The sequence below is a fragment of the Bos indicus x Bos taurus genome, chromosome X, assembly GCF_003369695.1.
Source record: "Bos indicus x Bos taurus breed Angus x Brahman F1 hybrid chromosome X, Bos_hybrid_MaternalHap_v2.0, whole genome shotgun sequence".
Lineage (NCBI taxonomy): Eukaryota > Metazoa > Chordata > Mammalia > Artiodactyla > Bovidae > Bos > Bos indicus x Bos taurus.
In genome coordinates, this window is record NC_040105.1 from 108,591,293 (window position 1) to 108,660,695 (window position 69,403).

General features: G+C 50.9%; 4 protein-coding genes and 1 pseudogene across 5 annotated transcripts; 3 read left to right on the plus strand and 2 right to left on the minus strand.

The window, feature by feature from the left end:
• Window positions 1-804: 804 nt before the first annotated feature.
• Window positions 805-17,838, plus strand: HAUS7 (HAUS augmin like complex subunit 7). 2 transcript variants are annotated; one of them, XM_027533798.1, is made up of 10 exons: window positions 805-952; window positions 1,775-1,890; window positions 6,154-6,221; window positions 8,310-8,374; window positions 10,940-11,031; window positions 11,292-11,450; window positions 11,554-11,650; window positions 12,103-12,321; window positions 13,280-13,394; window positions 17,533-17,838. In XM_027533798.1, exons 1-10 carry the CDS (start codon window positions 845-847, stop codon window positions 17,601-17,603), a joined length of 1,110 nt encoding a protein of 369 aa, XP_027389599.1. In that variant the 5' UTR covers window positions 805-844; the 3' UTR covers window positions 17,604-17,838. The 2 variants fall into 2 exon arrangements, with proteins under 2 accessions (XP_027389599.1, XP_027389600.1); XM_027533799.1 differs by having other exon boundaries at window positions 806-952; window positions 8,313-8,374.
• TREX2 (three prime repair exonuclease 2) lies at window positions 17,745-21,583 on the plus strand. The gene is made up of 3 exons (XM_027535444.1): window positions 17,745-17,766; window positions 18,387-18,466; window positions 20,008-21,583. Exons 1-3 carry the CDS (start codon window positions 17,745-17,747, stop codon window positions 20,578-20,580), a joined length of 675 nt encoding a protein of 224 aa, XP_027391245.1. The 3' UTR covers window positions 20,581-21,583.
• An 8,651-nt stretch (window positions 21,584-30,234) lies between these two features.
• ZFP92 (ZFP92 zinc finger protein) lies at window positions 30,235-36,105 on the minus strand. The gene has a single exon (XM_027534849.1). The coding sequence runs from the start codon at window positions 36,101-36,103 to the stop codon at window positions 34,889-34,891; it is 1,215 nt and encodes a 404-aa protein (XP_027390650.1). The 5' UTR covers window positions 36,104-36,105; the 3' UTR covers window positions 30,235-34,888.
• A 12,587-nt stretch (window positions 36,106-48,692) lies between these two features.
• On the minus strand, window positions 48,693-53,641 carry LOC113887909 (annotated as a pseudogene).
• A 2,149-nt stretch (window positions 53,642-55,790) lies between these two features.
• PNMA6E (PNMA family member 6E) lies at window positions 55,791-58,454 on the plus strand. The gene is made up of 3 exons (XM_027535445.1): window positions 55,791-55,946; window positions 56,191-56,196; window positions 57,387-58,454. The coding sequence occupies exons 1-3, from the start codon at window positions 55,791-55,793 to the stop codon at window positions 58,452-58,454; spliced, it is 1,230 nt and encodes a 409-aa protein (XP_027391246.1).
• Window positions 58,455-69,403: the final 10,949 nt, after the last annotated feature.

Here is a 69,403-nt window from a genome sequence, read left to right on the forward strand (position 1 = left end):
GGATGCGGGCGTTCACTGAGCTGGGGGTTTTGGAGGTGTGGCAGAGGACAGGCTGACAAATGTCATTTCAGACTCACTGAGTTTGAGGGGCCTGAGAGGTGCAAAGACATTTGTAAGTGGGCAGGGCACGAAGGAGACACAGAACCTTCCAGAAGGTCAAAGAGACTGGAGGAGGGGAAGGTGAAAGGAGCATAATAATAGTAAACATGTACATAGTGCTTTTCACATGCCAGGTATTTCCCTGGGTATTTTATAGAAATTATTACCTCATTCCACCCTCATAGCAACCCAATGAGGTAAGTGCTCTCAGTATCCACATTAGGTGCGTGCAAGGAAGCACAAAGAGGTTAGGTAACCTGCCCAAAGACACACAGCTTGGGCCAGATTCGAATCCACAAAACCTCTTTCTAACTACAGCCGTGAGTGTGGGCAAACGGAAACAGAGACTCGCGCTGGGACGTGGGACGCTGAAGTCCCAGTTCTGTCCCGTCACCCAGGTTCCCCCTTCGTCTAACCGCGGGAAGAGGGCAGGAACGCCCTCTCCTGGACGATGCTCTTCCTGCCGCCTCCTCCGCCCCGGGCCGGCTGGCTGGAGCCTAGCGCGTGAGGCTGGGACCGAGCGCCAGCTCCGGCTACTCCCCATTTCTTCGAGGTCAGCCTCCTGAGCGCAGACGCTGCCCAATGGGAAGGCATGGTGGAGGAGGGGGCGGGATGCGTCTCTGCGCAATGCCCCGGCTACAGCGCAGGCGGGTAGGCGGGAGGGACACTAGGCTCGCGATTGATTGGTAGCTGGGCCGGCCAGTCAGCCGGGGGCGTGGGCAGGGTGCGGCCCTGAGCGGGAAACATGGCCGAGTTGGGTCCTGTCGGTGGCGGCGGCAGCGGAGGCGGCTACGAGGGTGAGAGTGACGACAGCTCGTTCCAGGCGGCCGTAGAGGTCTTCGCGAAGCTGAAGGTGCCGCGAGGCTCTGGGAGCTGCCCCAGGCGGCGGGGTCTGGGTGGCGGGGCTGCAGAAGTCGGAGGCGCCTCTGCCGGGGGGAGGTTCGTAGGACGTCCGTCTCCGCTCCCTGGGCGGCCCCAGGCTTTCACTTTGCTGTCTCCGTGGCCCGTGCCTGGGAGTTCGGAAGCCTGAACTTTTGTCCCGCGGATGCTTTAAGGCCTGGCGTGCGGAAGGAGCGCAGGGGCGGGTGGCGGGGGTATGGGGCCACAAATCCTGGCTTCTAGGAGGAGGTCGCAGGGTCTGGGGGAGACAGATGGGCGGAGTGCATGCCTCCGGCTTTGAGTTTTCTGCAGCAAATGCCGTGACAGCGGTGGTGAAGACGCCCTCCCCGCGGGGCTGCGACCCGCTCTCCCCTCATCCCTTCTCCTTTCCCCTCCGCAACACCTCTCCCCTCGCCCGCCCCCTCCCCCCCGTCCATGATCGGCCCCGTGGGCCCTCTCCCGGTTCCCTTTGCTCCATGGCCGATATTGGAATCTCGCCGTAACCCATAGTTGCTACCAAGTCAAACTACCGCTTCTGCCTCGAGAGGGGCTTGGAAAAGGACGCGAAGTGGTGGGCACCTGGAGCTGCAGATGACGGGGACTGAACTCTGGGCGTGATCAAGACCGCTACCCGTGGTCCGGGGCCGGGGGTCCGTGTCACCTGCCTGGTGGCTGCTCAGCGGCCGGGAACGTGTGTGAAGGGAGGTGCACTGAGAGTGTGATTACTGCTCTGCGTTTCAACCTTTTGCTGATGTTGCCTTTCTAAAACTTCCTGGCTTTCCCTTTCCTTGTTTAGGACCTCAACTGCCCCTTCCTTGACGGTCTTTATATCACAGAACCAAAGACCATTCAGGAACTGCTGTGTAGCCCCTCGAAGTACCGCTTGGAAATCTTGGAGTGGATGTGCACACGGTAACAACCTGCCTTCTTCCTCCCCCACCCTTGGGGTACACAGATACCACTCAACCCACAGGGGAAGATGGGATTTCTTCTTTATATGAGAAGGTGCCCACCGACTTTAGTCACCTGCTTAGATAAAAAGTGAAGCCGTGCTTAGATCTGGGGAGAAAGTGCCCTGGAGAGTGCTTCAGCTTGTCTCTTCATAGCCGTGCTGTAGCTGAGCTTGGCTTCTGAGCATTTTTCTGGCTGTAACTACTACTTTCAGAGCTGGCAGGGATCTGGGAAATGATGTACTTCAGACCTTTCATTTTCAGACTGAGAAGCTGATGTTCAGAGTGGAGTCAAGAACTGTCTGGGGTCTTACTACCGAGGAGTGGCAAGCCAGGGCCAAGACCCCATTTACCAGTCCTTTGGGTCATGGTACCATTCCTCAGACACTGATGGATGTCCCCAAGGAACTGGGGGTGCAGAAGGCTCAGGCACCAATCCCAGTGCCTTCCCACCAGCAGCTCCAAGTGCTCTGGAGAGCCAGACAGCACAACAGGCCAAGACAGAGCCAACAGGCTGAGGGCTCTGGCAGGGGTGTGCTCAAGAGGCTATGAGCGTCCAGGGTAAAGATGGACACGTTTTGCCCTGGGACTTTTGAAGGCTGTATGCTGCTGCTGCTGCTAAGTCGCTTCAGTCGTGTCCAACTCTGTGCGACCTCATAGATGGCAGCCCACCAGGCCCCACTGTCCCTGGGATTCTCTAGGCAAGAACACTGGAGTGGGTTGCCATTTCCTCCTCCAATGCATGAAAGTGAAAAGTGAAAGTGAAGTCGCTCAGTCATGTCCGACTCTTAGCGACCCCATGGACTGCAGCCTACCAGGCTCCTCCATCCATGGGGTTTTCCAGGCAAGAGTACTTGAGGCTGTGTAGGATCCTGTATGTGTGCCACGTAGGGACCTGAGCAGACTTGGCTTCCCTCACATGGTGCCAGGCACACACAGACACACACACAGCTGCACCATGTGTCCAGTCACTAGCCCCAGGTCACAGTATGGTGTTGCACATACTTGAGATGTGCTCTAGGGTCTGAGGTGACAAGTGGGCACACAGACACATGCTCACTGGGGTACCATTCCTCAGACACTGATGGGTGTCTCAAAGGAACTGGGGGTGCAGAAGGCTCACGCACCAATCCCAGTGTTGGGCACACCTCTGTTGTCTGAGTGCTGGGATGTTGGCATGGAGGAGGTCGCATTTGATCTGGGAAGGAACAGGTCATGGCGGACACTGGTTTCCATAGGAGTGGGGAGTCAAGGTGTGGGAGAGAGAATCAGGCAGCAGTGGCTTGAATGGCAGAAAGAACCTGGGACCAGGGGAGTGACATGTGAAATTGGCATTTTTGGCAGGGTGACTTGGGAGTTCTGTGGCAGTTGGGTTTGGAGGGGAGAGGCTAGAGGCAGGTAAAAGACTGGAGCCTGGCTTGGAATGGCAGTGGCTCACGTGACAAGCACTGTTGGTCCCGGAAGGACTAGTGCCTGGTCCAGGAACCAGGGATAGAAGTGAGGATGGCCTGGGCTAGTTTGGAGATCTTGAACACAGGAGGGGGGCCAAAGTCAGGCCTTAGAGAGGCTCTTGTGGGAGGCAGCCCAAAGTTGCATAGCCCAGGTGGAAACTGGGGACCAGGTCCCTCTGCTGGCCAGGGGGGCAATGGATGAGAGTCTGGCTGCGTCCCTCAGATGCTTTTAGTGCTTTTTTAAATACAAGAAATAATCCTTTTAAGAAACAACCAGGGAATGTCCAATTGATTTTTATGATCCCAAGCTGGCAGAAGTGCTGTAGGCCTCTTGATGGCCAAAGAGGATTTCACAGAGTCCAGTTTCTCCCAATTTCCTCTTGGCTTGTTTGCATATGGCTTCACCATTTCAGCCTCGTTTAGGTCCACCTGTTCACCTTCTTCCGGGTAGAACCTGGGAACTGCATGCAGCATTGACTGGGGGTGGGGTTGGGCATGGTAGTCTTGGTGGCTTGTATGCCAAGCTGGCCCTCAGCATGGGCAAGGCAGAGCCACAGGGCCCCTGGATCGCTGAGCAACTCTCTTGGGTTTCCTTGGCGCCCAAGGAGCTTTACTTGCTTTCGAGGCCTTGAGCACCGTTAGTTTCTGCCCTGCTCCCTGCTGCTTCAGGAAAAGCAACTTTAATGAAAGTCCTTTCCGAGTGAGGTCACTTAGGCTTTCGGGGATTTATTCTTGAGTGTGTTGAAGTGGTTTGCTGTGGTCCAGCCTAATGGATCAGTGAGGGCTCTTGGCTCTCTGGCGCTTTGTGAGTGGGAATGTTGCCTGGCAACCAGGCCCAGGGCCAGCTTCCCAGCTTTTCACATGGTGGCACTTCCCTCTCCTGCCCCTTCTGGCCCAGCCCTCTTTGACAGAAGGAATGGGTGCCTTAATGAGTAATTTAAGACAGGTAGCACAGGTGAGGCTGTTGTCCTGCCCACCTCTTCCCTGCAGTCCTGCGGTGGAGGGGTCAGGGTGGCCCCCACTAGCTCCCAGGCCCCCCCCCCCCCAGCCTTGTTGGGGCAGGTATGGCCACAGGGAAAGAACAGTGAGCCTTTTCCACCAAACACCTGCACCGTCGTCTCCCACCATGATGATGAGACAGTCAGCAGGTCCGCAGAGTGAGGCCTGGGCCCCAACCCTGCTAGAGCTGGGCGGGTTCCTGGCCCAGTTATCCTGGGGCTCCCTGGCCAGGAGCTGGAGTGCCCTTCACATGGCCTGACTGCTGTGCCAGGCCTGGACCTCATGGCTGGGGTTGCCATGTTCAGACTGGGCCCCCTCACAGAGGAGGCCCAGTGGGAGACTTGGGCTGTGTGTCGCTTGTGACGCCTGCCGGTGTATTGCATGTGGTCTGTGTCTGGAAATGGTTCTGCCCATCAGTTTGGCATCTTCTTTTTAAAAATTAATTTACTTATTTTAATTGGAGGTTAAGTGCTTTACAATATTGGAGTGGTTTTTGCCATGCATTGACATGAATCAGCCGTGGTTGTACATCCTGAACCCCCATCCTGAACCCCCGCCACCTCCCTCCCCATCCCATCCCTCAGGGTCATTGCAGTACACCAGCTTTGAGTGCCCTGTCTCATGCATTGAACTTGGACTGGCGATCTATTTCACATATAGTAATAGACATGTTTCAGTGATATTCTCTCAAATTATCCCACCCTTCATCTTGGCATCTTAAGGCAAGATGCTTACCAGTGGCTACTCTCCTGTTTATCTGTGTGGTATTGTCAAGGCTGGGGCTCCACCAGGCCAAGGGGACAGGTGGAATGGCTGTCTCCCCACCTGGGAGGCTGGGACTGTGATCCCAGAGCCCCCCATGCTAGGAGCCCTCAAATGGCTCAGAGCTGTGACCTTGGATAGCATCATTGCCTGTTGACTTATATTAGTTTAAGAACAGAAAACGCCCCTCTGTTGAAAGAGATAGGCATGGGCCTTTACTCATGGATTAGTCTGTGACAAGAGGCTGTGGTCATTCATTTGTTAATGCTTACCAGCCGCCTTTTCAGTGCTGGCTGCTGTGTTTGTTAGGGCCTAGAAGTACACAGCAGAAAGTTGGCTCCTGGCCTCGGTGAGCCCAGAGTCTGGGAGGTGAGAGCCCAGCAGAAGGACTGCGTCTAGGACCTGCAGTGATGGAGGGATGCCAATGTGGCTGCAGGTGGGTCCAGCCTTCCCACGGCTTCCCTGGGGCGGCGAATGTTAGCCAGCTGTGGGCTTCGCCGGATCAGCTGGAGCCAACTCGGTGTGCTTGGCTTGGGTGGGAAGAAAGCCCTGCAGGTGGAGAAGGGCAGTCAGCCACATGCAAGGAGGGGCCCAGGCCCGGCCTGCAAGGATGCCAGACCAGGGAGGTCCTTTTCGCACATTCTCCAAACAGATCTGCACCGTGATTGCAAGCAAAGCCAGCCCCTGGGTTCCTCCTGGAAAGGTGTCAGAGCTCTGAGGAATTCAGTTTTCTTTCCTCTTGGGCAGTCCTTTCATGTTTTTATTGTGAGAATTTTAATGTTAGTACTCAAATTTACATTTCTGAGGTGAATTTTCAGAAATAGTTTGGTTTTGTGTTTCGCTGATAGATTTATGGAGTTGAAATCACATAAGATTATCCATTTTAAAGTGAGTTTTCCAGTGCTGTTTAGCACCTGGATATGAAGATTCCCTTTTTAGAGCATCTGTAAGGAGAGGTGTGAGGGCCCCCTGCAGCCCACTCAGGCCTGACTGCTTTTGCTCTTTGCCTGCAGGGTCTGTCCCTCCTGGCTCGACAGGTTCAGCTCGCTGAAGGGGGTGTCAGCTGAAGTGAAAATCCAAGGTGGGTCTCCTCTGTTATAGGAATTTCGTGTTGAATGGTGGATTCTGGCCATTCTGACCTGGTGCATGGCCTCCTTAGCAGATTGGTGGCTTGCAAGTGGACTGGTGTTTTCAGTGGATGTCCCCAGAGCCTGCTGGGATCTGCCCTCCCTTGTACCTGTGAAGGAGACCCCGCCAGCCCATCCACTAGGGTGCTTGGGGGCAGAGACAGCCATTTTTGCTGATGCCACCAGTGATCGGGCCACGTTGTGCTTGGGTGTGTGTGCGTGCCTATGACATGAGGCATTCCTGGGCAGGTCTCCGTTGGGGCTTATCTCGGAACTGCTTCTTTTCAATCCATTTTTGGCAGAAACTGTCCTTAAGCCAGCAATGAGCATTAGGTAAAGGGGAGCAAATTGCAGTTCTGAAGGCGCTGGCTAGCTCTTCACCCACACAGCAGTGTTTCTGAAGGTCCATCCTTCTGCGAGTCTGTGTTTGCCCCACCCCTGCCCCAGGGTGGGTGAGCTGGACACCAGATTCCTGATCCGTGCCCCTGCTAGCCCTGCCACATTAGTTATCTGGGGCCTGTCCCGAGGCTGACATGGGTTGTGTCTCGGAGCCTGTGGAGGCTGGGCCAGCCTGGTCGGCGGGTCACAAGTGAATCCTTGAACACGCACGCACAGGCACCTACCATGGTGTTACCATTCCTAGCCTCAGTTTCCTCTTCGGTAATGTGTGGGTCAGCAGCTCAGCTTGGCCCACCCTGTGGGGGGGCCCTGGGTGGCAGAGCAGGTGGTAGATATGAGTGCTTGAGTAAGAGTGTAATTGGGAGAAACTGTGACATGCGGAAGGGGGATTAGAAGTCACCCGTTCACATTTAAGGAGCACTCGCTCTGCACCCAGCACTGCTCTCGCGGAGCTTGCTTGCTAGCTAGGAGACAGGTGATAACACAGTAGGTGGTGACATTTCTCAGCGTGTCAGATGCTGAGAAGCACCATAAACAAAGGTAGGTGAAGGCACGGTGGTGCTTGGGTGGGCTGGGAGAAGGGTGGCACTGTTGACATAAGATGGCTGGGGAAGGCCTCTCTTTTAAATAACAAGAGTCGCGTGGGAATGAAGGAAGTGAGGCAGGCAGATCTCAGGAAGAATAGTGTTTGGGGCGAGAGAAAAACAAGCACCCAGGCAGGAGGTAGGAACAGCCAGGAAGCCAGGGTGGCTGTGGTAGAGGGCAGAGCAAAGGGCCAGGGCTGGGGTGAGATCTGAGGGGCGACAGGGCCAGACCAGGCCAGGCCTGGTGGACTGCAGAAGGACGCAAGCCTGTATTCCAAGGAGGGCCGTATAATCCTGAATGTGGGCTTAACAGGGTCCCTGGCCTGCTGTGCTGAGATGGGTGTGGGGTGCTGGAGGAGGGGAATGCTGCCCAGATCCTGAATTTCTAGTGAAGGGACCATTTGCTGGACTTGATGAGACTCAGATGTAGGCATTTGCAGGGATTTGGGGTCAGGGGCTGCAGCACTGGGTGGGATGTAGGGCTTGTACTGGCCCCTGGCTTTGTGGCTCCAAGTCATAGCCTACCAGCTGGTTCCTCAGAAAATGCCCAGGGTTCCCTGGAAGACGTGGCCAAGGAGTCCTTGCACTACACAGGGCCTCAGTTTCCTAATCTGTGAAATGGAAGAGTAGCCACCTGCTAGGGTTGCCTGCAAGAGGAAGGGGTGTGATGGCGTGAAGGGCCTGTATGAAACTGGCAAATGTGAGATGGTTCCTTGTGCTGTGGCTTGCCAAGGTGTCTGAAAGGGTGGCATGTGGCATCTTTGGAAGATGCCCTGGCCTCTGTGGGCTCCTCAGGCAGCTGGCGGGCTTCTGCTGGAAGCCAGCGTTCCCTGTATGGAAGAGCATTGAATGCAACCTCTCATCTCAGGGAGGAATCTAGCCCCCAGAGAAGGGCAGTGACCAGGTGTAGGTCACACAGCAGGAGGCTATGCTGGCAACCTAGGGTGTCCGCCACCTGCCTCCTTGTTGACGTCCTTTAGCAGGGAGGCACTTGGCCAGGGTGCCTGGCCTCCCCCTGTTTGGGTGGCTGTCTGTGGTAACTGGACCCTTGTGTTCCAGCAGAGATGGTGAAACTGGGCCATGAACTGATGTTGTGTGGGCTGGATGACCAGGAGCTCCTGAAGGTAAGAGAGAGCCCCCTGTCCCTCTGGGCAGGGGGCCTCCATGATGCTGGGGTGATTGTGGGAAGGCTCCTTCCCTAGGAGCAAGCATCCTTAGCCCCTGGGGCAGGAACCCATAGGATTCCTTTGGGTGGACCCCTGCCATTCCTAGGACAAGGTGAGGGGCTGGTTGAGGAGGTCGAGGAGGCTTTCTGGCTTACGTGCCAGTAACTGTCATGCCCTTCCTCCCCCAGACAGCAGGTCCTTGTCATATGTCATCTCCCTGGGAAGGTGACAAACAGCTCTCTCAAGGTTACTCTGTAACACAGCCTGACCTCTTGAACCTAACATTCTGGCTTCTGAGCCCATGTACTTTCCTCCACGTGTTGCCTACCATGGGTTTCCATACAAAGGCAGCTATCCTTAAACCTACTCTGAAACCCTGCCACCTCCTCTTAAAATTTAAGAAGCATATTTGAAATAATTATTTCCATGTTTTGGCTCTTAAAAATAATGATGCTCCGGCTGTGCCTTATACATTTTTGACAGAAGACATGTTTCCAGTTCTCTTCAGTATATATAATAGCTAGGAGTGGAATTACCTAACTTTCAGAATTCTTTGAATATGTTAAACTTTTCGAGGAACCCCAAAGTGTTTTCCAAAGTGGTTGTACCATTTCGCATTCTCACCAGCATTGTGTGAGGGTTCCAGTTTCTCACATCATCACCAACACTTGTTATTTTTCATCTTTTTATACGAGTCATCCTGGTGGGTGTGAAGGGCTATCTCATTGTGGTTTTGATTTGCATTTCTCTGATGACTAATGGTATTGAACATCTTTTCACGTGCCTATTAGTCATTTGTGTATCTTCTTTGGAGTAATGTCTCTATTCAGTTCTTTTGCCCACTTTTTAATTGGGTTGTCTTTTTATTTTTGAGATGTAAGAATTCTTTATATATTCTGGATACAAGTCACATCAGATATTTGATTTATAAATATGTTCTCCCATTCTGTGGATTGTCTTTTCACTTTCTAGATGTGTCCTTTGGAGTTCAAAAGTTTTGAGTTTTGTTGAGAAAGAGTTTTGTATTTTTAGCTCTTATATTTAGATCTTTGACCCATTTTGAGTTAGTTTTATGTATGGGTGTAAGGTGTGTATCCAACTTCATTCTTTTGTATGTGGCTGTCTGGTTTTTCCAGTTAATCAACCATTTAGTGAAAAGACCATTCTTTCCTCATTAGACTGTTTGGGCATCTTTGTTAAAAATTGATGAATGTAAAAGTGAGGGTTTATTTGTGGATTCTCCATTCTATTCCATTGATCTGTATGCCTGTCCTTATGCCAGTAGCAGAATGCCTTGATGACTGTAGCTTTGCAGTAAATTGTGAACATGACAGTCCTCCAACTTGACTTTTAGGGGTACCTTGAATTTCCATATGAATTTTAGAATCAGTTTGTCAATTTGTGCAAAACTGAGCTTTTACTGGAGATTGTGTTGAATCTGTAGATCACTTTGGCGAGTATTACCATCACCCCTAATAAGTCTTTCTATCCTTGAACGTGGGCTGTTGTTCCATGTAGTTTGGTTTTCTTCAGTTTCTCTTGGAGACGTTTTGTAGCTTTCAGTGTATAGGTTGTGAGGGGCGGCTTACCCTTTCCTAGGCTGGTGGGGCTCTTGTAGCCCGTGTGTTGCAGAGGGGCTGGCGTGCAGCCCAGGCCACCGGTCAAGGCTTTGTGAAATCCTGAGTGACACTTGGTCTCATGTTTCTGCCCAGGCTTTCCTCCGTCTAGACCGTGTCCCACTCCTCATCTCCTTCCCTCAGGGTGCCCTTTGGGTGTATCATTCTGGCTCGGTGTTGTTTGGGGCCAGTTGGGACAAGGAGGCAACACGAGGTAGTGATGCCCCCAGTGGCAGGCCAGGGGGCATGGAGGCGGAGATGCCAGGATCTTGCAGAGGCACCGGCCCTGTCCCTGTGGCTACGAAGGTGGGAGCCAGGCTCGCAGGGAGTGCTAGGCATCTGCAACCATGATGGCTTGTGGACGGGAACTGAGCTACAAACAAGACAGCAGAATGTGACCCTGTCCCCCAGTCTACTGCCTCCCCGGGGCTGCCTGGGCCCCCTCGGCCCTCCCCTTCTCAGCCCACCCTAAAAGCGGCTGCTCACAGAGCTCTCAGAGCAGGCTGTGTTTACAGCCCGTATTCACACAGGCTCTCCAAGATTGAATTTGCATCATGGGGCTTGGTCTCGGGCCTCTTCCCCTTTCTGGAAGGAGTTGAGCTCTAAATCGGACTGCTCCTGGCTGAGTGTCCCAGCCACTTTTGGGGTGGGGGACTGACTCAACTGCTGCTCAGGGACTCTGGCTGTAAGGCTTGGCTATGTGTGGCCTATGGGGGAACGAGTCCCCGTTGGCCACGAATTAGCAGATGTGACGTGGCCACATCCACCACCTGTCTTGTTGTGCCAGGGGCCCTGAGCCTGTCCACAAGCCTGCCAGGTGGAAGCCTGGAGGGCTGCTGGCCTGTTGGGGCAGCAGGGGGCCCCTGGCACATCGGGCTACTGAGTACATGTGCCCTTCCCTGCCCAGGGCCGGGCCTGTGCCCAGAAGCAGCTGCACTTCATGGACCAGCTGCTGGACGTGGTCCACAGCCTGAGTGTCGGCGACTCCAGCTGCCCCAGGTAAAGGTTGGCACAGGCCCTGCCCGAATCGGCCACTGGGCGCCCTTGCTCCTCCAAGCCCCCTGGGCAGTCTTCCCAACAGGAACCCCCCCATGCTCCATCCCAGGGGAACGCAGGCTCACCCCACCGAGGATGGATACCTGAGTTGTCCCTGCAGGTGGGTGGGCTCTCAGACTGGAGGAGATGCCTTTTCCTGGCCCCTTCGCTAGTCTCGGCTGGTCTCTGGCATTGACAGTGTGGCCCTGGGGCTGCCTTTACAGTGCAGAGGAGTGCTTCGAGGACACCAGGGAGAAGACCGAGGGGCTGCTGGGGGAGCTCTTCTCCAGCCCTTGCCTGCAGACGCTCCTGAGACCCAAGTGTGAATCATGGCCTGTGGACATGCAGCCTCTTCTTGACAAGCAGAGTGACGACAGGCAGGGGTAGGTTGCCTGTTGGCTGGGACGGAGCCTCCTGTGTGTGGTCCACAGGTGCCCCGATGCCCGTGATGGCACCAGGCAGAAGTGACCCCTTGTCTCCCTGCAGGGCCAGCCCCTTGGTCAAGTTGGAGGAGGAGAAGGTGGCAAAACTGGCCCGGCAGCTGCAGGAGAGCGCCTCAAAGCTTCAGGCACTCCAGGTGGAGGTGAGGTGCTGGCTGCAGGGGTGCTGCATGGGGCCCCCACCCGATGTCCTGAAGCCTCAGACAGCCCTGTCTCTCGGACGAGCGTGTCGGGAGGCCTGAGTGAGGTGGCGCACATGCCAAACAGCCCAGCTTCTAGAATGTGATGGCTGGAGAGGGGAGGCTTTTCCAGGAGTGGAAAAGACCAGCTTTGGGGGGGAGCCCTGTGCCAGTCCTGGCACCCTGGGCTTTTCTTGGACTTTCTCCCGCTACCCTCCCTGCAGCCCCAGACCTTTCCTCATTGCCGCTAAGGTCCTCAGGAGGACGTTGAGGTCCCTGCAGGCCTCCGGTCTTCCGTTCATCTCCCGGTTTCTGGAAGCATGGAGTGGCCAGCAGACCCCCACTTCTCCAAAGGGTTTAGGGCTCTGCCTGGTGCCCCATGGCAGGTGGGACAGCCTCCACCCCTGACTTTGCAGTGCTTTGCACAGCAAGGAGCCACTGTGGGCAGCGCCCACGCCAGCACCCTGGACCAGAAACTGCGCCTGGTCATCTCTGACTTCCATCAGCTCGTCATGGCTTTCCTGCAAGTCTACGACGGTGAGCTGGGCGAGTACTGCCAGCGCCCAGGCCCCTACCTCCACCCATGCGGCCCCATCATCCAGGCCGTGTACCAGACCCTGACGTCGTGCAGCCAAGTAAGCGTTGCCCTTTCCCCAGCCCCTCCCAGGGGCCACTGTACCCCCAGTGAGGCACCCGAGGGCGGGGACTGGCTGAGCTCTGGGCTCCAGGCCTCAGGCTGAAACTTAAAGGCAGATTGGGGCTATAGAGGGGAGGAGGGGTGCTGGGAATGTCCCACTTGGGTCCCCCTGCCCTTCAGGAGGGTGCCCACCAAGCTATAACCGCAGGCGCAGAAGTGTGTGTGCTGTCTGTGCTGGGGACTCATCCCAGCCTACAGCTTCTGTCCTGGTGTTGGCCTCAGCCTGTCTGCACAAAAGGCTCAAGCGTTTCACAGTGTGTTTGTCCTCGCATGGCCCAGAGCAGTGCCAGACAGACAGATGGATGCTTGCCCGTCTGGGCCCTCGACCCATTTCGGACACACACAAAAAGGCAGCCTCACACAGCTGAGCTGATGGCCTCAGCATTGACTCCGATCCTCGGAGCCCAGACTGCTAGCTTTGGTTATGATTATGTGCACACTTGCCACACATGACACTCTACCATTGACTCAGGGCTCCCATGGCGCTGGCCTTGGTGTTCTCACAAGAAAGCTCCCAGACTTCTGAACCTCTGACAAGCTTGTCCTTTGCTATTCTACTAGCAGGCTGAGTTAGGGCACAGTCCTCGCCCATCAGAAAGGCCCTTTGACCTTGGGACATTGACTTTTACACTGTCCATCTGTGCAAAATGGACAGTGCAATGCCCTCTACCCCGGCTTTGTGTGGCCCCAGTGTGGGGTGGGATCCGAGATAGTGTGGCGTCCCCGCAGGGCCAGGAGGAAGGGAGTTACGCTGGGGAGCTCTGGTGGGTGACTGTCCTTGCAGCTGGAGGCAGGTGTTCAGTGTCCACCAGGGCGGGGAGCAGGAGACGCCTCCTGTGGGTCAGACCGCTGGCATTCAAGTCTACACGTCCCCACCCTCTGTTCCTCCGTTGAAGCTGTTGAAGGCGGCCGTGGAAGTCACTAGCACCTCAGTGAAAGCCGTGCACATGGCGAACCAGCAGCATGACGAGCAGATATGCTGGGGCAACAACAGCTCTGTCATGAGTCTAGGTATGTGGTCACCCCTTGCTGTGTCCGTGGCCACCCGATTGGTGGTCAGGGCCATCTTAGGGCACCTCAGCCTGCATTTGGGGACTGGTCCATTCCTGTTCTCTTCTTTTTATGATGCTTAAGGTTTTCCTTCCCTTAAAAAATGCTTTTGACAGATCTGAAAAGAAAACCATGAATGGTAGAAAATGGGGATTCTCTAAAGCTGTGCAGAGGGAAATTTAAAGCACTGCATAGCGCAGTGGCCCAGAGGCGGTCAGTGTTCATGTTTTGGTCTGTTTCCCTCTATTCTGTTTCCTTTCATCATTTTTTAAAATTAATTAATTAATTTTAATTGGAGGCTAATTACTTTACAGTATTGTGGTGGTTTTTGCCGTACATTGACATGAATCAGCCATGGGTGTACAGCTGTCATCGTTTTTTCTTTCTTTGTATAAGTTGAATCTACTCACATCATGCTACAGTATTATATTCTTTCCCTTGGACCTCATTTTAAGCATTGACCCAGGTTTTCAAAGTCTTATTTCCAATCGTCAGACACTTCCTTTCAGACATTAGCTAAAATTTGCTTAACGTTTTCTATTACTGAGCCTGTAGGTCACTTTCGATTATTTATTGTTATACTGTTTCAGAATTTACAATACTGACAAATGGGAATAATTCAAGGTTTTATTCTTGGATAATGCTTGGGTAGATACTGATTATATGTATATTGTGGGACAGTATTTGTTGTTTCAAAACTTGGTTACAGTGACATGAGGAAATGCATACTGTATAATGTTAAAAGGAAAATGCAGGTTGAAAATGAAATACACAGTATGATCTTACTTTTCTAAAGGGAAAAAATGCAGAGGAATCCATTGTGGGAGTTGAGCTACCACATGGATGTTAATTTTCTCTGTGTGAGTCAGAGGTGGATTTAGATCGTTTGTTATTCAGTCGCTAAGCTGTGTCAACCCCATGGACTGCAGCATGCTAGGCTTCTGTATCTTTCACCATCTCCCAGAGCTTGCTCAAACTCTTACCCATTGAGTCGATGATGCCATCCAAGCATCTGATCGTCTGTAACCCCCTTCTCCTCCTGTCTTCAATCTTTCCTAGCATCAGGGTTTTTTCTAATGAGTTGGCTCTTTGCATCAGGTAGCAAAAGTATGGGAGCTTCAGCGTCAGTCCTTCCAATGAGTATTTCCTTTAGGATGGACTGGTTGGATCCCCTTGCAGTCCAAGGGATTCTCAAGAGTCTTCTCCAACATCATGGTTCAAAAGCAGCAATTCTTCAGCACTCAGCTTTCTCTATAGTCCAACTCTCACATCCATACATGACTACTGGAAAAACCATAGCCTTGACTAGACGGACCTTTGTCGGCAAAGTAATGTCTCTGCTTTTTAATATGCTGTCTAGGTTGGTCATAGGTTTTCTTCCAAGGAGCAAGCATTTTTAATTTCTTGGCTGCAGTCACCATCTGCAGTGATTTTGGAGACCAAGTATAAACTTGTCAAGAAAGTAAATTCTATCACAGTTTCCATTGTTTCCCCATCTATTTGCCATGAAGTGATGGGACCAGATGCCATGATCTTAGTTTTTTGAATGTTGAGCTCTAAGACAACTTTTTCACTCTCCTCTTTCACTTTCATCAAGAGGCTCTTTAGTTCTTCTTCACTTTCTGCCATAAGGGTGGTGTCATCTGCATATCTGAGGTTATTGATATTTCTCCCAACAGTCTTGATTCTAGCGTGTGCTTCATCCAGCCCTGCATTTCGCATGATGTACTCTGCCTATAAGTTAAATAAGTGGGGTGACAATATGCAGTCTTGATGTACTCCTTTCCCAATTTGGAACCAGTCTGTTGTCCCATGTCCGGTTCTAACTGTTGCTTCTTCACCTGCGTGCAGATTTCTCAGGAGGCAGGTATGGTGGTCTAGTATTCTCGTCTCTTGAAGAATTTTACAGTTTGTTGTGATCGTTTAGTTCATTTCCTGTTTCTTTATCCTGTTCTGCAGCCTTCACATATTCTACAGTGAACATGTATCACTCAGGGAATTTCCCTCTGATTGTCAACCTTTAAGAAAGGTCGCAGTGAACTTGTTTCAACAGTTGAGGTTCTATGTGGAGGTGAGGTTCTGCCGTCGTGGCAATGAGGCCAGTTCCTCCCATTTGTGGGGCTAGCTTTGCTGTTTCCCACCTTCCTGCTATTGGGTAAGGTCAAAATTGTGTCTGCATTTAATTTTAAACTTTGTTTCTGAGTAAGTTTATTCTTCTTATGCAAAATATACTCACTCAGAGAAGGTTTTTCATTGTTGTTGTGTTTTGTTATAAGAAAAAAGCAGCCTTTAGGGAGGAGTCTTAACTCAGGGTTAGACAAGTGAAAAGTTGCCTCTGTCCCCTGGGCTGTGGCAAACCCCCTTCAGTCCATTGCCACTGACTTTAAAGCAGATAGTTGTGTGACCACAGACCAGGCTAAGAGATGGAACATGCCTCGCACACTAGCGACTCCATCAGCCACTTCCTGCCTGCAGCTGAGCACTGGCCCGGCTTGGTGAGGATTCTGTCCTAGTGCCTGCACCTCCCAAGTGAGGGTCTGTGATCGCTCACATTCATTGACATATAATGGAGGCCCTGGCGTAGTCTCTTCCATCTTCCATTCTCAGATCTGTCTTGCCCTTTGGCTCTTTTGACAGTCTTGGTGTGGGGTCACTTTTGAGTTTCTCCCATTTGGAGTTGTGTGAGCTACTTGGGTGTATAGCTTTATGGTTTTCCTCCACACTCAGCCACATGGCTGACGTTTCCTTCCTCTGCACCTCTGTTGGTTCTGCCTTAAGGTCAAGTAGTCATGGGCTCAGGGCCTTTGCAGGTCTCTTCCAGATGCCCGCACAGCCCCAGGCACGTGTGTGGACTTCCATATTCCCAGGACTCTTGCAGCTCTTCAGAGCCCTCGTGGGCCTCTCCTGCCCTATTGTCTCCTTCTGCACTTGCTGCTTTGTCCGTGTTTGCCCCAACCCTTTTCCACCGCCAGAGGCAGTGGTCATTCAGAGAAGAGAACTTTCCAACCAACTTGAATGAACATACTCAGCATCTTGTTCACACATACTGAGGAAACTGGGAAGAACCAGCAAGGAGAAAATGCAAGCAGACACTCTTAGGCGTTAAATATGGTTGTCAAAGTGTTCAGAACAATCCATGGAGAGAGTTAGGCAGATCTTGAGTAGAAAACATCTTGAGACTCAGGAGACAAGGGGCAGATAAACAAGGGCAAAGAAAAACAGCACAGAGATGGGCTGAGATCTCTGACACTGAGAAAGGAAGGCAGGAGGAGGGAGGCAGTTGCAGAGTTGAGGGCTGAGTCCAGACCAGAGGGAGCCCCAGGACGCACTCCAGACCTAGCCTCCCATAATCCACAGTAGCAGGGATGCAGCGTCAGGGGCCCAGGCTTCCAGAGACAGCACAGCTTGGCCAAACCCTGAGTCAAGAGAAGGCCATGTAGCACTGAGGGCCTGGGACAGAGGGGCGACATGTGAGCTGAGGATATGCCCAGATCTCTGGGAGCCCAGGAGCAGGGCTGGAGCATCTGGAAATTGGGAGAATCTGAGGACTTAGTAAAGGGAAACGACACCCCCGAATCCTATCTATATGTAAGAGAAATGTGAGCGCCCTCGGAGGGAGCAGCGATGGTGAGTGGGAAGGCTCGTTGGGGCCAGGCCTGTTTCCTCTCTGTGAGACGCCCACCCAGCCATCACCCCCAGGCTCACCCCATGATGCCCAAGCTTCGCACTCACCCTTGGGATGGGCAGGACCGAACACCACTTGCCAACCTTGTGGGAGGGCAGAGGACGGGCTGGGGAGGCGAGCTCCTGGAGGATGGACTCGGACAAGCTAAAGGAAGGGCTGATCAAAATCCATACAGCATCCAAATCATGAACCTCCCTGACTCCTGGGCTCTGCAGAGAGGGGTGGGGAGGGACCCAGCCAAGCCAGTGAATCCCAGCCTGGGGACTCTGCCTGGGGCCCCCAGGGGCTTCCATCGGAGTTCACCAGGCCCTGGCCCCCTCAAGGGCTCCTGGCTCAGCCCATTGCTGGGTGCCCTGGGCCCGAGGACAGCTGGACTGACTGACCTTGCTATTTGCCATTCTCTTTCATTGGCAGCCACCAAAATGGAAGAGCTAACCCAGCAATATAAGACCTTCAGCAACTGTCTGCACAAAGGCCCACAGTAGCCTGTGAGCAGTGAGCTCCGCCCTGAAGAGCCAGGCAGCAGCAGTCAGTTCCCTTGCCGTGTAGACATGGCCTCTAGCTGCTCAGCACCTTCAGCTCTTTGGCAAGGGGTCTGGGGGTGGGGGGTGTGAGGGGAGGGTAACATGGGGATGGTGGGGGGTGGAGGTGGGGTGGGGTGGGGTGGGTTTGGGTGGTGTGAGCTGGGGAGAAAAGAAAGCCAAGGTTTTAAGAAGTTGCCTCCAGCCTACTTTTTTGCTTCTGTGGCTCTGCCTGACTGCCTCCCTGCCCATCCTGCCCGCCCCACATTCCAGCGCCCATTAAGCTTGGCTGTGTCTTGTCACGACTCCTGGCTGAATGCGACCACGGCCTCCCCCAGGCCCTGATCTGCTGCTTCCTCCCCCCGACCCTGGGCTGGCCTTGGGGGTGCTGGCACTCACTGCATCTGGTGTGTGGCCGGTGGGGGCGTGTGCTTCCTTCTGCCTCCCCAAGCCACCCAGAACCGACCTGGGGAATTCTTGCTGGTGGCCTGACTGGTTGGCCAGAAAGCAGCTCTCGGGGCTTTCCAGGGCCACCCAGTATCTGCCTGAGCTGTGTCACAGCCATCTCCCTCCTTGCAAGCCCAGGGACAGGCACACCCGGTGGAGTCCCCTGCCCCCCCCTCAGCTCAGCATCAGGCTGAAGGGCACTGGAGGAGGCCCCCCCTGCCCCCTCCCCCCCCGTCTAAGCATTTGGTTGCCAGTCTCACTTGCACCTTCATTTCCCTGATTCCCCTGTGGCTGTTCCAGACCAGGAGGCTCCAGGGAGCTCGTCCCCTGCCATCGGTGGAAGTGGGAGCACAGGTAGACCCCTGGGCACTGTGGTCCAGGTTCCCTGAAAGCTTTACAGCCCAGGAGACTGGAGGGCCCGCTGTGGGCAGGCTTCCCCCGGCATCTCGGCTGCCTCCCTGTGCCCCAGTGGGAGACCGGGCTTATGAGCACCTGCTGCCGGAGGCTGGCATGGCTTGCCCGGGGATGAGGTCCTAGGGATGGTGCCATCTGCTCTCCTGGGGCAGGGAGGGCCTTTTCTCTTACCTCCTACACTGACTGTGCCCTTCACCCTGGCCCAAGCCACTTGGGCTGGGCAGGACCTGGAGCCTCTGGCTCTCATGGCACTCGGTGGAGGGCTGTTCCCACCTACCACACCTCCCTTGCTTCTTCCCTGGCAGCCTCTGTTTCAGGCCCCTGAGATACTCTAGAGGAAGAGGAGCCCCCCAAAGTTGGGGGGCCGCTGCCCTGATGCACCCCAGCTGCTGTCAGTGGGGCCACACTGTGGCCTGTCCTCCTAGCTCACTTTGGTTGACCCTGGTGACGGAGCTGTGCCCTGGAGATGCCCCTTTGGGAGGGCGCCAGCCTGGGGCTGGGTGTTGAACCCAAGGCAGCAGGCCCGGCTGCTGCTGCCAGACCTAATCAGTCGTGGAGGCAGGGCAGAGGGCTTGGGTTTCCTCTTAATGCCTGTGAGACACCTGTGACGACACGTTTTTCCAGCCCAGGCTGTGCTCTGCCTGTGGGGAGCCCGCCTGCGGCCCAGGAGCCAGCTTTTCAGCCTGTAAAAACATGGGGTGTGTGTCCCAGCAGCTGTGAGCAAGCGAGGGGGTGGCAAGCTGGCTGCACAGGTCCTGTGGCCTCGGATCTTCTCCCTACCCAATGGTTGGCTGGGGGCAGGCCACAGCCACAGATTAAAGGCTGCCCAGAGCAGCCTGTGTGAGACAGGTGTCTAGTAGCCCAAGAACCCAGCCAGCAGATGCTGCAGGTAAGCCAGTGTGGCCAGCTGCCAGGGCCCAGAGGCAGAACAGGGGCCGGATCGGGTCAGATCCAAATTGGATCCACCTGTGTGCCAGGAGGAGGCCAAGCCAGGGAGACTGGGAATTCCCAGGAGAGTTGTCTTGGGTGCTTGCTTGTCTGCTTCCCAGCAGCTGATCCCAGGGGCATGTTTGTCGGGTGCTGGGCCTGAGGCTGCTGGCCACAGTGTGCTGGTGATGGTGCCATCCTGGGCTGCAGTCCCTGGTGACATGGGCCTGGTACACTGCCTGTCTATGTCCTTGGGGTCCAGAAGGCAGAGGCCCCAGGCCAGGGTCTGGGCATATCAGGCCTGCCTTTTGCTGTTTACTAGATGGTAGCAGTGGGGATGGTCAGGGAGGGACTGAGGGACACCATGAAGGCAGGTGACAAGACCCTAGGAGGCCTCATCCTGGACAGAAGTAACAGATCCCTGTTGCTGGATCCCAGTTCAGAAGGCCCCATAGCAGTCTTTCTGGATCTGGGTCTTAGAAATGGCTCCTAGAGCCGAAAGGCCCATGAGGTAGCCAGAAGGGAAGCCAGAAGGGTCAGGACCTTGGCCACGGGCAAAGCTGTGGCCAGCTGAGGCCAGGCATCCCCATCTCTTTGGCCCCTGTGTCTTCTGCCTCTTATTTTGGCAGCTATAGGCTTCCCTGTCTCTGTGAAAACCATCACCGTGTCCAAGCGACCACGGGCCGAGACGTTTGTCTTTCTGGACCTGGAAGCCATTGGGCTCCCCAGCGTGGACCCTGAGAACGCCGAGCTCTCCCTGTTCGCAGTCCACCAGTCCTCCCTGGAGGACCTCAAGTGCGATGAGTCTGGGGCCCCCCTGCCACCCTGGGTCATGGACAAGCTCACACTGTGCATGAGCCCAGAGCGCCCCTTCACTGCCAAGGCCAGTGAGATTACCGGCCTGAGCCGCGAGGGCCTGGGCAGGTGCGGGAAGGCTGGCTTTGATGGCACTGTGGTACAGATGCTGCAGGCCTTCCTGAGCCGCCAGGAGGGCCCTGTGTGCCTGGTGGCCCACAATGGCTTCGATTACGACTTCCCCCTGCTCTGCACAGAGCTGCGGCACCTGGGGGCCCACCTGCCCCAGGACACTGTCTGCCTGGACACGCTTGCGGCACTGCAGGGCCTGGACAGTGCCCACAGCACCAAAGGATGAGGTAGGGTAGGGGCGGGACATCCAGGAGACAGAGCAGGTGAGAAGGGGCGGGAAGGTGGGGCGACCATGCCCAGGAGTGACTCCCGTGAGCCACACTTCGAGCCTTGAGCCAGCTGGGCCATCCCGAAACATGAAAATAGGTCACAGTGGCTGGGGCCACGGCGGTGGGCAGGGTGGCAGACGGAAGAGGCCAGGACCCAGGCAGTGGCTGCCTCAGGCCAGCCTCATTCCCCAGCTAGGGTCCGGACGGACCCTGACAACACCGGGGAGCCACACAGTGCTGTAAGCAGGGGAGAGGAAAAGTCGACTTCTGTTTTTACAACATCTCTCAGGCTGCACTGTGGGAAAGACCTGAGGGGAACAGTCTGGGAGGGTGGTCCACGCCCTGCCACCTGCCCCGGGGAGAACACCCACCTGGGAGAGGCCCAGAGCGGGGCCCTGGTCCAGGAGCTGGTGACAGGCAGAGCTGAGAGTCGGGGGTGCCCAGGGCCCCCCAGATCCCTGATGTCTGGGCACAGCTGGGTCCCTTTATCTCATTAGCCAGGCTCTGGGCCACCAACTCACCAACTCATTGAGTGGGTGAGGCCAACAGGGCCCCCTCCAGGCCACAGTGGGTGGATCAATGGCCTTTTGTGAGCCTGAGTGCTTCTCCCTACCCAGTGCCAGCTTGCTGGGCCTTACAGTAGCTGGGGCACAGGCGCCCTCCCTGAGCCCATGCTCAAACTGGCCAGGTGATGTGTACCTGCTGCATGGAGCAGACAGGCTGGGGCGTGTGTCTGCAAGCTGTGATGTGCTGATCCACGGTGACAAGTAAATGTAAGCCTATGTGTGTGTGTGTGCACCTCTGTGTTGGGGGAGTGTATATATTTCTTTATGTCTGTCTGTATATGTACACAGACACACACAGACATGTAAGTTTATTATAAATTTTACTGTTATAAAAGATGTAAACAATGTACAAATAAATCTACAATATATATACAATAAAACACATGATACACTATTTCTCAATTCCATATGATCCATTGATTCTCACCAAAACCTCTTCAGTTGACTTGCCAAACTTTTGGATTGGTACCTGACCCACGGTTGCAACTGAGGGCTGACTGTGGTTCCCACATAAACGTTGGTTGATATTTCCACTGATCTTACCAAGACAAAAGTGAAACAGCAAAGGTGTGTGTTGGAACCTCATATGTTCATTGGTGACATGAACAAAATCTCTGCTGAATTGGATAGTAGTTTTTGATACTGGAAGTTATTTCTTTTTCTTTTTGTTATTCAAAATGTAATTACTACAGACTCAAGTCTATGCATGGAGAAGGCACTGGCGACCCACTCCAGTACTCTTGCCTGGAAAATCCCATGGATGGAGGAGCCTGGTTAGGCTGCAGTCCATGGGGTTGCTAGAGTCGGACACGACTGAGCGACTTCACTTTTACTTTTCACTTTCATGCATTGGAGAAGGAAATGGCAACCCACTCCAGTGTTCTTGCCTGGAGAATCCCAGGGATGGGGGAGCCTGGTGGGCTGCCGTCTATGGGGTCTCACAGAGTCAGACACGACTGACGTGACCTAGCAGCAGCAAGTCTACACAATCAACTGAATAATAATCAGTCTAGCCCCAGCTTGCAGGCAGTGCTGATTCCTGTGGGGTAAATACTCCCACCAGGCCAAACTGTTGTAAAAACATGGCTACCCACATAATGTCATTGAATGTGTGGTTCAGAAGAGATCCTGGGTGGTGCACTGTGCCAAAGTACTGGGGTGAAATAAGACATGATGCGTTTTGAGTATCTCCTTTGTTTCTTTAATACAATTTAAGTGGAAGTTTATACAGTTGAATTTTTTAAATAATGGCATTTGACAATCAACTCTCAAAATTCCTGAACTTTAAAAAATGTGTTTATGTCTTTATTTGGCTGTGCCGGGTCTTTGTTGCGGCATGTGGGATTTGTAGTTGTGGCATGTGGGATCTAGTTTCCTAGCCAGGGATTGAACCTGGGCCTCCTGCATTGGGAGCGAGGAGTCCTTAGCCCCTGGACCACCATGGAAGTACCCTGAACTTTTAACATCCACTAGAATGGCTACAACACAAAAGACCGACGATCCTGAGTGTTGACAAAGACGGGGAAGAACTGGGAGGCTCAGGCACCACTGGTCGGGGTGGGAGATGGGACAGAAACTTTGGAAAGCAGTTTGGCCTCATGTTAAGATATTAAACACTCACCTACCATAATGACCTGATGATTCCACTCCTGAGTATCTATTTACCCAAGAGAAATGAATGCGTGTGCACACACAAAGACTCGCACACCTCTGCTCGTGGCAGCTCTAGTCATTACTGCCCCAGGTTCCTGGGCTGGTGAGTGGTTGCAGACTGTGTGCATCCACAGGGCTGAACTCGGGACTCACAGCAACCATGCTAAGCAGCAGGGCCAGACCTGAAGAACCGACTCCGCTGCCCCAACTCACCCTAGCCGGCCACCTGCCCCTCGTCAAAAAGTGTTGGTTGCTCCCAAGCCACGTCCATGTCTGCCAGTGCTGATGCAGCTGTGATCAGGAGCATACCTGGTTGAAAACAGAACTATCCATGCAGCGGGACGAGGAGATGAGGACAGAAGACTGGAGCAGTGGGCTGGAGATGTCTTTCCGTGGAGAGTCCACAGGCTATGGGGCACCATGTGCATAGGACTTCAGCTTATATCTTTACGAATCCCATCTGTCTATCTTCTTTTGGCTCAGTTTTTGTTCTCCCCTCCCCTCCTAGTTTCTCAAGAGGAATACTAACCTCCTTTGTCAGCTTCCATCTTGAATCAGTAAGGCACTCAAAGTGTGCAATTTTGCCCTGAATGAGATTTTCCTTTGTCTTGTACATTTGTCACTAAACATTGCTCTTTGCTTTGCATTGGGAGACGCTTTCAAATTTCACTTTTCATTTCCTCACCTGTCTACTTCTTGCATAGTAGAGTTTGTCTTGGTTTCCAAGTTGTTGAGACTGTGGTAATCTTTTATATGTGTATTTCGAATTGTACTGGATAATGGTCTGAAGATATATTGCTTAAGATTTTGGGGTGGGGCTGTATTAGCTTTCTAGGGCAGTTTTAACAAAGTACTACAAATTGTAATGTCCCCTTTTTATAAAGGCCCAGTCCTGTTGGAGTAGGACACACCCTACTGACCTCATCTGTACTTGAACATCTCTGTGAATCCTGGTCTCCAAAGGTCATGTGCTAAAGTTCTGGGGGTTAGGACTCTTAACAGAATTCAACCAATGCTGCTGCTGCTGCTGCTAAGTCGCTTCAGTCGTGTCTGACTCTGTGCGACCCCATAGACGGCAGCTCATCAGGCTCCCCCGTCCCTGGGATTCTCCAGGCAAGAACACTGGAGTGGGTTGCCATTTCCTTCTCCAATGCATGAAAGTGAAAAGTGAAAGTGAAGTCGCTCAGTCGTGTCCGACTCTAGCAACCCCATGGACTGCAGCCAACCAGGCTCCTCTGTCCATGGGATTTTCTAGGCAAAAGTACTGGAGTGGGGTGGCATTGCCCTCTCCGAATTCAACCAATAATAGAGGTCAAATGCATGAAACATTTAAAATGCCCAACAGACTGAAAAAAATTAATGTCCTCTGAGATGTGTGCTTTTCACTATTTCTCTAGAATCTAGTTTGATAATTGCACTATTGAATTTCTCCTTTTTTTTTGTCCACTAGATCAGCCCAACCCTGTGATACAGTATTAAAATACTCCATTATCATTGTATTTTACTGACATCATCCCACCTGTCTAGTAGTTTTTCTCTGAGCACTTAGTTGCCATGTATTCGTATGGCTTTATGACTGTAGCAGTCAGGGTGCTTCTGAGAAACAGGACAAGTTGGAGAGCTCTAGATATGTGTACATATGGAATCGGCTTATATATATCTGGGGGCTGGCAACTCTGAAGTCTGCAGAATGAGCCATCGGGCCAGAGACTCAGGGAGGAGTAGCAGATTGGTCCAAAGGCCATTTGGAGGCAGAATCCCTTCCTCTTCGGATGACCTCGGTGTTTTTGTCATCAGGCTTTCAGCTGATTGTATGCAGCCCACCCACATTATGTAGACTGACCTGCTTTCTCAGTTGCTAACTATGTTTCCCTGTTATGCTAAGTCACTTCAGTCATGTCCGACTCTGTGTGACCCCATAGACGGGAGCCCACCAGGCTCCCCCGTCCCTGGGATTCTCCAGGCAAGAACACTGGAGTGGGTTGCCATTTCCTTCTCCAATGCATGAAAGTGAAAAGTAAAAGTGAAGTCGTGTCTGACTCATAGCGACCCCATGGGCTGAAGCCTACCAGGCTCCTCCGTCCAAGGGATTTTCCAGGCAGGAGTACTGGAGTGGGGTGCCATTGCCTTCTCTGATGTTTCCCTGTTAATCTCATCTCAAAAATCCCTTCACAGTGACATCTAGAGGGATGCCTTGACTGAACACTGGGAACCCTAGCCTAGCCAACTTGACACAGAAACCTGCCGGCACAATGACTGCTCCACAGCCTTGTTCTATGTGCTTTACCTTGTCTGTGGAGATGGACCCACATGGTTTGCAAAGTCACCACCCACCACTGATTCCTTCATCTCCTCTTCTTTCCTGAGGCTTCTGCCCTGTGTGCTGTGTAGACAGTTTCTTCCCTTGCTGGGTGAGTGGCTGTGGCTGGGACAGGAACCCCTGGCCTGCATGTGGCCCCAGATTCCAGCTTCCAGAGTTGCCTGCCATCTCAGTAAACAAGAAGTTATGCCAGTGATCAAGCCATCAGCCACTGCAGCTGCCCCAGTACTGTGTATCCTGAGAGGAATTCAGGATGGAGAAAAATAGGATACTGATCCTAGATAGTTAATGTGTGTATCAAGGGAATGATATCAATGAGCCCAGACCCTTGAATCTCTCCCCCACATAGAAAAGCATGAAATTCATTAACTTGCAGTGTCTGTTTTTGGTGATTAGCAGCAATTTTTTGGTGTTTGACTACAATTTTGTTGTTTTGAAGCAAAATCTGGCTCCTCCTTGACCTCTCTGTAACAGTTTCTCAGAGCTCTCTGAAAGGCTTTCTCCTGGACTATAATCCTCAGTAATGGCCCCAAATACAACATAATTCTCAACTTTTAGGTTTTGCTTTTTTTTTTCAGTCAACAATCCATTTCTATTGTCACTGGTTCCTTATATTCTGAAGCTTCTAAGAGGTTTTTCTGGGATTTCAGGAATGTTCAATAGGCAATGCCCTGGTTTGTGGTAATCAATCTGGTTTCAAACTTGGGGAGCCCACCCACTGTGTAGACAAATCATCACAGTCCCAGAGAGTCCAGTAGGGGAGGGTGGGCCCCAGACCTCAGATCCACGTCCTCCCACTTTAGGCTCCCTGCTCCTGGATCCTGCCCACCCACAGTCCTCTCCACAAAAGTAGAAATGAAAGCAAACAACTTCACTCCTCAGTTCAGTTCAGTTACTCAGTTGTGTCCGACTCTTTGTGACTCTATGGACTGCAGCATGCCAGGCTTCCCTGTCTATCACCAACTCCTGGAGCTTGCTCAAACTCATGTCCATCATGTCAGTGATGCCATCCAACTATCTCATCCTCTGTTTTCCCCTTCTCTTGCCTTCAATCTTTCCTAGCATCAGGGTCTTTACCAATGAATCAGTTCTTCACATCAGGTGGCCAAAGTATTGGAGTTTTACCTTCAGCATCAGCCCTTCCAATGTATATTCAGGACTGGTTTCCTTTAGGATGGACTGGTTGGATCTCCTTGCAGTCCAAGGGACTCTCAAGAGTCTTCTCCAACACCACAGTTCAAAAGCATCCATTCTTCAGCACTCAACTTTCTTTATAGTCCAACTCTCACATCCATACATGACTGCTGGAAAAACCATAGCTTTGACTAGATGGACAAAGTAATGTCTGCTCTTCAATATGCTGTCTAGGTTGGTTATAGGTTTTCTTCCAAGGAGCAAGCGTCTTTTCATTTCATGGCTGTAATCACCATCTGCAGTGATTTTGGAGCCCCCCAAAATAAACCCTGTCACTGTTTTCATTGTTTTCCCATCACAAAGCCAGAAGGAATCCTCAGTCTTTTAAGTCAGGCAGTCCTTCCCAAGACTCCTGGTGATCTGAGTGGCCCTCTGTGCTGGGAACTGCCTTTATCCTCAGGACCAGAAAGCTTTCTCTCTGCCTGAAGATTTGCATTTCAAAGAGGTGACTCCAGGGCCCTTAAGAAGAGCCTTCCTGAACTGTAAGGCTGGCAGGAGGCGGGCCAGCTCCAGGGTTCACAAAGGGGAGGTGGATCTCCGTAATGGTCTAAAGAAAGGGAGGGCAGAAAGGTTTCCTTCCAGCAGCTTGGCTGAGGCTTTCCCACAGTCTTTCCACCGCAAATCTCAGCTTGCAGGCCTCCCACAGCCCTGCCTGCTGCCCTCGGGCTGCCTTGTGGCTTCCCAGCTACTGCCCCACACGACTCGCCTCTCTGGGGACACTTGGGTGTCTGATGAGTTGTGTGGACTCTGCTCATGCGGCTGCTCTCTGCTGAATGAAGCACATGACCTCCCAAAGGCCCACCCACAGGGGATTGTCCCTTCTCTGGCCGGCTTCCCTGCCATTTCTCCGCCTTGGCCACCAATCTGGGCATAACCGGGGCTCGGGGGGAAAGGGAGTGCTCTGGACAATGCCAGCTGGTAGGCCTTCCCAAGGCGAGATGGTGCATCTTTAGAAAGGCCTAGCTCAGGTTGTTACCCATAGTGGTCAGTGGACCCCATCAGTGTTGGCAGAAGCCTGGGGTGGGGTTGGGGGCCTGGCCCGTAACCAGGTGAGGAAAAGCCTGTGGGGAGGGTGGGCACGAGGAGTGGGCAGCCCCGCAGAAGGCTGGCCAGTGACCGTGGCATGTGAGAGGCTACACGGGGTCAGGGAAGCTGTATAACCTTCCATTTAATTTGGATTAAAAAAAACAAAAGTGAAACTGAAGTTGCTCAGTTGTGTTTGACTCTTTGCGACACCATGGACTGTAGCATACAAGGCTCCTCCATCCATGGAATTTTCCAGGAGTACTGGAGTGGGTTACCATTTCCTTCTCCAACAAACAAAGGAGATACTGAAAACTCATCCCCTGACCGCATGGAGCCTCTCACCTGCCTGCCAGGGGGCATCTGGTTGAGAAGCTGGAAATCCTGCTCGTGGAGAAAGAGTGAGCAATGAATTGTTGACCTTTCCTCTACATGTGCTTACCCTGGAGGTGGTGAGAGGTACCCAGCAGTTGGGACAGAGCCTTGACTCTTGGTGATGTGTGGGGACTTTGCCAAGGGGAAGAGCCTGGGTGCTGGGCCCTGCCCCTACCCACCCTGTTCCCCAACTCTGTGACCAGCAGACAGGACTTCACAGGGTGGCCTCAGTTTCTCCCTCTGTAAAATGGACACAGAACAGTTGTGCCAGGAGGATGGATTGAACCCAGGGCAGGGCACACATCAGCTGAGTGGTGAGCGTCAGTGACAATCCAGCTCCTGCTCCTTGGAACCCTGGCCTAGAGGCTTGGCATGTTTGAGATTCTCATTATGACCTCTGAGCCCTACCTGCTGCCCCCTGCCCACTGCCCTCATCCCTCCACCAGCTCCCTGGGTTCCACTATGTTCTTGTCTGGGCTCTACGGGGACCTCGATATGCCAATTCTTAGACTTGGTGGATGTGACCTTATTTGGAGAAAGGGTCTCTGCAGATATAATTATATGACAAATCTTGAGATGAGGTCATCCTGGATTAGCCAGGTGGGTCTCAAATCCAATGACAGGTGTCTAGCAGATGGATCTGAAAAAAACTAGATATCTATATAGAAAAAATGAATTGTGAATTGACCCACACCATACACAAAGTTAATGAAATGGATTATGGACCTAAATGTAAAAACTAAGACTATGCAACTTCTATAACAAAAGTGCGTCAAGGCTGTATATTGTCACCCTGCTTATTTAACATATATGCAGAGTACATCATGTGAAATGCCAGGCTGGATGAAGCACAAGCTGGTATCAAGATTGCCGGGAGAAATATCAATAACCTCAGATATGCATATGTCACCACCCTAACGGCAGAAAGCAAAAAGAAACTAAAGAAAGAGCCTCTTGAGGAAAGTGAAAGAAGAGAGTGAAAAAGCTGACTTAAAACTCAATATTCAAAAAACTAAGATCATGGCATCTGGTCCCAACACTTCATGGCAAATAGATGGGGAAACAATGGAAATAGTGACAGGCTTTATTTTCTTGGGCTCCAAGATCGCTTCGGACGGTGACTGCAGCCATGAAATTAAAAGACACTTACTCCTTGGAAGAAAAGCTATGACAAACTTAGGCAGTGTATTAAAAAGCAGAGACATTACTTTGCTGACAAAGGTTCATATAATCAAAGCTATGGTTTTTCCAGTAGTCATGTATGTATGGATGTCAGAGTTGGACCATAAGCGCTGAGTGCCAAAGAATTGATGCTTTTAAACTGTGGTGTTAGAGAAGACTCTTGAGAGTCCCTTGTACAGCAAGGAGATCAAACCAGTCAATCCTAAAGGAAATCAACACTGAATATTCATAGGAAGGACTGAAGCTGAAGCTCCAATACTTTGGCCACCTGATGCGAAGAGCTGACTCATTTGAAAAGACCCTGATGCTGGGAAAGACTGTGGGCAGGAGGAGAAGGGGACAACGGAGGACGAAATGGTTGGATGGCATCACTGACTCGGTGGACTTAAGATTGAGCAAGCTCTGGGAGATGGTGAAGGACAGGGAGGTGTGGTGTGCTGCAGTCCATGGGGTTGCAGAGTCGGACATAACTGAGCGACTGAACAACAAAACTATACAACTTGTTTAAGAACATTGGGAAAAAAAAAGAAAAAGAAAATTGAGGATCAAATCTTAGTGGCTCAAGTTTTGAAAAGATTTCTTAACTGTGATATGAAGAGTGCAAGCTATAAAATTTAAAAATTCATAAATTTGACTTCATCAAGATAAAACCATTCCTTCTCATCAAGAAACAGCTATGAAAATGAAAAGGGAAAAAGAAAAAAAAAAAGAAAAGGGAAGCCACAGTCTGGGAGGAATATCTTCAATACAAGTATCTGACAAAGGACTTGTATCTAGAACTCTTACATTAAATAACAAGACAGCCCAAGTTAAAAAAAAATGGGGAATTCCCTGGTGGTCCAGCAGTTAGGACTCAGCGCTTTCACTGTGGAAGGCCTGGGTTCAATCCCTGGTCAGGAATCTGAGATTCTGTAAGCTCCATAGTGCAGCCAAAAAAAAGTAAAAAAATATAAACACACACATTGCCCAGTTAAGATATATGACTGGCTGATGAGGTTGTAAAAAGTTGCTCAACATCATTAATCATCAGGAAAATGCAAATCAGAACTACAACATGATCCCACTTCAACCCACCAGGATGTCTGGAATCACAAAGATGGACAAAAACAAGTATTGGGATGATGTGCAAAGTTGGACCCCTCATACATTTCTGGTGGGAAGGTAGCATGGTGCAACTGCTTTGGAAAACACTTTGGCAGTTCCTCAAACAGTTAAACATAGACTTACTATGTGACCCAGCAATTCCACTCCTAGCTATATATGCGGGAGAAAGGAAAACATCTGTCCACACAAAAAATTGCACACAAAACTTCACAGCAGGTTTATTTGTATAGGCCAAAGCTTGGAAAACCCAAGAATGTACCAAAATCATTTTGATCCATTCAGACAATAAGACTAGTACTTAGTGATTAAAAAATGAAGAACTTACACAACAACCTGGATGAACTTCAAAGTCATTATGCTGAGAGTCAGGCAAGATTTCAATTACACAGAATTCTAGAAAAGGCAAACCAATGTGGAGTGACAGGAAGAACAATCGCTGTGAGAAGCGGGGGTGGCAAGAAGGGGTAGGAAGGAGTGAGCACTGGGGCATACAAGGTAACTTTTTGGGGTGATGGACATACATTCACCATCTTCACTGCTGTGGTTTTACAGGTGGATATGTATCAAAACTCATCCAATTGTACACTCTGAATATGTGCAGGTTTTGAAAGATGAACCAGCAACCTTCAAATCCTAGAGGACCCTTGTGTTGTGATGTCATGGACACACTGTGGCTAGCACAAGAGGAAACCATCTAAGTACAGGTACAAGTGGGAACTGACTTGAGGGAATAAATGGCAGCAAGCCACGACCCAGGGTGCTTTGCAAATTTGGCCACTCCTGTCTGCCCTTCCCCGCCCCTCCAGTACTCTGTCCTTTTGTCCACTTTCTGCATGGAAAATTCTTCAGAACTGTCTAGATGACTCCAGTGTACACTTAGTGGTCTTCAATGTGTAAATTCACAAACTCTAGCAGTTATCATCTGCAACTTTTTTCTTCCTTGATCTTAGAATAATTCTCTCATGTTACAAAAAACTGCTCTTCTTCAGGAGCCAGCTATAGACCACGCTTCTTCGTCTGACACTCCTAGCTGTTTGTGCACTGGTTCTAATGACTCTTTACCCCATGTCTGCCCTACAGAAAGCCCTCCATCCTCCCAGAAATCCCATGATCTCTACTCGTCTTCAAAGTTCACCTGGTACTAAGTTCTACCCTGACCTCCACACAGCACTTTGCTACCTAACCAGGGAAAGACTCAGCATCCTGAACTGAAAGCTGCCGTGTCCCCCTACCGAGGCAGGAATGGCAAAAGCAGGGTCCTGGCCCCTCTGGAACTGTTCACAGGGAGTTGCCTCCAGCCTGGGCATCCTGCTTCCCCTAGGCTGCCACAGCATGGGCCAGAACCAGCCCCAAGAGTGAGGGGGAAGCCATCCAGTAAAGAGTTAGAAACTAAGGACATTCAACAACAATGGCAACAGAATCCTGAGCCCCCTTCTCAGGCACCAGGCAGCTTCACAAAGGGGAACAAGCCTTGCAGGCAATGTAAGCAAAAGGTCTAAGACACCAGGTCACTGATGGGGTGCTCTGCCTTCCTGTTCTAGGAGTCCCAGTGGCCTTGGGTGGCTGCCCTTGGTCTCTATGCAGCTCCGCTTGGAGGGGTCCTGGCTTCCCTTCACGCCCAGACACACTGTCTTGGCTCCCCCTCCCCCAGTCTAGGTCAGCACCCTTTCCTGAGACCTTTCACCAAACTGCTGTTACTTCAAACCAACACCCAGACCTTCCTTATTTGTTTACACCCAAAGTCAAATAATTCCGTTGGGACAGTTGACCAGTTATGAGAAGATACTGCCGCAGCACTTAAACAGCTCTTAAAAAGTGTCCCAAATTTGGAAGAGCAAATCATGTGCTACAGGCTGATCCAGCATCCGACAGGGTCATCTTCGGAGCTGAAGCCCAGTCCAGAAGTGTGGAGTGTGAATTTTGTTGGGGGGCAGGTGGTGAAAAGCAGGCAAGACATTCCCCAACAGTCTCAGCTTTTACACTCCAGTCGTCATCAGAAAGCAAGTGCGGGCCACAATTGCAGTTCCCCACCTAGCGAGAGGGGAGCCCGATTTCAAAGCATGGTAGAAGGCAAATAGCAAGCATCCTCTCTGGACACTCTGGATGATTCCATGTGATACCCGTTTAGTTCCTGATGAATACCCGATTGATTACCACCACATGTGCTAATGAAGAGGCGTGAAAATCTAATGAAGAGGAGTGAGATGAAATGGAGAAATGCCAAACCAAAGATGCATCACTTATACATGTCATATATCTGGGTAAGCACTTAGAAACCCTGGAGCCTTTCAGGGCACTGAGACCAGAGCACACGTTCCTGGCATCTCTGCTTGCATCTCTCCAGGCAAGTCCACTTTCTGTTGAAAAATCAGACATCACCACCTGTACCCCCAGTATCTAGTCATCTCTAGGTGGGTACCAAGGTAAAAAAAGGTGCTCACGTTCAAAATTTAGTCAGCTTATCCAGTGGAACCAATGGGATGATGCTGTACTGGGGAGATACACCTTTTCTTTATTAAAAGTTGGTTACTGACCCATAGGAGTGAAGCCATTCACTTTCTAGAGCGATGGAAATGGATAGCATTGTGCATGGATTTACGCTCCTTCCGGGTCCGTCATGAAGCAATTGTTGCCCCTATCCTGGGTCCTCAGCTGAACAAAAAGGGGACCAGAGCCCAAGCACATGGCCTCAGGCCCCTATCCCCTGCCCTTTGTGGGGATGGGCTTCCTGAAGCCCTGCTGCCTTAAGACAGATTGTCTGGCACCTCAGACGAACAACACACTTCCCAGTGACCTCACCACAGAGTCCAAAGACAACACTCCTTTAAAATGTCTTTTTCTAGTGGAAAATCCAAAGCTGCAAATACTTTCCACTGCCAAAAGGTAAGGTTGGAGCCAACTGTGGTCTAAAACCTGAGGTCAATGTGCTAAGGGGACAAGATTCATTTCACAAATATTTACTAAATGCTGGGCTCAAAGACAACGTGACACACAGAGCAAAAAGAGGCTGAAATAAAAGCAAGTTACAACAACTAAAGAACTTTTCCTAAGTCACAAATGTGTACAAGTGATGGTCATATAACTGTATGAAATGACTCGATCTCTATCTCCTTCTCTCCCTCTCACTTTCAGAGTCGTTCAAGCAGTGGGCGCTCCAAGCAGCATGTGCAGGAGCCCTACATTTCCAAGCCCAGTTTCTGGCAGGGGAAGTACGTGCTTCTCAGAGGCCCAGAGGGGGAAATCTCCAGCACACCCACCACCTGCCTGCCCTCTGGCAGCCCGTGTGACTGAGCCAAAGACCCTGGCGGGTGATGAAGGGGGCTGGCAGGTGGCGATCCAACTGGGATGCAGGGCTGAGAAGGGCAAGGGGCAGAATTCCTGGTCCCAGCTCTGGGGACAGTGTGGGCAGAACAATCCAGACCTGCCAGCAACTTCCCCCCAGGCAGCACAAACTCTCCCCTGCAGAGTCTCTGTGGGTAGGGTGGGCAGAGGGTGGCTTGCAGTAAAGTGCCATTTGAAGGCTTCACCCTGTCTCTGCAGGGATAGGGGAGGGGGTGAGAAGACGAGCCAGGCTTGCCAGCAAGCTAATTGACCGTCAGGCCTGAGGTAGGCCCCTTTCTCCTTCCTGAGGTCTTCTGAGAGGGTTGGAAGGATTCTTATTTAAGGGGCGATTCCCTGACACTCCCCTATAGCAAAAATTTCTACTATGACTTACATTACACCTGAATGCAGAAACATCGAAAGCAACTGAACCTCTAATATTGTAACAAACATCATGTGAAAGCAAGAGCCATTACTGGGCTTGCTCTGTGCAAATTCCTAACCTGGCCTGCTTTCCTCCTGATCAGCACTAGGCATGAGGGGCTGCTGTTTCAGGGGGAGAAGCAACTTAAGTTGGGCGCTTTAGGCACTGAGGGTGGGGAGGAGGAGCAGACAGACCAGCCCGGCCCTTGCAGGCTGAATCTGGAGGCAGTGGGTGGGGTGAGCCAGGGTGCGGGTAGGAGATGAAAGGCAGCAGGGCAGCTGGTGGCAGTTGGGAGGGACCTGAGCCCAAGGGCTCCTCTCTCTGAGAGGGGAAGCCGAGAGTCCCCAGGCCTCATCCTCTTTGAAGGGCCCAGGGAAGCTGTCCTCCCAAATCCCCCGAGCTCCAAAAAGATGGGTCCTGGGTGCTGCTTCTCCTGGAAGCAGCTGGCGGTGCCCGTGGGAGGCTGCGGCTTTCAGGCACAAAGTCAAATGGCCTGGAAAAAGTATGGGCCACTGCTCAGCACAAAAGCAGGGTGTCCTGTGAATTACCCCCTGGGGAGATGCCACTCTCCGTGGGCTGACGTGTGGGCACACAAAGAGGGCACGAGCAGTTTACCATCGCAGTCTCTGAGTCCTTTCTCAGACCATTTCTGATGAATTTTAGGTGATGTCACAGTCCAGCCACAGCCTCGATGTGGAGCCCACAATTTTGAGTGCTGCCAAGTCCCTTCCACTACTAAGCTTTTAAAGGATTAAAGTGCTCTTTGTGTCTTCTACCTGAAAACACTAACAACTCTTGGGATGAAGTGAAGGCCCCCTATGAGATGATATGGGTCACTACTTAACTCAAAGCACTCGCTCCCTCCCACCCACAGCACGCAGGCCCCAGGCACAAGGGGCAAGGGCATTTTCAGCTGCTCCAGTGAGGAATACAAATGTGATAAGGGGCCAGTCTTCGGTGCAGTCTCTGGGGTACAACTGCATCATCAACGAGGGAAGGGAGGGGGACTAGGAGGGCTCATCTTAAAGTCAGCCTTCCTGCAGAGCACCCAGTCAGATGGCAGTGCTGGGGCAGTGGCACAGCTGGAGTCTTGAAGGTGATTCTCATTCTCTGGGAGGGACTCTGCAGTGGCTCTTTGGAGGTCCTGGCAGGCCAGGTCCATCTCTTGAGTTGTTCCCTTCCAAGAGGTTCTGGTGAATTCTCGGCTGCTGGTCAGGCTGTGGTTTCTCCTTGGAGGCCTGGTTGCAGTCATCACAGTGGCCGCAGGCACAGGGCTGTGGGCGGCTGTGGGTGCGCCAGTGCTTCAGGAAGGCAGAACTGTGGTGGAACGCCTTTCCGCACTCTTGACACACGTAAGGTCTCTTCTCAATGTGCACTATCTGGTGGTTGAGGAGGTTGAATCGCCGGCTGAAGGTCTTCCCACACTCACTGCACTCATAGGGCTTCTCACCGGTGTGCACCGGGCGGTGCTGGCTGAGGCCTGAATGCCCCCGGAAGGCCTTTCCGCACTCCTTGCACATGAATGGCTTCTCTTCCTTGTGGACACGCTGGTGGTGAATGAGCTGGGAGATGCCCTTGAAGGCTTTTGGGCACTGGCTGCATGTGTAGGGCTTCTCACTGCTGTGCGTGCGTTGGTGCTCAATTAAGTTGGAGCTCCTGGTGAAGGCCTTGCCACACACATCACAGGAGTAGGGCCGCTCACCGCTGTGGATGCGCTGGTGCTCCGTGAGTGTGAATTTGCGCCCAAAGCGTTTCCCACATTCATCACACCCATAGGGCTTCTCGCCAGTGTGGATAATCTGGTGTTTCATGAGGCTGGAGCCACGTGTGAAAGTCTTTCCACACTCACCACATGTATAGTGCTTCTCACCGCTGTGGGTGCGCTGGTGCTCCGTGAGTGAGAACTTGTGCTGAAAATGTCTCCCACACTCACCACACTTAAAGGGCTTCACGCCACTATGGATGACTTGGTGCTTGACAAGGCTGGAGTTCCGGGTAAAGGATTTCCCACACTGCTGACACAAGAACCGCCTCTCCGTGTCTTTGAAACTCGGCTGCCTTACAACCAAATCCTGCTTACCTCCGCAGCTGCTTCCCTGCATCTCTCTTCCCTCACCTGGGGAGCTGCCTTGGCCTTTCTCCTCAGGAGGGTCACCCCTGCTGGAACTTGTCTGTGGACAACAGGCATTTTTCTGTCTGTGCTCAAGTGTTTCCTCCGACTGCCCGGTTACCTGGCCCATGTTGCCAACCTGAAGATTGGCCCCTGGGAGTTCTTCTGGACAATTTTTCTCCTTTGAAATTGGCAGCTTGCTATTCATCCTGTCACCTGGAAAGACATAGAGAGCACCAAGTGTCACTACCTTCCTGGGTCTCAATTTAGGTTTGTTCTTTAACCCTCACCCTCACTCCAAGGCTGAGAAGAGCTGTCCAGATAAGGCCCCAATCAGAGCTGCTAACAAAATTCAATGCATAACACTTTCCAAAGCTGAGCTTCTGTCCCGTCTCCTCAGGAGACAAGGATTCCATCTCTCCTCATGCTGGACCCGCCTAGCCAGGCTGCCAGACTGTTAAGGGAGTGTCTTTCTTCTTTCCTTTTCTCACTTCCTTCCTCTCTCAGCCCTCCTACCACATGACTAGCCCCTCAATCCTGACTTTCAAGCTATCCCTGGAAGCCCCACTGCCACTCCCTTGCCCCTGAGGTCAGAGTTCTTTACATATACATACATATGTATATATACAATTTTATTTATTTATTTTTGGCTCCTCTGGGTCTTTGCTGCTGCATGGGCTTTTTTCTAGTTGCAACCCCATGGACTGTAACCCACCAGGCTCCTCTGTCCATAGAATCCTCTAGGCAATAATACTGGAGTGGGTTGCCATTCCCTTCTCCAGGGGATCTTCCTGACCCAGGGATCGAACCCAGGTCTCCTGCATTGCAAGCAGATTCTTTACTGTCTGAGCCACTAGGAAGCCTATACATATATTACATATATATATATATATATATATATATATATATATATGTATATATATGATTTTATTTATTTTTGGCTGTACTGGGTCTCTGTTGCAGCATGGGCTTTTCTCTATTTGCAGAGAGTGGGAACTACTCTCCAGCTGTGGTGCACGGGCTTCTCACTGAAGTGGCTTCTCTTCAGTAGTTGCAGCATGTGGCCTCAGTAGTTGCAGCTCCTGGCCTCTAGAGCACAGGCTCAGTAGTTGTGGTGCATGGACTCAGTTGCTCTGCAGTATGCGGGTTCTTTCCATCCCAGGGATTGAACCCGTGTGTCCTGCATTGGCAGGCACATTCTTTACCACTGAGCCACCAGGGAAGCCCTGCAGAAGGAGATCGAGCTCAGGGGTCTTAAAGAAAAACTTCAAATACACGTCACTTTCACTTGTAAACAGACTTGCTCTCAGAGAAAGAGAAAGACAAAGCTGGTGGAATGCATGATGGAGGCTCCCCCGCTCCAATGCTGGGAGAGAGGGTGCTTTCTGAGAGCACAGGCTGAGAGCTGTGGACTGGGGGTGAGCAAAGAGAGTAGCAGGCAAAGGGCATGGCCCATACCCAGCCCAAAGATGGGCCCCAGCTGGGCCGTTGGGGGAAGAGTGGGTGTCACAGCCTGTTTGAGCCCTGAGAAAGGGCAAGGGGACAGGGTCCCTGGAACAATTTAAATTGCCCCAAATTTACTTATCACCCACAATGAGCTGTCAGTTAACAATGTGCTGTGCTTAGTCGCTTAGTTGTGTCCCCCTCTCTGTGACCCCCATGGACTGTAGCCTGCCAGGCTCCTCCATCCATGGGGACTCTCCACACAAGAATACTGGAGTGAGTTGCCATGCCCTCCTCCAGGGGATCTTCCCAACCTAGGGATTGAACCCGGGTCTTCCGCATTGCTGGCAGATTCTTTACGGTCTGAGCCACCAGGGAAGCAGAAGTAGTAGAATGATGGGGGAAAAATATCTTAACACATGACAAAAGAATTCAACTTGAAATGTCCTTGCACCAATTAAAGGAGTACATTTTTATTTTAAAGAAACACCATCAACTGTCAGTGACTAGAGCAAAATTAATACTAAATCACTTGCAAGTAGCTATGAAACTAACCTCCAAGTTGGGACAAAAAGCTTATAACAAACCAATAATTCTTCCCCAAATTGGCAAAGCCAGATGAATACAAAATCATTTCTTAGAAAGCACCTAAGAGTTGCCCAAGCAGTGAGAACAAGAGGGACTAAAGTTCAGGAGATAACCATGGATAATTAATTTAATGTTCTTTTCTTGGACAACTCAAGGCACAGGGAACAGGCTGAGAAATACAGTTTGTCCTGAGCAGAAGTTTAAAGCAGTCTGAGAAGGCTGTAGTAACAAAATCAGAGACATGAGACATCTTAAGCATATGGTTATCTTTTCCTCTCATGGTGTATATGAACTTCTGAAGCTAAAAAGGCCCAAAAGCTAAACTGAAAGTCTGAAAAGCAGAGCTCAGGGAACTGATGATACAAAACTTAAGAGTTAAGGAACCTTTAAGGGAAGAAGTCTGGTGAACAAACTAGGTTTTCAGATGAAAGCCCAGAAATAATCAAAGGCAGCTGATACCTTACTAAAACAAAACCCAACCTGCATTCCATTCAGTACCTGCCTGAATTAAGGGGGCTAACTTCCACTTTATCAACCTAGTGAAGAAAGGGTGAAACTTTTCCAGGAGAAGATATAATCTTCAGGAGTATCTATAATTTTAAAGATTCTAAAATATGAATTAAATTAACATTTAATTGTAAATACTGCAGGATTATTTATATTTCTAGCATTTAACTAAAAATAACTACATTACCAAGAAATAGGACCATAAGAACAAACCTCAAAAAGAAGAAACACAACACAAAACAGAACCAAATAAGCAATCTACATATTTGAGTTAACAAACTAAGACATTAAAATATAATTAATATGTTAAAGAAAATAGTGAAAGAGATGGAAGAAATACATGAAAAGATGGCAATTTCCCTAGACAATATCTGTATCAGAAAAGAATCGAAAGGATACTCTTTAACTGAAACGTCTAAAGTGAGCTCAGTAAATGGTATTAATAGGAGATAAGGCTTCCCTCATAGCACAGTTGATAAAGAATCTGCCTGCAATGCAGACCAGGGTTCGATTTCTGGGTCGGGAAGATCCCCTGGAGAAGGGAATGGCAACCCACTCCAGTATTCTTGCCTGGAGAATCCCATGGACAGAGGAGCATGGCAGGCTACAGACCATGGGGTCACAAAGAGTCGGACATGACTTAGCAACTAAACCACCACCAACAGGAGAGTAACACAAAAGTCAGAATTTTGAATTGGATGACATGTCGATACAAAATACCATAAATAAAAGCCAAGACATTAAAAAACAAAAAAGTGGAAAATATAGAAAAGACCAATAAGAGACATATGAAACACTATAACTGAAGATCTATGAAGAAAACAGATCTGAACAAATGTTTACAAGATTTTCTAAATATAAGAGGAAGGTATTAACCAACAGATTTAAGAAGCTCTAAGAATATCAAGCAAGAGAAATTAAAAAAAAGAAAAATTATACAAAGGCACAACATAGTTCCACTGATGAAAACCAAAGAAAAAGAGAAAACTTTACAACCAGCATGGGGGAGAAAGAGTAAGGAGAAGACATAGTACCTTCAAAGGAGCAGTAAGAAGAGTTAGAACTAGAGCTAACTTCAAGGAAAAAAATGGCAGAAATTGGAAAAATAGGATAAAAATCTTAGGCACCACAATTACCATTTGCGTGAGTTATTTTACGACAGGAGGTCCTGGTAAGGAACACATAACCAACAAGCCACCACCAACCAGAAGAGTTCGGAAAAGGCCAAAAGGAGATGTCACATGTCCCAGGATCCTCTTTGCAGGAATCCATTTTGGCTAAGCAATGCATGTGCCACCAGGAAGGGCCCTGAGTCAGAATGACTTGCCAAAGATAACCCAGAAGCTAATCCCACCCATAAAACCCGAGACTGCAGGCCACGTGGCCGAGCAGTTCTCCTGGGTTCCCTTACCCTACTGTTCTCTGCCTGGGTGTCCCTTCTCAGTAAAATCTCTTGTAAAGTCTCAGTAAAGTCTCAGGATGTGTGCCTCCTTGGACAATTCATTTCCGAGTGTCAGACAAGAGCCCACTCTTGGGCTCTGGAAGGGGTCCCCCTTCCTGCAAAACCATGAGGTGAAATGCTGAGGGCTGCTGGCCACATGATGTCATAATGTCTTCCCTATTTACTGCTGGTAACAAGAGATGAAGTGAACCTAAGGGTGGGACAGAGCTGGGATGTCCCCCAGAGGTGGGATGTCCATTCCCTTGGTGGAAGTGCTCAGTAGGGCTCCTGCCAAAGCTTGACCTGATTCTATGCTGCCTTGTGACTCAGCCTCTGGTTTACAGAGGACCTTGGGACAGAGGGATCGGTTAAAGGCACCAAAATGGAGCAGCCAGCACTGATCCAGAAGGTGGGCTGTTTCCTGGTTTCCTCTGCAAATCAGTGTCACAGGGGAAAGAGGAGGCTGGGGAGGGAGATTGTTCTGGATGAAAAAAGAGTTAAGTGGCCAACAGCCAAGTGCAGTGGAAGTCCCTGATGACATGCTAGCATGAACAAAAGAGGAATCAAAGTGGGAGTGGAGGGTGAGGGTGGGGTGACTGCTGCCCACATGGTGAGTGAATCGTGGCCCCCGGGTCAGGGAAGAAAATGTCTTTCTCAAGAGATGCACAGTGAACCATTTGGGGAGAACAGGGCTTGTGAAGTGACTTTCAAGTATTTTAATGAAAACAAAAGAAAGAGAGATGGAAAGAGGGGGAGGGAGGAAGAGAGAGTGAGGGAGGGAAACAAGCACATAAGGCAAGCTGGAGGCCACTGCTAACCCTGGGAGGTGGGTACTGGGCTTGGTTAGACCACTCTACTTGTCCATTTGCTTGACAATGTTCAAAGTTAAAAGGGAAAACAGTCTGGTAGTTCCTTAGTAAGTAAACATAGTTATCATCAGGCCCAGTAGTTCCACTCCTGAGTATATGCTCAAAAGAAATGAAAACATGTTTTCACAAAAACTTGTCCACTTAAAAAAAAAAAAAAGAGAAAGAAACCTGTCCACCAAAAGAAAAAAAACTTGTCCACCCATGTGAATTAAGTGCAGAACAACTCATAATCTCCAAAAGGTGGAAACAACCCAAGTGTCTATCAACAGAAGAGTGGAAAACCAACCATGATCTAGACAAAGATGGAACATTATTTGGCCGCAAAGGGGAATGAAATACTGACCCATGCTACCATGTGGGTGAACCTGGTGTCATGATGCTAAGTGAAAAAACCAGACACAGACACAAAAGGCCACATTCTGCATGATCAACCCTGAATATTCACTGGAAGGACTGATGCTGAAGCCGAAGCTCCAATATTTTGGCCACCTGATGCAAAGAGCTGACTCACTGGGAAAGACTCTGATGCTGGGAAAGATTGACGGCAAGTGGAGAAGCGGGCGACAGATGGTTGGATGGTATCACCGACTCAATGGACATGAGTTTGAGCACACTCCAGGAGATGGTAAAAGGCAGGGAAGCCTGGTGTGCTGCAGTTGATGGGGTCGCAAAGAGTCGGACACGACTGAGCAACTAAACAACAACAACTACTGGGTGATTCTATTTATATGATGCAAGATAAGATTTCACAAGAGCTTTCTCGATCGAGCTTTGAGATTATGACTAAAAACTCTTTTCCTCCAATTAAAATAAATAAATTAAATTTAAAAATATTTAAAATAAATATTGCGGGGAAAAAAAAAAAAAAGAAAAACTCTTTTCCTTTCACCTTCTCAGGCAGTTTGCTAAGCTCCCACCCCACTGACTTCCCATATCAGGGCCCCTCTCTCCTGGGCCACTAAACCCATGGCCCAAATCCCACTTACTGAGGTCTCACACTCTGGGGCCAGGTACCAGACAGCTAGGATAGTCCCTGTGTCCTGGAGCCTGAGAAACCATTCAAACTAGCCACCGCCTAGGGACCCTGTGGACACTAGCTACCATTATCAGGTGCGCCTTCCCGCAGCACTCACCCCTTCTTCTGCATGTCATCTCTCCAGAGTGTCACTGTTCTGTAGCTCACTATAAAAAAAATCTTTAAATCTTATAAAACATATGACATATCCAGAGAGTCATAGGTAGATCCAGGGAGTCAGAGAGCCAGGGGCTTGGATTGGGTGGGGTGGGGTGACTGCTTCTTTTCAGGGTGATCAAAGTGTTTGGAAGTTGCTACTGGTGACAGTTGCACAGTGTTGCCAATATACTTAATGTCACTGTCAAGGGATTCTCTTTTACCATGTTCACTGGGAAACCACCATCATTCACTAAGAGGCCTGCACAAGCTGAAGGGGCGTGTGTGTGTGTGTGGAATACTGATATTAGCAAGGGTTTTCAGACTATTGCCAAATTGTTTTCAAACACATCACAACCTTATTTTTTTCTCTATCATGACTGTACTGCCAGGTCACCATCCATTTTGAAAAACACAGAAAAACTTAAAGGAAGAGGTGTTTTCTCTAATCCTATATCCCAAGTTGTGCTGCAAGCCCTCAAGAGAGAAGACACTTGAACTGTGACTACCCAAGAGAAACACGTCATGGACAGTTCACTGGTGGACAGAGACCGATGCTCAAGTTCAGTATCACAAGGCGCATCAGAGGTGCCAGCCAGCAAGCTGGTTACACACAGCAGCGTCTATCCTTGGGACCTAGCACCCCACTGGCAGCATAGTTTCAAATCCTAGGAAGAAACATGACAAGCCCTGTGCTCACAGACCCTGTGTGTGTGTGTGTGTGTGTGTGTTAGTTTCTCAGTCGTGTCCGACTCTGCCACCCCATGAGCTATAGCCTGCCAGGCTCCTCTATCCATGGAATTCTCCAGGCAAGAACACTGGAGTGGATTGCCACTCCCTTCTCCAGAGGATCTTCCTGACCCAGGGATCAAACCAGGGTCTCCTGCATCGCAGGCAGATTCTTTACCGTTTGAACTACAGGAAAAGTCCTTTTCACAGACCCTAATGCCCTAAAAGCCCCGGGTAGGAACAGTGTGACCTTCTCAAGCAGGAATGGAAGAAAAGATATGGAAGGAGCTTGTAGAACTGGAGGGTGGCTTCTCCCGAGACACTTTGGCCTCTCCAGAGTAGGGGAGAAGCTGAAGGATGATTCTAGGCCCCGGGGCTCGGGTTTCCCAGAGATAGGACACCAGGTATGCAGGTGAGGGCCTCTCAGATAGCAGCACTTGGGGCAAGGAGCTGGGAAGGTCCCAAGAGTCTGGGGAACCCGGCAGCCCCTTCCAGGCTGGTCCACCCCACAGAGGGGAGGCAGACTCCCCGTCACTGGCTGAGCCTGGCTGGGGGCCGCGGGATGGAGACAGGTGGAAACGTGGGCACCAGAGGGAGAAGCAGAGGGCTTCAGTGCTGATGTCTTCTGAAGACCACGAGATGGGGCTATTTCCCCAGAAAAAGAAAACGGAAACAAACACCAGGGAAGGCATGCAGCAGTCCCACTGAGGGCGGGTCAGGGAATTGGGGCTTTGTCATCCACCGAGAGGAACGCACGGGGCCACAAGGGTTGGCTGCCTTCTGCCCTGCTGGAACTTCCTCTGGGCTTTAGTAATTCCAGACCCCAAATGCTCAGTGCCAGGCAGCCTTCCCGGAGATCGTGTCACCTGCCAGCCACCCAGGGGAAAGGCCTGAGGACCAGTCTGAGAACTGCTCGGGGCCAGCAAAGGCCTCTGGGAGCAACCTCGCAACCCGGGTCTCCAGGCTCTGCTCTTTGCGTGGGTGGGGGTGGGGAACAGAGAGATGCTACCTGTTCCCAGCCCTTCATGGAGTGCCTATCTCACTCATGTGGAGAAGCTTCCGGACCTTGCCCTCTTCTGCTCCACACTAGCCCAGAGTGGCTCTTGCCTTTGCACTGGCTGTTGCCTCTGGCCCCAATGATCTTTCACCTCCGTTCAGTTTTTCCAAAAGGTTGCCTTCTAACCACACTGCTTAAACCCGCACCTGACCTCTCTTCTCTATTTCTGCCTCGCAGCACTTAGCACTGGTTAACATACTCTGTGATTCTTTTCTGTTTGCTTATTTTTAAAATTAACTCATTTAATTGGAGGCTAATTACTTTGCAATGCTGTAGTGGTTTTGGCCATACACTGACTCTGTGGTTCTTAATTCCAAACGTCGACTCTTTCTTGCCCATTTCTTGCCACTAGAATCGGATCCCTCCCCCCCACCCAGTCCACAGCAGGGATTTGCGGGTTTTGTTCCCCAAGGCTGGATCTGCAGTGCCCGCTGCAGCCTGGCCCCCGGGAGTGCTTGGCTGTTGTCTGGGGGCCGGAGGGCTGGCACTGCTACCTCTGTCCAGAGCCCGGCATGCTTTGCCGCTCGGCCCCTGGCTTCCTCTTCTCACACCTTCTCGGCGTGTGCTTGGCCCCGCTAACATCCCTCACCACCCAGGAACACAACGCCCCACCCACCGAGAACCAAAGGGGGCCGGTCCAGGGACCTCAGGGGCTCACGTTCGCGGACAGTTGGCTGGGGTGTCCCTGGGCGGGAGTGCCGCGACCTGACGCAGAGGGGCAAAATCCAAACTTACTCGGTCGCGACGCTCTCCGAGCAGCCCTAGAGTCAGCCGCGAACCGCAGTCGGAGGAGAGAAACCGAGAGGAAAGGGGAGGGAAGCCCCGAGGGCTTTTTCGGCAGCTCTCCGCGCTCGCCACCTCCCAGGGAGTCCCTAACCACCTGCTGAGACCTGACTCGCGGGCTTCTGAGCCGTCCTTCCGTTCCTCCCCGCACCGCGCCCCCGTCCCTGCCTCGGAGAAAGTTCGAGGCCAAGGCCACCACCTCTGAGCAGCCCTCCAGGGCACCACCCTCAGGGGGCGACGGGGCTTGACTTTACCCTTGGGTGCCATGCAGGAGGCGCGTCCTGCACAGTAGTCCGTCTGTTCAGCTCCAACTTGCTGGGGCCGGGGCACTAGCAGGGCTGGGGCGGCTCGGCGTGGGATGGGGCGTGGTGGGGGGCAAGGAGCATGCGCAGCACAGCAGGAGGGAGGCCCGGCCCCGCATCCACCCTCGGCGCGCCCCGCGGGGGGTCTGTTTTGGCTCCCTGTGTCCCCCGGGGCACTTCCGCTTTCAGTCTGGGCTGCTTAGAGAACTTGGGGGTCGCAGTCAGTCCAAGACCATCCCCCAGGGGGCAGGGGAGGGGCAGTGTTAGCCGCGCACCTCCCATGTCTCAAGACTGCAGGGCTTTACTTTTCGTCTGTCTGTCCATCCGTCCATTCATCTAGGGCTCACAGAATCCCTGGGGGGGCAGTCAGCATCAAGTGGCTCAGACACAGCACCTCAGTATAGGGCCAGCCCATTTGAGGCAGAAGGGTGAAGCTAAGAAAGTGGGGGGCAGTGAGAGGGGATTTGGGGAGACCAGTGGACAGACAGACGGAGGAGTAGTGAAGAGCTACTGCGTGCTTTGGTCTTCCCTTGGGTCCCCCCAGGGCCTTGGAATCTGCATTTTCCCGCAGGACTGGGGTTGGAATCCAGGGCTGAATGCACATGACTGCCCTTGGGCATGATGAGTTCCTCCCAAAGTTAAGAATAGGAAAAAGGCTGTGGAAGAAAATCCACAACAAAAAGCACCAGGACTGCCTGTTCTGTTTCTCCCGGCCCTGGTCATTGGGAATTAAGCATGAGGTGGGGACCCTTCCTTCCACAAGCAGAGCACAGGACTGCACAGAGAAGCCCTCCCCATGCTTTTGCTCCCAGGACAGCAGCTGCCTGACCCTGGGTTTAGGAGGAAAGCTGGGACCCCTGACTTGGGTGCTTCTGGCCTCAGGGAGCAGGGTTCTCAGGAGGCCAAATGCAGCATAGCTTCAGGGCCCCATCCCTGGATCAGAGGCAGGGAGATCCCCTGTGGCCCCTGGTTGCAGGTTCTGATGCCAATTCTTGTCTTCTCACCAGGAGTCTGGCTAGATAAGCCTGGACCTGGGCTTTAGAGGTATAATGGGGTGAACGGTAGCCCCTTAAAAGATATGTGCACGCCCTAACTTCCAGAATCTGTGAATGTGAGTTTTCCGGGAAATGGGTCTTGTGCAGATGTGATGAAATTAAGAATCCTCAACATGAGATCATTCTGGATGATTCAGTTCAGTTCAGTCGCTCAGTTGTGCCCGACTCTTTGCGACCCCATGAATTGCAGCACATCAGGCCTCCCCGTCCATCACCAACAACCAGAGTTCACTCAAACTCACGTCCATTGAGTCGGTGATGCCATCCAGCCATCTCATCCTCTGTCGTCCCCTTTTCCTCCTGCCCCCAATCCCTCCCAGCATCAGAGTCTTTTCCAACGAGTCAACTCTTCACATGAGGTGGCCAAAGTACTGGAGTTTCAGCTTTAGCACCATTCCTTCCAAAGAACACCCAGGACTGATCTCCTTTAGAATGGACTAGTTGGATCTCCTTGCAGTCCAAGGGACTCTCAAGAGTCTTCTCCAACACCACAGTTCAGAAGCATCCATTCTTCGGCGCTCAGCTTTCTCCACGTCCAACTCTCACATCCATACATGACTACTGGAAAAACAGTAGTAGCCTTGACTAGATGGACCTTTGTTGGCAAAGTAATGTCTCTGCTTTTGAATATGCTATCTAGGTTGGTCATAACTTTCCTTCCAAGGAGTAAGCGTCTTTTAATTTCATGGCTGCAATCACCATCTGCAGTGATTTTGGAGCCCAGAAAAATAAAGTCTGACACTGTTTCTACTGTTTCTCCATCTATTTGCCATGAAGTGATGGGACCAGATGCCATGATCTTCCTTTTCTGAATGTTGAGCTTTAAGCCAACTTTTTCACTCTCCACTTTCACTTTCATCAAGAGGCTTGTTAGTTCCTCTTCACTTTCTGCCATAAGGGAGGTGTCATCTGCATATCTGAGGTTATTGATATTTCTCCCGGCAATCTTGATTCCAGCCTGTGCTTCTTCCAGCCCAGCATTTCTCATGATGTACTCTGCATATAAGTTAAATAAGCAGGGTGACAATATACAGCCCTGATGGACTCCTTTTCCTATTTGGAACCAGTCTGTTGTTCCATGTCCAGTTCTAACAGGTGCTTCCTGACCTGCATATAGGTTTCTCAAGAGGCAGGTCAGGTGGTTTGGTGTTCACATCTCTTTCAAAATTTTCCACAGTTTATTGTGATCCACACAGTCAAAGGCTTTGGCGTAGTCAATAAAGCAGAAATAGATGTTTTTCTGGAACTCTCTTGCTTTTTCCATGATCCAGTGGATGTTGGCAATTTGATCTCTGGTTCCTTTGCCTTTTCTAAAACCAGCTTGAACATCTGGAAGTTCACATATTGCTGAAGCCTGGCTTGGAGAATTTTGAGCATTACTTTACTAGCGTGTGAGATAAGTGCAATTGTGCAGTAGTTTGAGCATTCTTTGGCATTGCCTTTCTTTGGGATTGGAATGAAAACTGACCTTTTCCGGTCCTGTGGCCACTACTGAGTTTTCCAAATTTGCTGGCATATTGAGTGCAGCACTTTCACAGCATCATCTTTCAGGATTTGAAATAGCTCAACTGGAATTCCATTACCTCCACTAGCTTTGTTTGTAGTGATGCTTCCTAAGGCCCACTTGACTTCACATTCCAGGATATCTGGCTCTAGGTGAGTGATCACACCATCGTGATTATCTTGGTCGTGAGGATCTTTTTTGTACAGTTCTTCTGTGTGTTCTTGCCACCTCTTCTTAATATCTTCTGCTTCTGTTAGGTCCATACCATTTCTGTCCTTTATCGAGCCCATCTTTGCATGAAATCAGGTGAGCCCTAAATCCAATGACAAGTGTCCTTAAAGGGACAGAAGAGGAGAGAGAGACACACACAGAAGAGAAGCCACATGAAGGCAAACACAGAGACTGGAGGGACGTGACCACAAGCCAAGGGATGCCTGGAGCCCCACAAAATGAAAGAGGCAAGGAACCTGGAGCCTTTTGAGGGAGCACGGCCCTACTGGCACCTTGATTTGGGGCTTCTGGCCTCAAGAGCCAGGAGAATAAATTCCTCTTGTTTTAAGCCACCTGATTTGTGGTTATTTATTGCTGCATCTGTAGGAAATTCATCCACTAGGGAATGGATTGAGGCAGTTGACACAAGGGGCTGGACGTTTGTATCCCAAATTAGCAACTAGTAATGCGATGTGTGCTAAGTGCAACCTTGGGGAAGGCAGCTTTTGTGGTTTTGGGCAATTCTTAGAGAGCCTTGGCATCCAACCTTCACAGAAGGAGGGAGTGAAAGCCTGAGGTGGGGTGGGAGCCTGTTGGAGTGCACCCCACATCCGCCACACTGTGGAATGGCTGAGTGTCCTCAGTATGTATCAGGAGATTCATTTCCTTCTAGAAGTTTCCCAGTTTTTGTTTTTTTGAGGCTTTTTTATTTTTTTCTTACTCAAAAATGCTTCATTTTTTATTTAGAATTTTTTTGAAATAGAACATCTTGTATTATAGCAATTGTATTAAAAAAATCTTTCTGCAAAGAAAACTCAGGCCCACAAAGAGGTACTACAAGGAAGGAAAATTATGAGCCAATCTCTCTTATAAACACAAATGCAAAAATTCTAAATAAAATATTAGCAAATAGAATCCATAAACCATTTGAGATCATTTAAGTTTAGAGAAAGTAGGAAATCAATCAATAAAATCAGCCATATTAATAAAATAAAGGAGAAAGACTATGTGATCATTATTTTGCCAAATGCAAAAAACAAAAAAAGAGATTTTGATAGAATTTAATAACCATTCATTTTTTAAAAAAACTTTTCAGGGTGGGGAGCAATCCAACAATAGAAGAGACTTCCTTAATGTCCTATTTAGCTTTCTGACTCTGTTCTTGTGCTTTCAACACTTCCACAACAATCTTCTACTCAATAAGGAAAGTGTGCTTGATTCTGTCACGGACACATTTAGCATGCATGGACCCACCATAGGCTCGGCTGACATGTTTCTTCATTTTAGACAACTTCATGAGAACTTAGGTCTCACAGCACGAACGCCCCTAAGTCTGCCTGGGCACACACCACACGTGGATTTTGGTGCTTTCCCAACCTTCTTGGTATAAAGATAAACAATTCTATTACCAGGGGTTCGGGACAGCCTGGTTTTGTTAGAAGCTGTATTGTAGGCACCATCATGAATGCCTCTAGATGCCTTCTCCAGAAGGTCTCCCAGTTTTTTTTAATGAAGAATTTCAAACACATGCCCAGCCTAGAGAAAGTCATGTAACAGAAATCTGTGGATGCACCCGGCAGCTCCAGCAGCAATCCACCCAGGCCCGTCCTACTCTGTCTTTCCTCCATCCACCTCTCCTTATTGTGGCAGGAGTGAGGGTGGGGCGGGTGCAGGCAGAGACAGTGCCCTGAAGGCAGCAAGCCCTGATTCAGCTACTCTGCAGTGAGTCCCAGGGATCCTAGCGGGGAAGGGGCCTGGAAAAGTCCAGGGCGAAGCCAAGCCTCAGGAAGGAGGGAGGGCCCAAGCCAGTGGTGGGAGGTGGCCTGGGAGGTGTGTGGAGCCTTGAGTGGTGTCCTCCCAACTCCAGACACTAAGGGAGTGACAGACAAAGCCCAAACCTGATGGCAAGCCATTACATTTAGAATGCATAAACAACAAGGAGAAAAGGGAACCCTTACACTGTTGGTGGGAATGCAATCTAGTACAGCCCCTATGGAGAACAGTGTGGAGATTCCTTAAAAAACTGGAAATAGAATTGCCATACAACCCAGCAATCCCGCTGTTGGGCATACACACGGAGGAAACCAGAATTGAAAGAGACACGTGTACCCCAGTGTTCATTGCAGCACTGTTTACAATAGCCAGGCAGTGGAAGCAACCTAGGTGTCCATCAGCAGACGAATGGATAAGAAAGCTGTGGTACATATACACAATGGAATATTACTCAGATAGTAAAAAAAGTGCATGTGAATCAGTTCTAATGAGGTGGATGAAACTGGAGCCTATTATACAGAGTGAAGTAAGTCAGAAAGAAAAATACCAATACAGTATATTAATGCATATATACGGAGTTTAGAAAGATGGTAATGATAACCCTGTATGCAAGACAGCAAAAGAGACACAGATGTAAAGAACAGACTTTTGGACTCTGTGGGAGAAGGAGAGGGTGGGATGATTTGAGAGAATAGCATTGAAACACGTATATTACCATATGTGAAATAGATCGCCAGTCCAGGCTTGATGCATGAGACAGGGTGCTCAGGGCTGGTGCACTGGGATGACCCTGAGAGATGGGATGGAGAGGGAGGTGGGAGGGGGAGTTCAGAATTGGGGGGGTGCATGTACACCCATGGCTGATTCATGTGAATGTATGGCAAAATCCACCACAATATTGTAAAGTAATTAGCCTCCAATTAAAATAAATAAATTAATTTACAAAAACAAACAAACTGGATATATAACTGCTGTATGACCCAGCAATCCCACCGCTGGGCATACACACCGAGGAAACCAGAATTGAAAGGGACACGCGTACCCCAATGTTCATTGCAGCACTGTTTACAATAGCAGGGACATGGAAGCAACCTAGATGGCCATTGGCAGACGAATGGATAAGAGAGCTATGGTACATATACACAATGGAATGTTACTCAGCTATTAAAAAGAACACATTTGAATCAGTTCTGATGAGGTGGATGAAACTGGAGCCTATTATACAGAGTGAAGTAAGCCAGAAAGAAAAACACCAATACAGTATATTAATGCATATATATGGAATTTATGCAGTCCATGGGGTTGCAGAGTTGGACATGACTGAGTGACTGAACTGAACTGATGGAATTTAGAAAGACAGTAACGATGACCCTATACGCAAGACAGCAAAAGAGACACAGATATAAAAAACAGACTCTGTTCTTTTTGGACTCAGTGGGAGAAAGCAGGGGTGGGATGATTTGAGAGGATAGCATTGAAACATGTACATTACCATATGTGTTATGTGATATTACCATATGTGATATTACATATGTGATATTACCATATGTGATAAAGGAAATGGCAACCCACTCCAGTATTCTTGCCTAGGAAATCCCATGGACAAAGTCTGAGCCTGGTGGGGGACAGTCCACGGGGTAACAGAGTCAGACACAACTTAGCAACTGAGCACATACCATATGTGAAATAGATGACCAGTCCAAGTTTGATGCATAAAACAGGGCACTCAAAGCCAGTGCATTGGGACAATCCAGAAGGATGGGATGGGGAGGGAGGTAGGAGAGGGGTTCGGGATGGGGAACACATGTACACCCATGGCTAATTTATGTCGATGTATGGCAAAAATCACCAGAATATTGTAAAGTAATTAGCCTCCAATTAAAATACATAAATTAATTACAAAAAACCAAGGTCTTACTGTGGAGCACAGAGAACTATACTCAATATCCTGTGATAGATCATAATGGAAAAGAATATAAAAAAGAATGTATATAAGTGTATAACTGAGTCACTTTGCTGGACAGCAGAGATTGGCACAACATTGTAAATCAGCTATACTTCAATAAAAAATTAAAAGGAAAGTGGAAAAAAAAAGAATGAAGGTGAAATAAGTACCTTTTGAGACAGACGAAAGCTAAGAAAATTCACCAATAGATCTGTACTAAAAGAATGCTAAAGAATATCTTTCCACATGAAGAAATATGATAGTAGAGGGAAATCTTGGTATTTGGGTAGAGATGAGGAACACCAGAAATGGTAAATATGGGTGTAAACATTTAAACATGGACATGAATTTGAGCAAACTCCGGGAGATAGTGGAGGACAGAGGAGCCTGGCATGCTGCAAGCCATGGGGTCGCCAAGAGTCGGAAACGACTTAGTGACTAAACAGCAACAACAGGCATTTAAACATTAAAAAATACTTGTTTGCTCTTAATTTCTTTATTATACATATGGCTATTAAAAGTTGTAATAGCAAGTATATTGTAAGCTTTACAATCCATGTAGATATAATATATATGGTAACTATATCATAAAAGATGGGGTAGAGCAGGAATGAGGGCTCAGGATGAAGGGGACACCTATGGCCGATTCATATTTATGCATGGCAGAAAACATCACAATATTGTAAATTATATTGTAGAAATGTCCGTACATTTATGTGAAGTGGTACAATGTTAACCACAATCAGGCAGTGAAAAATTAAAGATATCCAATAAGTCCCCTACAGAAGAGCATTCAAGTGGGGAACTCTCAAAGATGTGAATGTATATTCACATGTTCAATCATGTAAGTTAGCTCACCTTTCTGGTGTAAATTGTCATGTGTGAGCACCCTCTACAAGTGGATGTACTTTAGTGTACTTTACTGTACAGTACTATATGGAGTACAGTATCTGTATTTCAAGCCCAGGATGCCCAGACTCAATCATAAAAGCAGTGGCAATGTAGCCAGTACTGAGAAGAAGTCCCAAGCGATAACAATGGAAACAAAAGTGAAAATAATGGAGAGAGGGAGCAAGGTGAAAGGTGGTAGATGTCACTTGTTCTTATAACATGACTCATTCAACCACTGGATGATTCTAAAGCATTAGGACAAAATCACAGAACATGCGAAGTTGGCTGTGTCAATGATGTGAACAATAATATGGCAGAAGTGTGAAAAAGTGATGGAGGAGCTAGAGAAAGAGAAATGTCTCAGAGTGTGAATGCAAGATCAGCATCAGTGTTAAGTCCACTCAGTTTAATGCTGATTCAAGAGAAAGGTGACAGCCTGGAGGGATAGGGGGAGGGACGTGGGAGCAGATTTCAGAATGGAGGGGACACATGTATACCTATGGCCAATTCATATTTATGCATGGCAAAAATCATCATAACACTGCAAAGTAATTATCTTCCAATTAAAATAAATAAATAAAAAGAGAGAAAGCTAAAAGCCTTTATGAAATTATTACCTCAGGCAGGAAAAAAGGGAACATAGGGACAAAAATAGATGGAAAGACAGTGCTATGTATTGAATGTTTGTAAACGCCCCGCCAATTCACCTATTAAATTCTAACCCCCAAAGCAATGAGATTTGGAAGTGGGGCCTTGGGAAGTGATTAGCCCACGAGGGTGGAACCCTAACGAAAGAGATTAGTGACTTTATAAAAGGGACACCAGAGAGTTCCCTCATCCTCTTTCTGCCATGAGAGAAGATGGCTAGTTGATAAAACTAGACAAAAACCAGTAATATACAGAACAGCATTATGAAATTATCAGTCACAGTATAAGATGAACTATAACAGGCTTCCTAGGTGGCACTAGTGGTAAAGAACCTGCCTGCCAATGCAGGAGACTAAGAGGTGCAGGTTCGATCCCTGGGTCGGGAAGATTTGCAGTATTCTTGCCTGGAGAATCCCCACAGACACAGGAGCCTGGTGGGCTATAGTCCATAGGGTTGCAAAGAGCCAGACACGACTGAAGCAACTTAGCACGCACTTAAAGAGAAATTAACCAATTTGCCAGCGATGGGTTTTCCATCTGCAAGTTTACTTTTGCAACTCAGCTGCCTTGCAGGGAGACCTTTTGATTGGTGGAAAGCAAATGAAGTGACATGAAAGTCGCTCAGTCGTGTCCTTCTCCAGGGGATCTTCCCAGCCCAGGGATCGAACCCAGGTCTCCCGCATTGCGGGCAGTTTTTTACCATCTGCGCCATCAGGGAAGCCATCTTTGCTTCCCGGGGGGCCAGGCCTTGGAACATCAAGTCCTTAGTGCTCACCGCTTGTTGATACAGTAGCAAAGAGCCTCCTCTCGTGCGTTTCTCGTCCAATCATTTTCCTTGTAAACAGCTGCCTAGGCCTTTCCCCCTCATCTTCCTCGGGCTTCCGGGAGCACGGAGGAAACCCAGGTGGCATTCGCACAGAGGGCTCGGAATAGTGTGCTGCACGGTTCCTGGCTGCGCTGCTGAGCCGAGTTCTTCAGACCCTTCTGAGTGGGATTCGAGAGTCAGACAAAGTAAGTAGACAGGCGGGGACTTTGCTGGGGTCTGGACTCCGCAGTTACCAGGGGTCCCGGCTGGGGGTCCCTTAGCTGTCCCAGCAAGGAGTGGAGGTGGGGGGAGGGCCAACACATACTAGATTGGGAATCCGGGTGAGGCCACAGACAGCGGCAGGCTTCAGAGGGGCTGAGGGAAGGGTTTCCTCAGTGTAGGGGTTCTGAGGGGAGGACCGCTGGCTGCCAGGGTGGCTGGTGGGGGGGGCGTTATGGTTTGGGGGTGCAGAGGGGGTGGCTAATGGTTAAACTTGTGGGGGTCTCAGAAGGAAGGGCTTCCTGCTGAGCGGGTGAGGCCTACTTTGGGGGCCAGAAGAGAGTATTACTGTCTGAGGGAGTGGGGAGGACGTGAGAGGGGGTCCCCCATGCTGAGACATGAAGGGAACATGAGGAAAGGGCTAATGTCTGCCCTCTGTGGTGGAAAGAAGGGGCTGAGGGGAGGGGGTGGATGGGGTGGACTCGTGGATGCGGTTTGGAAACCGTTAGGGGAGGTACCAGCTCTGCGGGGGGCGGGGCGGGGGGAGAGGACGTTGGTGGCCGCAAGGGAGCTCTGGCTCCCTTCTGGGGTGGGGGGAGGGAAGAGGGGGAGTCTCTACATGGGTGAGATAGTGTGAAATAGTGCTTGTGGGAGGACTCTCCGGTGTGGGGAGGTGAGAGGGGAAGTCTGATCTCTAAACATGTGGTGGCGCCCTGCTTCCAGGGCCTAGAGGAGAGCACCGCCAAGTGGCAGGGTAGGGGAGTGTAGTTGAAGGGGGCGAGGAGGAGCCGCCTGGCCATGTGCAGTGAATGAGGCTGAGACTGGCGGCGCTGGAGCTGCTGTGATCTGGTGGAGGCTGTTTGCTGTTGCAAATGGATTTGTGGGGGTTCTGGGGGGTGCTCTGGCGCACTGTATTAGGAACGGAGAGGTTCCAGGTCGCCAGAATTGCAGTGGTGGGAGGGGCGGGGCCCTGGTCTCCACACAAAATACAGGTTCTTCACGAGGGTGCTTTGTACATTCACCGGGATACACCACACCTAAATTTAAAAGTATTGCAATTTTACATGATAAGTTCTCTTACCACAGGGGAATTTTATTTGATGTTAATAATGATAATATATCTTTAAATACTGGTAAATCCTTGGATTGAAGGAAAAAAATCACAAAGGGACTTAGAAAATATTTCAAACTGAATAATGAAAAAACACAACTTACCCAAATTAGTGGGGGGCAGCTAAAGAAGCAATAGGAGGATAATGTATTGCTCTAAATGCTTATGTTAGAAAAGAATGAGGACATAAAATCAGTGACCTAACAGTCCCTATAGAGATGCTAAAAGAAGAAGAGCGAAAGAAGCATAAAATGAGTTGACTGAAGTAATAATTGGGCTAAGAAAGGAAGTTGGTGATAGAAAGCAAATTATGGACACGATAAACCAAGCCATATGTTTGTTTTTTTTTTTTTTAAAAGGGCAACAAAACTGAGAAAGCCCTAGAAAGATGAATCAAGGAAAAATACAAAGAATGCTAAACACCAATATTAGGAATGAAAGAGGGCTAACACTACAGGCCAGATGTACAGTAAAAAGAGAATATAGGGCTATGATAGAAAAAATTACGCTAAAAAACTTGAAAAATTCCTTGGGAAAAAGGCAACTTCCTAAAACTGATGCCAGAAATGTAGAAAATGTTTTGTTTTGTAAATATATATTTATTGTTTTACAGAATTTTGTGGCTTGTTTTGTAAATACACTTAATTTATCAGAAAAGTTTCCTAAAACCAAACAAACAAAACAGGTTGGGGCAGTGCTCCAAGCTGCTGCTGTGAGGGGCAGTGGGGTGGGCTGTGTGGCCCAAACATTGTTCTCTCCCCTTTGCACACATAAGCCTATTCCCACAATTCAAAAGTCTGTGCACACCCCTTTAATCACTTTCTCCACCTTCAGGTCCTCAAAAATGGTGAAGCCACTGGCGCTGCTTCGAGACTGGTGCAGGTGGATGGGCGTGAATGAGGAGCGCTCTGTGCTCCTCCTGGGCATCCCAGATGACTGTGAAGACCAAGAATTCAGGGATGCCGTGCAGGCTGCCCTGGGCCCCCTGGGCAGATACCGAGTGCTGGGCAAAGTCTTCAGAAAGGATCTGGGGTCGAAGATTGCTTTGGTCGAGTTTGCTGAGTATTTAAGCCGAAGCTTGATCCCCCGGCAAATACCAGGCAAAGGGGGACCCTGGATTGTTGTCTGCCTGCCCCAGGCCCCTGATGCTGAATCACAAGATAGACCCAATTTCCCTGCACAGCCCCAGAGACGAGCAGTGGTTGGTAGGGTAGGTGAGGCAAGAGCCACAGGTGATGTAGGAGGAACAGGTGAGGTAGGAGCAGCAGGTGTGGAGGGAGCCGCAGGAGATGTTGGAGGAACAGGTGAGGTAGGAGCAGCAGGTGAGGAGGAAGCCACAGGTGATGTTGGAGGAACAGGTGAGGTAGGAGCAGCAGGTGAGGAGGGAGCTGCAGGAGATGTTGGAGGAACAGGTGAGGTAGGAGCAGCAGGTGAGGAGGGAGCTGCAGGTGATGTTGGAGGAACAGGTGAGGTGAGAGCAGCAGATGAGGAGGGAGCTGCAGGTGATGTTGGAAGAACAGGTGAGGTAGGAGCAGCAGGTGAGGAGGGAGCTGCAGGTGATGTTGGAGGAATAGGTGAGGTAGGAGCAGCAGGTGAGGAGGAAGCCACAGGTGATGTTGGAGGAACAGGTGAGGTAGCAGCAGGTGAGGAGGGAGCTGCAGGAGATGTTGGAGGAACAGGTGAGGTAGGAGCAGCAGGTGAGGAGGGAGCTGCAGGTGATGTTGGAGGAATAGGTGAGGTAGGAGCAGCAGGTGAGGAGGGAACCTCAAAGGAGGGAACCTCAAGTGAGAATGGACCCACAGGTGAGGAGGGAGCTGCAGGTGAGATAGGAGACGCAGGTGAGGAGAGAGCTGCAGGTGAGATAGACGCAGGTGAGGAAGGAGCTGCAGGTATGGAGGGAGCTGCAGGTGAGAATGGACCCACAGGTGAGGCGGGAGCCTCAAGTGAGAATGGGCCCGCCTGTGAGGAGGGAGCCACAGATGAGGAGGGAGCCGCAGGGGAGGCAGGAGCTGCAGGGCAGGCAGGAGCTGGCTTCGAGGGACGAGCTACCAGTGAGGCAGGTGGTACAGGTGAGGAAGGCACTGCAGATGAGGAAGGGGCTGCAGATGAGGCAGGTGGTATAGGTGAAGCAGACACTGCAGATGAGGCCGGGGTAGCCGGTGAGGCAGGAGCTGAGAGTGAGGCCAGAGCTGAAGATGAAGCAGGAACATCTGATGAGGAGGGAGCGGCAGGTGATACGGGAGTTGCAGGTGTGGCCGGATCTCTGAGCCTGGCAGGAGCAGCCGGGGAGGCAGGAGTTCCCATGGAGGCTGCAGCTGCAGGCATCGCCGGAGCCATGGATGAGCCACGGGCCCGGTCCCCTCAGTGGTGGCTGGCCTTGGAGCCCGTGCTAGAGAATATGGGCTACCTAGAGCTGAGAACCTTCTCCGGGATGGAAGAGCCGGACGAAGGGGAAGAGTCCTTTGAGAGCTGGCTGGATCATGCCAACGACATGCTGTACCTGTGGCGCCATGTGACCGAGATGGAGCGGAGGAGGCGGCTGGTGGAGAGCTTGGGGGGTCCGGCGCTGGATCTCCTGTGCAGCCTTCTGGAGGAAGATCCCAACCTGACAGCCCAGGATTGCCTGACAGCGCTGGTGGAGGCGTTCGGGAGCAAGGATCCCCGGGTGACCGCTCGGCTGAAGTTCATGATGTGTGCCCAGCGGCCCCAGGAGAGCCTCTTTGCCTTTGTGATGCGCCTAGAAGGCCTGCTGCAGTTGGCCCTGGGCAAGGGGGCTGTGCACCCAGCCATTGCAGATCAGCTGCGTGCCCGGCAGGTGCTCATGCGGGCCCGGCCCAACAACCTGATGCAGAACAAGCTGAAGAGGATGCGGATGGAGAGAAGACCCCCCAGCTTCGTGGCGATGCTGCAGCTCATCCGGGAGACGGAGACCTGGGAGACCGACCCAGCGATGGGTGAGCAGCTCCCAGTGGAGGAGGAGGCCCATGGGGTCCTCGGAGACCTGGCTGCTGCCCTAGGCCATGTGATCATCACTGAGGGCGCAGCTGCAGGTGGAAGTGAGGCCTCCCCAGCCAGTGGAGATACCTCTGCCCAGGTTGCCTTTTCCAAGGAAGGTGGTGTCGAGGCCCTCCCAACGCGTGAAGAGGCCAGTAAGGCAGTTGGCAGCAGCGCCGAGGTTGCCCAGGCTGCTCCTGAAGCCCGTGGTGCTGCCAGGGCAGCCTCTGCCCCTGGGGAGACCACTCAGGAAGATGGAAGGGCTCCCAGCCCCCTGGGCCTAGGTCAAGCAGCACCCTCAGAGGCCCCTTGGAGTCCCCCTACTGCCTGGGTGGGTGGGGCTTCCCCGGTGGTTCCAGGAAGTCCTGGCTGGGAGCCAGAGGGTCTCCCCCAGGTAGGAGACCAGGAGGCTGAGGAGCCCCCGAAGAAGGGGCTCAAGCCCATCCCAGAGGAGCCCGAAGATGAGGAAGGGGCTGTGGAGATGAGCCCCCTGGGGTTCTCCTCTGGTCAATAGGCTCAGCAGGTCCCAGGCCCCTGGCCTGGAAGCAGGGAGAGGCCAGGTCAGGCAGCCTCCTGGCCCCACATTAGGGGCCATGTCATGGTGCCTGGGCCTCCCCACCCACCCAAAAGGGGTCCCCTATTCAGCATCCCCTGGGACAGGCTGGTCCCTGTCCTGGGAAGTCCATATGTGTCACTGTAGGCCACCTAGTGACCCAGATCTCAAGGAACGCCTCCCTGGCCCAGCCTTTCTCCCCTCCCTGTCAAAACACATCCCTGAGCTGTCATCAACTCCCCTCCCAGCCCTCGCAGAGCCCCGAGGTGCCTGTGAACCCAGGCCGGGTGTCCCCACCTATACCTGGTCAGCCACCCTGAGCCCTGCCACATGCCCTGAGCTTCAGCACCAGCCAAGACATGGTCCTCAGCTCAGTGTGTGCTTCCCCATTGTGGATTCAGGCCAAGTTCTGCTTGGTCTCCTGGAGATGTGCATGTGTTCTTCTCTGAGCAGTTCCCCCCATCGTGGTGCAGAGACACCCCAGCCCACTCCGAGGAGCCGTTGGGAATGAGGGGACAGACGAGGGCTTGGCCGGTGACCACCCCAAGACCTCAGGAAGGAAGATCTGCATTGGGGCTTCGCAGCGTGGCTTCGGGAGGCCCCCCAGTACCTGTGCCCTGCTGGGCCATGCCATGCTTCCTTGGGACTTGGTGTTCTCGGCTTGGTGCAGCATGCCCTGCTGTGTGACTGTCCTGTGCCCGCCATAGGACATGTGGGCCTGAGTGGGAGGGGCTGCCCTGAGGGGACTGGGCATTGCCAGTGCCCACCATCCTGGCAAGACACTGCACGCGAAGCCCTCGGAAAGGGAGAGGGTAGGGGGAGGGTGGGGGAGGGCGGGCCGCTGTGTGGCGGAAGGGAGGGCACCCCGTTAGGGACTCTTGGAGGAGCGGGGGGGGGGGGGGGGGCGGGACTGTGATCTCTAGTGGCCATCAGAAGTTCCCTGTGTTGTCATTCCCTGTCTTCAATGGTTTCAATCTGTGTTGCGCTTCAATAAAATTTGCTGAATGTTTCAGCTGAGTCTCGTCTCTGCTCTGGACAATGGAGGGGAGGGGCTGCTGGGGTGGGGCCGGGGGTGGGGGGAGTGACAGTGGCCCAGTATCCCGAGTCAGCACTGCAGTGCGGTCCCAGCAGGGTGGGGGGTGGGGGCCAAAATAGCTTCCTGCTCAGCACCTATGGCAATGAGAGGGTAGGGTAGGTACTTTGAAGACCCAGACATGGTGAGGGTTTTTCTTCCATTTGATAGGTGTGAACCATAACATTTTGAGGTTATGTTTGTTCTCATTTTGGGATAGTTGTGTCTTTTGAACACAACTATAGTTGACAGAGACAGAATAGTCCTCTGTCTTTTGAAAATGGATGGCGGCGATCCTGGTTTTCTTTTTCACTGGGGGCAGGTGCCCCTGGCATCCAAGTGCCTGGGACCCAGGGCCGCTCAAGAGGTGGGATGCAGAGTGGGGCTCCAAAACAAGGAACTGGCATGTCCGGAGGTCTCTAGCCTCCTTGGTGAGAAAGCTAGTATTAGTCTGATAGAGTTTTGAAAAAAACCAAATGTATTTTAAGCTGAGGGATTGTAAAATGCGAAAACCTCACTGTGCAACAACAGTGACAGCACTTAGCAGTGGAAAATTGGGCCTGGACACTCATAGGGTTTCTGGGAGAGTGGGCACAAACATACCCACACCACCTCCACCTGAAAACAAATTTGCTCTTGAAGAGAAGACAGGACCAGCCTACTGAGACCTGCAAGGGCGAAGGCCCAGTCATGTGATGGGGAGGGCCAGGGGTGCTCTCTGAAGGGGTAATGTTCAGGGATGGGGGAAACTGGCCTGACACTAAGGGCACTGGGAAGCTGTCGGACCCAGGGACCAAATCTGCATCTCGTGCCTCCTGCATTGGCAGGCAGATTCTTTACCACTAGTGCCACCTGGGAAGTGGTGGGAAGGAGGGGGCCAGAGGGGTGTCCTCGCCTGTCCAGCACTAAATCATGTGGCATGATTTAGAACCTTGTTCCTTTCTGCAAAGCCTCTGGGCCTGGATCTCCAGCTCTCTCTGAATGCCGATGGGACCCCAGGCATCCTTTGGCTAATTCCCTTTGTGCTCCCACTGGCCACAATGAGATGTGATGGCTAAAGTCTGTCAGTGATACGAAGGCCGCCCAGTGACACTTGCCGAAAGGATCCCAGACAGCAGGTGCCTGCCGAGTGGCCGGAGTTGGAAAGCTGGGGCTGATGCCCCAACGGCAAGTCTAGGGCAAACCAGGCAGAGGTACAAAGGGTGGGTCTTCACCTCTTGTCTCTTGGAACTGAAGTCTGAGGGGGAGCCAGGCTGATGGCAAGAGCAGAGCCCACAGTCTGTGGTCAGTGGCAGGGCACACAAGTGTGCATGTCCAACTGGTGCCTCCTGCTGCCTGGGAGGGCTGATTGCCAGTGGCGAGGAGCCTGTGAGCCCCTGGGGGAGGCCCTGGGATTTGGAATCTCCAGGCAATGCTTCAGTATGTGTGTGCATTTGTGTGGTGCATATGTGGGTATATGTGACTGTGTGGAATTTTTGTGAGTGTGTGTGATTGTGTAGTGTGAGTGTGTAGGGTTGATGTGAACATGTTTGAGCATGTGTGAGTGTGTGTGTGGCTACATATATGTGTGAGCGAGTGTGGGCATGGAAGGGCTTATTTCTCAGGCCACATCACCTTTGCTGACTGGAGCTTGAGACTTCCACTGGCTTCCATCTTCCCTGTGAGCTGGAGGAAGAAGATGTCAGCTGACTCCAGCCAACTGAGGGTGCCAAGCAGACTGGCTGTAGGGGGAGCCCCTGTCCCCAGTGTGCCACCGTCCCCATTCCCCAAAGCTTCGGGTACTTTACTCAAGTCTCAAATGGGGTGGCCAGAGACATCTCTACAGACCTTGACATCGCCTTTCACATTTCCCTCTCTGTCTCCCTCCGCCCTTCATTTGCCTTGCAGTCCAAGCCCACGTTGGCATAGCCCCTTCTGGCCCTGCCGGGACCTGGGGCAGCTGGTGGAGGCCTGCTGGGTGGCATGCCACTCCCTGACACACCCTTTCTAGTGGGAAGGGCCATGTCCACAGCTCTGCTGGCAAGGGGTGGCAGCTCACCGTGTGGACACCCTCCCTAAGCCCCGTGGAGATCCTGCTGGTGCCCCCTGCAGTCCCCTGGCCCATCTCGGTCCCAGTCCAGTCCCTGTGTGCAGAGGGGGAGACAGTATTCAGCCAATAGCCCCTGAGACTCAGCTATGAGTGGATGCTTGGGGGTGGGTGCAACTTGGTATCTGACCCTTGGGGGCACTGAAGAACTGGCCTTGAGCAGCTCCTCCACAGGGGCCTTGGTGTGGGGGCCTTAGTCTTGCTCTGTGGACACATCTCAGTAGCCACGCTGGGCTTTAAGGGACAAGTTCACCAGAGCAGGGCTCCAGGGACTCAGCCAGCAGCCAGGTCCCGCAGGGAGCCAACGACTTCCAGGTGAGCAGGAATCTGGGCTCAGGGTGGCGTGGAGGGACCTTGTGAACCTGTGTCCTGGTGGCCGTCTGGCAGGCCCCAAAGCCCTGGCTTTCAGAAGGCTTCAGGCTGGAGACCGTGTCCATCATCTTCATGTAAACTGCCTATCTTGACGTCTGGTGCATTCTGCCATCTTGGGCCGCCCGAGAATCTTGCCACAGCTGCAGGGCGACGCTTCTCCGCTGGGTCCCCAAGAGGCTGGGCCCCAGCAGTTTCCCTGCAGTGATCCTCCCACTCAGTCCTGCCCTCTGGTGCCCATGGAGACAGGTGCCCTCAGGGCTGGGGAGGGGGGCCTTGGGGACCCGAGTGCACACATGTGCTTCTGAGGTAGAAGGCCAATGTTTGCAGGTTCGTATAGAGGAGCAGTGGAGAGGGGTGGAGGAAACAGTGAAAGTGAAAGGAAAGTGAAAGTCGCTCAGTTGTGTCCGACTCTTTGCGACCCCATGGACTGAATAGTCCATGAAATTCTCCAGGCCAGAATACTGGAGTGGGTAGCCGTTCCCTTCTCCAGGGGATCTTCCCAACCCAGGGATTGAACCCAGGTCTCCCGCATTGCAGGCAGATTCTTTACCAGCTGAGCCACAAGGGAAGCCCAAGAATACTGGAGTGGGTAGCCTGTCCCTTCTCCAGTGGATCTTCCCAACCCAGGAATTGAACCAGGGTCTCCTGCATTGCAGGCAGATTCTTTACCAACTGAGCTATGAGGGAAGCCCGGAGAAAACAGTGAGGCATCTATAATGGGGAGACAGCACTTGTCAAGTGTACCATGTCCCCTGGGCTGAACTGCAACTAGTTTTCCCAGAATGCCCTGCTCTTTAGGGTCCCAGGTCAGGGTTGACCACAGGCTTGCTGGCTCTTTGTTGCACCTTGCTCTGCTCTGTCTTCCTGGGCAACTTGCAGTCTGTCTTTGCCTTTCAGCAGTTACTTCTGGCTACTTTTTCTTTAACTTCTTTTTGGGTGGCTGAGAAAGTCTGCCACCTAATGCCCTGGGTCCAAGTTTAAGGAACTGCTCAGACTTGGAACTTCCTAAGAGTCTCAACTTGCTCATCAAAGGGCTAGAGCCCATTCTCCACATCCAGCTGTGTTTAGAGAGCTGACATCTCCTTCTGTGCTTGTCTTCAGCTCCCTCCTGGGGCCCCTGAGAGGCAGCCAGCTGAGGGCTGTCTCCTGGCCATGACACATCTCCCAGTGACCTAGTGTGATGTTAACAGACACATTGCATGTGATCTCACAAGTATGATGGCTGGCAGAGGGCAGGGCAGGCGGACAGTCGTCTCCACCCATATTCTTCCCCACAGAGAAGCTCTCAGCTTGGATAGGCGAGGCCTTTCCAGCCTGGGCTCCTCCCCAGTCCAGAGTCAGGGAGCTGGTGGAACCAGGTGCTTTGTGCTCCTGCCTGAGTCTTAGCTGCCTGTGGTAGATACGACCTAAGAAAGGAAATTCTTCCAAACATTGGGTTCCCACCCCTCCACCTAGTTTCACAGAAAAATGATAGGCTAGCCTGGCTTCAAAGAGAAGAACAGCTACATCCCCAGGCATTAAATTAGGAAGCTCTCCAGCCAAACACTGCTATGTCTGCACAGGTGTAGGGAGCAAACGGGGCCAGCAATGCCTTCTCAGAAGTGGAGGAGGAATCAGACTGCCCCAAAGTCCAGGGTCAATCTGGAAGGTCTTGTTAGATCAAGGAAAATTAAGGACACAGAGCACTGAAGCCATGGAATGTCACTATAGAGACCCAGGGAGATGATGTGGACATGTTGGCAAAAGCCAGGGCATTCACAGCCCAACATGAGTCCTATTCATAACATGGAAACAGCACCAATTACAAAAATAATAAGAGGAGGAAAGGAATGGGAGCAAATAGAAGAAAAGCACATCATAAAGGGAATCATTAATACCTGAAAAATATAGGGAGACTCTAGACAAAAACAGAAAACAACCCCTGCCAAAACTCAAAGAAGTTTCAGAAAACATGATTTCTCAAGATAAAATTTGAAGAAGAGATGTAGAGTTCAAAGAAGGGATGATTAGAAAGCAGAAGGAAATGAAAGAAAGGTAGCAGAGTTCAGAAAAGAATGGAAAGAAAAAATAAAAATATTGCTGAGATGAAAGCCACAGTGAGAGCAATTCAAGTCAGTGTGACCAAAGTGACCACATACATAGTGACGATGTGGGGACATAGCATTAAGGCTTGAAGAAGTCACACAATATAAAATGCGAGAGAGGAGAAGATTGCAGAGCAGACGATAGTCTGGGAGGCAGCAAAGGAGATGAAGTACATATATAATGGGTTTTCTAGAAAAGAGAACAATCAAGAGAAGAATATCTTCCTGGGAGAAGTCACGCTGGCCTTAGACATCTCGTAATCAATTCTCAATGCTGGATGCCAGTGGGGAAAGTTTTCTAAACTTTTGAGGAACAGGCAGTTTGCTCTGAGAATGCTCCATTTGTCCAACTTTTCCTTCAAGTCTAAAAGCAGAAAGTTGAAATTACCACTGAACAACAAAGGCTAGCCAACTAAAAGATAAACTGAAATCAAGACCTTGGAGATGGAAGGAACTATCCTGATCACTTAATCCATCTATATGCAGAACTAATATTCCATAATTGTGGAATTATGCATTAATCATTGTCCTACTATAGGACAGAATGCAAATTTTTGAAACCTTGACGATGTAAAAGTAATAATCTAACCAAAACCAGAAGTGGAGAACCGAGAGGGCAGGAGGAAGATGGTGAAATGATTTCTTCATCTGTTAGAGCCAAGAGTCATTGGATACTGTGTTGGAAGATACCATTAAACATAATCCTTCAAATATCTCAGAAAACTTAGCATTCTTCAGAATTTTACTCTTTAACTTTTGTGAGATCTTTTAGGAACTAATACTCCTTCGAAAGAAGCATTTAGTACAAGTTAAAGGGTCTTGCCATTTCTTTTTCTTTGCCCCCAGTCAAATTAGTGTAGAACAGGCACACCTCAGAGATGTCTCAGGTTTGGTTCTGGACTACAGCCATAAAGTGGATATCTCAGTAAAGCGAGGCCTCCTCAGTTATGTATTTGAGAAGTATTGATGGTACCTGTCCTGTGTGCAGTTGTCAGGTGATGGAGGATGGGACCTGGGCCGGGAGTCATTGTCAGGGAGAGTGGAGAGGGAGGGATGGCTGGACCGGGGGATCCAAGGAGGGGCTGAGAGAACAGGAATTCCTGACTGCCTGGAGAGGGGCGTGGGCTCCTGGTTGAGGAAGAAGAGGAGTCAAGGATGAGGGAGAGGTTTTCAGCCTGGGCACTGATGGGGGTTCGTGATCAGCACGTGTGTGTACCCAGGGGCGGGGGATGTGCTCCTAACCTGGGCTGTTCCTTGGTTGGGTTGGAAGAGGGGAAGGTGCTGGGGTGGAGGAGGCCATGCCCCCATGGGCAGCCTCTGCTGGGTTCTCACTCAGTGTGCCCAGCTGGAAACTGCCTCCCCTGCCACACTGGCATCTGTTCCCACAGGTGGGTAGCAGCCCTCCTCCAAGGCTTCTTTCTAGGTCAAGGCAGCTTTCACAGCTGCCCTGGGAAGACATCTCTGAGACCATGTGCAGTTCAGCTACATCCATCTGCCCTGGGTGTGCTGGGTGTGCTGTGTGTGTGTATATGTGTGTGTGTGTGTGTGTGAGCTTCTCACAGGTGGAACCAGACACCCTCGATGGGAAGCAGTAATGTCCCAGAGCCTGGGGTGACCTTCCCAGCTCTGAAGCTCTGTCGAGTGATAGCAAATAGGCAGGAGGCCAAAAGCATTGAGGAACGTCACTCCCCTCTCCAGCAGCATCCCAGTCAGAGATGGGAGAGGGCGCTGCAAGCCCCTTCACTTGTATCCACAGCTGGAGAGGCTTCTAGTGGCTTGAAACTTCCTGGGGGGCAGAGGCAGGCTAGCTCTCCCCCTTTTCTGTCTGCCTCTGTGTTGCTCCCTGCCCCCTTCCCTCTCTCTGTGTCACATATAGAAACACGAGGACGAGAGGCCCCCTGAGGAAAGCTGAGATGCCCCTGGATACAAGGTAACCCTGTGTGGCTTCCAGTCAAAGTCCCAAATGATCTAGCCCTTCCTGTTCTTGGAACTGTGCTGTTTCCTAGACAACCAGTTTTGTGTAATCACGGTCAAGGCAACGTACATTTTTGCTCAGAATCAAGGTCACAGTATAATACCAATTCACCACGGCAACAGCAGACTACTCATCTGACACGGGAGATGGGATTTACGAGGAAAACCACATGCAGCCTGCTAGGGCTCTGCCTGCCGAGCTTCCTTGTCACTGGGACATGGTGATTCTGCATCATGAAATAGGCTTTAATCCCAGTGGAGTCTGGAACTCATGTCCTTAAGAGGCACAGAGTCCATCGTAAGTTTGACATAAGTAATTTGCCACACAGAGCCAGCCAGGCACATGGTGGTAGTGATTTAGTTGCTAAGTGGGGTCTGACTCTTGCACCTCCATGGACTGGAGCCCTCCAGGCTCCTCTGTCTGTGGGATTTTTCGGACCAGAATATGGAGCGGGTTGCCATTTTCTTCTCTGGGGGATCTTCCTGACCCAGGCATTGAACCCAGGTCTTCTGTATTGCAGATGGATTCTTTACTGACTGAGCCATCAGGGAAGCCCCCAGGCACATGGTGCCACTGATAAAGCCATGTGTCACAAGAGGACCATCCTACCTGACCTTCCTGTGGGAGCTTAGTTCAGTCTGCAAACACACACAAGCCATTCTGCCCTTTGTAAACAAGCTCTGTGTGCTCCAAGTCAGGCTCACTGTGGGAGCCAGGTGGCCACCTGCCACGGGTGGGTCTCAGATAGAACAGCTCTGATGAAAGGAGGTTGTGGAACAAAACCTTATAGCTTAAGATTTGATCATGTTTCTAATTTCTAGGCCCAAGGCCAAATGTCAGTTGCCTCCTACCTCCTGGGTGTCATCTCTGGCTTCCTGAAATCTGAATGGGGTAGCACGGCCCTCTCTGATTTGGTAAGCATGGGGCTGGGACTACCACGCAGTCAGTGGGTCTCAGCTCAGCTCCAGGGCCATAGGGCCTCATAAGCCCATGGGCTGTGGTCTTCAAGAAAGTGAACGCCACCTTGCACTATCTGGGTATGCCCCCTGTGCTACCCTTGGCCCCATGGAGGCGACTGGATGTTGGCCTCTGGGAGATAATGGTGGAAAGAGAATACGAGCAGCAAGGAGGGCCAGAAGACTGCCTGGTCACAGTCAGGGAGGGCTTGGCGACTGGAGTGTGTGTGTGCATGTGTGGTCCACATTGGGAGGGCTGGTAGAGGGGAGGGGGTGGACTTCACACCCTCTTACTGCTGCTCTTGATGTCAGAACTTGGGATGGCAGCTTCACATCCCTCCTGGTGTCTATCCCAAGGCAGTGCCATGTGTTTGAACTTGGGTAATGGGTTCCCACAGCAATGACATTTTTAAAAAATTAATTAATTTATTTTAATTGAAGGCTAATTACAATGTTGTAGTGGTTTTTGCCATACATTCACATGAATCAGCCATGAGTGTACATGTGTCCCCCATCTTGAACTCCCTTCCCACCTCCCTCCCCATCCCATGCCTCAGGGTCATCCCAGTGCACCAGCCCTGAGCACCCTGTCTCATGCATTGAGCCTGGACTGGTGATCTATTTCACATATGGTAATATACATGTTTCAGTGCTATTCTCTCAAATCATCCCACCCTTGCCTTCTCCCAACAGAGTCCAAAAGTCTGTTATTTACATCTGTATCTCTTTTGCTGTGTTGCATATAGGGTCATCATCTTTCTAAATTCCATATATATGCATTAATATTGTATTGGTGTTTTTCTTTCTGACTTACTTCACTCTGTATAATAGGCTCCAGTTTCATCCACCTCATTAGAACTGATTCAAATGCATTTTTTTTACTAGCTGAGTAATATTCCATTGTGTATATGTACCACAGCTTTCTTATCCATTCGTCTGCTGATGGACATCTTGGTTGCTTCCATGTCATAGCTATTGTAAACAGTGAGAAGCGACATTTTTAAAAAAGGCCACCAGGACAAAAGGAAACACAAAGTGTAATGCCAGGTCCTGGGTGGCTTCCCATCCATCATGATCAGTAAGAACACACAGGTAACCATGCTGGGTTAGTGAGTCTTCAAAAATATATGTTCCCTGCAGCCCTCAAATGTCATGGGGCCTCCCTTGGCCCTGATTCAAGTTAGGGTGCATGAGGGGGTGGCCATTTCTCTGGTATCTAATGCAGGACGTGTTTGTGAAGACGATGTGAAATGTAGAGGGTGGCGGGCCCCAAGCTGTAGCTCCAGGAAAGAAAGACTGTGAGACGGGCCTCCTCTGGGCTTCTGGGGCCAAGGGTTCTGCCTGATGCCTTGAACTGGTGCTCAGTCAGTAAGCAGAGCTCCAGGGGCAGAGGCTGGGAGGGTGGCCAGGGGCGACAAGATCTGTCCTTGATCAGCAGCTCTGCTGATGGAAAGATGTGTTCTAACTTAGGGATTCCCGTGACTCAGGACAGGGGTGCCCAGGAAGGGCTGGAGGCAACCTCTGGAGCCACGTGGTCAAGTGATCAAAGCCTGCCTGATGGGAAACACTCTCAACTCCACTGCTGTGGTTACCAACTTTCTGAAACTGACATTCCGCTCGGATCTCACAGTTCAAGGAAATGCCAAAAGCACTTTCTAGCAGATGCGACGCTGGGCATTTTTCCACCCCTCACCTCATTTCATCTTTACAACCCCTCCCTACACTTAGTCTGCCAGCACTCACCAAGGCTTGGCCTGCACCAGCCTGGGTTCTGGAGTACCTGAGAGCCCAGAGGATGGGCTCAGGGACCTGGACGCTCATGGAAGGTCCCATTCACATGCTGGAAAAGAATGGACAGGGCGGAGTGCTCCAAAGCGAACAGACAGGATAGAGATGAATAGGGCAGGGGCAGGGGGATTCAAGGAAGGTGCTCTGAGCAGGTGACCTTGAATCTGTCACCTGAAGGACCGGCAGCAAGGGGCAGGAAAGGGGGTTCCTTGGAAGTGGGACTCATGTGCCAAGGCCTTGTGTGGTACTTGTGACCCAAACTAAGGCTCCCTTCGCCATAACCGTTACATCATGACCCCACTTCCTTCCTGGAGAGATGCCCATTGCCCTTTCATGACAATGAGCTCTGTCAGACCAGGGAATACGTTGCCACCACCAAACACCCCAGCTCCTAGCCCTTGGCCTACACACAGTAGGTGCTGTTTTAGGTCACGCACATCCATGGAGCAACCACTCTGGCTGACCTGGGAACCCAGAGTTTGATAAGGGACAGTGAGAGCTACCTTTGGGCCCTACAATCTCCACCTGGACCCCCGAGGTCCATTTGGAAATCTTGGCTACAGCTGAAACCACCAGC

Coding starts and splice junctions, on each gene's coding strand:
- HAUS7 (XM_027533798.1), top strand. CDS start 845: ATGGCCGAGTTGGGTCCTGTCGGTGGCGGCGGCAGCGGAGGCGGCTAC. Junction 11,032..11,291: donor GGCGACTCCAGCTGCCCCAG/GTAAAGGTTGGC, acceptor CTGCCTTTACAG/TGCAGAGGAGTGCTTCGAGG. Junction 13,395..17,532: donor CAGCTCTGTCATGAGTCTAG/GTATGTGGTCAC, acceptor TTTCATTGGCAG/CCACCAAAATGGAAGAGCTA.
- TREX2 (XM_027535444.1), top strand. CDS start 17,745: ATGGGGATGGTGGGGGGTGGAG. Junction 17,767..18,386: donor GGGGATGGTGGGGGGTGGAG/GTGGGGTGGGGT, acceptor TGGCTGTTCCAG/ACCAGGAGGCTCCAGGGAGC. Junction 18,467..20,007: donor CCCTGGGCACTGTGGTCCAG/GTTCCCTGAAAG, acceptor AGCTGAGGCCAG/GCATCCCCATCTCTTTGGCC.
- ZFP92 (XM_027534849.1), bottom strand. CDS start 36,103: ATGAATAGCAAGCTGCCAATTTCAAAGGAGAAAAATTGTCCAGAAGAA.
- PNMA6E (XM_027535445.1), top strand. CDS start 55,791: ATGGTGAAGCCACTGGCGCTGCTTCGAGACTGGTGCAGGTGGATGGGC.